General features: G+C 33.1%; 5 protein-coding genes across 5 annotated transcripts; 1 reads left to right on the top strand and 4 right to left on the bottom strand.

Annotated features, from left to right (window-relative positions):
* Window positions 1-7,795: 7,795 nt before the first annotated feature.
* Window positions 7,796-8,743, bottom strand: LOC141546632 (olfactory receptor 8J1-like). The gene has a single exon (XM_074274595.1). It carries the CDS (start codon window positions 8,741-8,743, stop codon window positions 7,796-7,798), a length of 948 nt encoding a protein of 315 aa, XP_074130696.1.
* Window positions 8,744-18,890: 10,147 nt separating this feature from the next.
* On the bottom strand, window positions 18,891-19,853 carry LOC141547512 (olfactory receptor 8J2-like). The gene has a single exon (XM_074275908.1). It carries the CDS (start codon window positions 19,851-19,853, stop codon window positions 18,891-18,893), a length of 963 nt encoding a protein of 320 aa, XP_074132009.1.
* Window positions 19,854-33,784: 13,931 nt separating this feature from the next.
* On the bottom strand, window positions 33,785-34,492 carry LOC141546579 (olfactory receptor 8J2-like). Its single transcript, XM_074274515.1, has one exon. It carries the CDS (start codon window positions 34,490-34,492, stop codon window positions 33,785-33,787), a length of 708 nt encoding a protein of 235 aa, XP_074130616.1.
* A 16,685-nt stretch (window positions 34,493-51,177) lies between these two features.
* LOC141547511 (olfactory receptor 5T9-like) lies at window positions 51,178-52,147 on the top strand. Its single transcript, XM_074275907.1, is given in 2 exon segments — window positions 51,178-51,621; window positions 51,623-52,147. Coding segments are annotated over 2 exon segments (969 nt in total).
* Window positions 52,148-59,698: 7,551 nt separating this feature from the next.
* Window positions 59,699-60,610, bottom strand: LOC141547510 (olfactory receptor 8I2-like). Its single transcript, XM_074275906.1, has one exon. It carries the CDS (start codon window positions 60,608-60,610, stop codon window positions 59,699-59,701), a length of 912 nt encoding a protein of 303 aa, XP_074132007.1.
* Window positions 60,611-72,089: the final 11,479 nt, after the last annotated feature.

Raw genomic sequence — 72,089 nt, 5'->3', positions numbered from 1 at the left:
TTGGACTATTGAGTGCTCTTGGCTATCATGACATAAGGTTGCTACAGTGCAATCAGTAATCTAGTGCTCTGTACAGCTCATCATCACTCCATGAGTAGATAAATCATTTATCACTGGTTTATATGTAGGATGTGTTTTCCAATTTAAACACTTTTACTTCATTCTTTTGTGCATCTGATGTAATCTAATATAAGTTCTGTGATATCCTTCCATTCCTGTCCATGTCCTGATCTAATACTCACATCACAAAAGGAGGAGTAAAAAGTACTTTCCTTTAGTGTTACTGGAGAGCTATCACTTTTCATGGGATCAAATAAATATGATTTCTTTTGGTGGAGTTAATATACTACAAATTATCAGTAAAAGTTAAGTGGTGTAATCACAAATATATGTGTATAAGAAAAGGAAGGATTTTAATGAAATACAATGGTATATTCACTGTATATATTTCTCTCGATTTTAATATCATAATATTTATAATATTCTTTGAATCAAAGAAGAATTAATCATGAGAGAGTCTATGTATAGCATATTTGGGAATACTCACTGATAAATATGATATCAAGGAGTTAGACAAATATCCCCTTGCTTTACAAAACCTCACCTTAGGGTTTATATCACTGACAAATTGATTTATTGTCTCTACAATAAAATTGGGCCTGTATGAAATATTGATTTATTTAATATATTTCATTTTCTGTTTGTTTTTAATTTTTAATTCAATAGTATTTTATTTTTCTAATTACATGTAAAGGTATTTTTTTCAATTTCATTTTTGTAAGATTTTGAGTTTTAAATTGTTTTTTCTCCCTTCTTCTTTTGACTCTCTCCAGTGATATAACAGGACTTACTTCATATAATTTATTTTCCTAATGGAACCCTGAAAAATTAGCCTATATCACAAAAATTATTATGCTGCCAGCCACAAGCAGAATACAATCTTCCATATTTTTTTTTATTTTCATCAAATTATCTGTGAGATTGGTCAGCTAAGATTTCTGATCCAAGATGTTTTCTGTCAAACATGAACTAAATATCGAAAAGCAACAACGAAGGTACAGATAAACCTACAAAAATTCACTTTTTTCTAGATTTTGTTAAGTCTTGATATCCACATAAATTGCATAAAAAGTAGAGCAGGCCATAAAGAAAATTATTAGTTTGAATATATTACATGAGGAAGAGACATATTTTCTTTTCAGATTATTTACCTAATAATAGGTTTTCTAGGGAAACCAGTAGTCTCTGTATACATCAAGTGAAAGGGAATGTCTCTAAATTCTAGATGTTATGGAATATTGTATGAATCCTGTAAGAAGACATTAGAGTAAAGGTAACTTGAAGGATTTTTTTAATCCTTTCAAAAATCAGTCCTAGAATGACAAAATTAAAAAAATGAATTGATAATAAGAGAGATGTTTATCCTTCCTTTCTTCAGCAAATGAGGCTATGATATTCTTTCCATTTCATCCTCTAATTAATGGAAGATAATTATTTATAGATGATGCATTTTACCAGTATCCTTCAAATATCCTGGAAACAATTGTTGAGTCATGTCAAGAAATTGACAAAATTGGATCACTTTCAGAAAGTTTGATATGACTTGGTATAATTTAAGGGAGAGAAGTTACAGCCATAATACCTGAGGCCCCCCCCCCATCTATGAAAAATGGAAAGCTTCAGAAATGTGTTTGTTATTTAGGTATGAGTTTCAAGTAATAAATTGACTTGTCATATCTGCATCTATTCAATAAGATCTCATTATTAGCTTTGTACTATTCTACAATCTTGGTATTACCAAAGATCTCCAGTTATAATGTTGAATATCCAGTCAATCCCAGGATCTCCAACTTAAAGTGCTCTAAAACAGTGGCCCCCAAACTCAAAGTTAAACTTACAATTTGATTCTAATTGTGATATTCATGGTGTAGAAAGACTCTTCCTTTTTCAGTTCTCTATTCCTGCACTTAAATTGGATTGATATATTTTTATAACTATAAAATGTTTAAGGTATATAAAGTGCTTTAAATACTTTGCCATTTGATTCTCAAAACAACTCTATGCTGCAGGTGCTGTTTATCATTGCATTGTATAAGCCAGGATTCAGAAAAGTTGCCCTGACAACATCATGCCCTTGGCAAGTACCTGATTTGGGAAATGCCATGGCCTCATTAACTTCAAAGGCAGTAAGTACTCTGGCAAACTCACTCCTATGAGGCACATATTGTGTTAAATAAATTCTTTGTCCTGCATCCGGAAATCCTGTGTTCTTATTTTGCCTCTAAGTCTTACCACACATGTGACTATAAACAAATTACTTGGCTTTTCAAAAATTCATTTTCCTCATCTGTAAAAAGAGGACAATTATATCACAGTCCTGTGGTATTACTGTGAGGATCCAAGCAGATGATGTAGAGACAGAGTCTTCTAGATATTAAATCATTATGCCTATTCATGCAAGTTATCATGGATTTTGTTATTGTAGTACAAATGTAAAATCAAATGCTACTAGAATATGTTCAGACATAAAAAGTAAGATGGGACTTTGAAGAGCTCATTCTATTTCCCATTCCATCAGTGGGGTCTTATTCACTAAATCACGATGATTCTAGCTTTCAATGACAATTTGGTGACTCCAATTTGTCTAGTTTTCTTTTTCTTTTCTTTTCTTTCTTTCTTTTTTCTTTTTTCTTTTTTCTTTTTTTTTTTTGTTGTTCACTGTATTACTTAGACAAGTGAGATAAAGATTGAAGATAAAGCTTACAAAAGAATGTTACCACTTGGATTCTCAACATGAAATAAAAAAATGGTATTGTCTTACTGAATTTTTCCCACAGAGATTTTACACACAATTTCCCCCAAAATATTATTCTCTTAAAGAGTGGGAACAGTGATAAACTCTTCTAGATGAGGTATCTAGTGCATTTATGGTGTTTCAAAATCTACTATAAACATCTCTAAAAACATCTTGGTCGCCTATCACTCTAACATAAATGATTAGATTTATTTAAGCACAAAATGCTGTAAAGCTAGAATGCAAAGCTAAGGATCTGCAGTATTGCCCATAGTTAAAGGGCATACTGAAGAATAAACAAAGAATAGTGTTATCTGCTCACCTAGAATGGGAAAGATGCTATGCCTTGCTCATGTCTCCCTAGTCACCTACTAGAAGGAGAGTTTATGAGCTTCTCAATCTCCTGAGGTCTTATCCCTGAAGCACTCAGGAGGCTTAATGAATTACCTATTGTGATCAGAGAAGTTGACAGTAGTATCAATGCAATTACTTATCTTTTTAGGTCATTTCATGTGCTGATTATTGATTCTCATTGGACACAAAGATGCACTGATATCCACATGAGATCATTTCTAGATTTCAAGGTTCCAACAGGTAGAATTTTGTGTCTTCCATTGCTTTACCTCTTAGAGATTCTGGAACAGTTGGCATTTGTTTTTTGTGGGCCTGAGTGTCTTGATTCTTAGAGACTTGGTAAGGGCTGTTATTATTCCTCTCATATAGCTATTTGGCACACAAACACACACACACACACACACACACACACACACACACACACACATATATATATATATATATATATATATATATATTATATATGTTCACATATATGTACATTTATATATGTAGTAATAGTATATATATATATATATATATATATATACATACATACATACATATATATATATATATATATATATATATATATATATATATATATATATATATATATATACACCTACACATTATATATGTGTGTATATGTGTTATATCACTATGTTCCTGGAATATAGTAACAAATAAATACTTATTTCATAAATAAATAATGCCTAATAAATGCTTAAATGTTTGTTGATTCTTCAAAATACATTTCAATGAATTTTTATTTCCTTGATGGATCCTACCTTTTCAGTGCAGTTAGAGAGATATCTTTTTTAGTAATAGTTATTCTTCAGTAACTGTGGTTAAAAATTTTATCACACAGTATTAGAAGAAATTGAGCAAATGGGATACTTTGGAAAACAAAATGTATATAATACTATCCAAATTTCATATAAAATCTGCATATGGACTTTGTGTTACACAATTTATTTTTTAATCCTCATAAAATTCATTCCAAAAATAATATATGCAATACAGTATATTTATAAATAAACATTTCATTCATATCTGTGCACATATTTTACATATATGGGTATGGTATATTCATGTGTTTATGCATGTTATATAGTATATGCATATACATGCATACACAATATACTTTTTTTTTTCCCCTGAGGCTGGGGTTAAGTGACTTGCCCAGGGTCACACAGCTAGGAAGTGTTAAGTGTCTGAGATCACATTTGAACTTGGGTCCTCCTGAATTCAAGGCTGGTGCTCTATCCACTGCGCCACCTAGCTGCCCTCTATAATATAATTCTAAATATATACACACAGAACCAGCCCTTTTCCGTAGTTCAGTCTAAGAAAGATAAACTGAGTCATCTGGTCAGGTTATCAAAACAAAACCCACAGATTTGGGTGGGTAGCAGTAATTTCATTAGTGGTCTTCTTAGGTCATTCTTGTTCTCAGTTGTTTTTCAGAAAGTGTATAGTGGCCAAATCAGTTTTGGTCACTGAGGGCAACATGAAGTAGTCTGAGTTGGTTATATAGCATAGATGATTGGGAGGGGAGTTCCATGTTTAGATGCAAATATGCAAAGCATTTCTGATGTACCCATTTTAAGGAAGGCCCAATTTGTCTCCTGATTCTGATTCCCATTTCAGTCTGGCTTCTGCATAATAGGAGAATTTGAGCAAAACATAGTGTTTAGTTAAAATCATTAATTGCTTCAGTTTCACATATGGAACATGATGCCTTTGACCTATGTCAGATCATATTGGGGCCCCCAGAAATATAATTATAAGAAACAAAAAATATTCAGGACATAGTAGAAGAAATCAGACAACTAAAGCAAAATAATATCCCCCTGAGGGGAATCATGAGCTATGGCAAGTGGCTCTGTCATGAAAGGGACTCAGAAGTTATGGGGAGGAGGCCAGCATGGGGATTGACAAGAATGGAGAGGGAGAAAATTTCAACACCACTTTATAGTGGTTGGGCACATAACAAAAGGAGGGAGGGGAGAGAAAGAAACAACAACAACAACTTGGTAAGCCTACTCAGACCTGGTCCAAAATTTTGGATGTCTCATTTGGATATCATTTATTTTTCGTTTCATACTAGATGAACCCTGAGGACCTTAGAGGTTCTGACATTTGCTCAGGAGCAGTGGCTTTCTTTTCTTTTTTCTTAATAGTATTTTACTTTTTTCCATATTCATGCAAAGACAGTTTTCAACATTCTCCCTTGCAAAAATTTTGTGCTCCAAATTTTTCTTTCCCTCTTCCTCACCAAGAGATTTAGCAATTCAATATAGGTTATAAATGTTTACTTCTTCTAAATATAATTTCATATTGGTCATGCTACACAAGAAAAATCAGATCAAAAAGGGAAAAAAAAAACATGAGAAAGAAAACAAATGAACAACAACACAGGTGAAAATTGTATGCTTTGATCCACATTCAGTCTCCATAGTTGTCTCTGTGGATGCAGTTGGGATTTTCCATCACATGTCTATTGGAAGTGTCTTGGTTCTTCACCTCACTGCTGAAAATTGTCAGGACCCTCACAGTTGATCATCATATAATCTTGTTGCTATATATGATGGTGTCTTGTTTATGCTCACTTTACTCAGCATCAGTTCATTTAAATCTTTCCAGGCTTTTTTCTTAAATCAGCTTGGTCATTATTTCTTATGAAACAATATTTTGTTACATTAATATATGATAATTTATTCAACCATTCCCCAACTAATGGACATCTACTCAGTTCCCAATTCTTTGCCACTACTAAAAGGCTACTACAAACAATTTTGCATCTGTTGGTCTTTTTCCTGCTTTTATGATCTTTTTGGGATACAGACCCAATAGTGACACTCTTATATCAAAATGTATGCACAGTTTATGACCCTTTGAGTTGAGGAGTAGTAGGATTAGTAGTAGTAGAACTGTAGAATTTGTCAGAAGGATTTGTTAAATTTCTTTTTTAATCATTCAACCAATTCATTATTTATTTAATTTTAAAGATTTATTTATTTATTTCATGTCATGTATAATTTATTATTTACATTTATTATATTGTATATAATTTATTTAATATTTTCCCCTGTTACATTCAAATTTTTTCTACAATTGTTTTTAAGATTTTTGAGTTCTAGGTTCTCCCTCTTATCCCCATCCTCAATTAACATGTCAAATTATGCAAAACATTTCCATAAAAGTCAACTTGTGAAAGAAAACATACATCTCCCACTCTAATAAAAATAAAATTCTCAAGAACAGTTAATTTAAAAAGAGAGAGAAACAGAGAGAGAGAGACAGAGAGACAGAAACAGAGGCAAAGAGAATGCTTCAATAAATATTCAGACATAGTCCATTCCTTCTTTGGTATGATACGATTTCTCATTATAATCCTTTAGAGAAGTTGTGAATGTGTAGTCCTGAAAACTGCAGTCATTTACAATTGGTCATCCCAGAACATTGCTATTATTTTGTATACAGTATATTTCACTTTGTTCATGGAGAACTTTGCTAATTTTTTCCTGAGAGCATCCTGCTCACCATGTCTCAGAAAACAATATTTCATCACAAACACATACCATATTTTATTGAGCCATTCCCCAATTGATGAGCATCTTCTCAATTTGTAAGTTTTTATTCTGAGAAGAGAACTACCATGAATATGTTCATATAGGTTATTTTCTTTTCTCCTCCTTCCCCACCTCCAAATATCTTTTGGTATTTATGCCTACTAATGTTATTAGGCCAGATTATATGCACAAATCTACATCCCTTTGGGTACAGATCATATCTTTTGATCATTTATCAATTGGGGCATGGCTCTTATTTTTTTTTTTATAATTTTTTCTCAGTTCCCTCTATGTTTAAGAAATGAGGCATTATTATAGAAAGTTACTTCTACTTTTTTTTTTTTTTTTTAACAATTGCTATTACAGGGTTTCATAACATTTTACACACTGCGGCTACATTTAGTTTATCTTTTTTTTGTATCCAATTTAATTGGATATACATTCTGTGATATCCCTCCATTCCTGTACATTTCCTGTTCTGATAAACACAACACAAAAGAAGGAGCCAAAAGTTCTTCAAGTTAGTTCTTCTGGAGAGCTATTACCTTCCCTGGTGAAATATATATATTATTAGTTTTGTTGGTGTTAATATATTAAAACATATCAATAAAATTAAGTGGTATAATCTCAAATATGTGTATAAATAGAGGAAGGAGTGATTTTTTTGAACTTCAGTATTGTATTCACTGTATATTTTCTTACCCAAATTTTGAAATATTTTAATTTTTTAATAATGCTCAATTATACAAAAAAATCAGGGAAATTAAAATTGTAGCCATGTTGAAAAAAGCCACTTTATCCCTCTATAATGAGCAAACCCATAGTAGTAGCAGAGTTATATGCCTCAATGGTGGTGGAATAAGAAAAAAAAAATAAAGGCTTTGTTGCAGATGACCTGGAAATCTTTAACAAGAATTTAAAACAAATCACATGTTTTGATCCAGTAATTGGGTTATTATAAATAAAGACCAAGAACATTATCATGAACAAAAGGCTATATGCTGAATTATATTTAGATGGATAACAATCATAATTTGAGAGGTGATACTTCAGATTGTGAATCTCTTTGATTACACAAATATTTGTCAAATTACATGTTTTTAAAAGTTTGGCAAGAGTTAGCAAGAACTCTCTTCAGAGCCTCCTTCACATCCTTGTTCCTCAGACTATATATCAAAGGATTTAACATAGGGATCACGAGTGTATAAAACACTGAAGCCATTTTATCAGTATCTAAGGAATGGTTTGACTGGGGCTGCACATACATAAAGAGGAGTGTCCCATAGAAAATAGTGACAGCTGTCATGTGGGAAGCACAGGTGGAAAAAGCTTTTTTTCTTCCTTCTGCTGAACGTATCCTCAGGATGGCCAAGATGATCTGGAAGTAGGACACCAGGATAATTGTCAAGGAAACGAAGAGATTTATAGCTGCAGTGATATAGACTATAGTCATTGGTATATGAGTAGAAGAGCAAGATAAAGCTAACAAAGGGATATTGTCACAGTAAAAATGATTAATGACATTGGAAGAACAGTAAGACATTGAGAAAACAGAAGAGGTAACTGTGATTGATGTTGAGAAGCCATAAATATATATGAGGATGACAAGTAGGATGCAAACCTTCCGTGATACCACAACCATGTATAATAGGGGATTACAAATAGCCACATAGCGGTCATAGGCCATAGCAGCCAACATGAAAACCTCAGCAACTATGAACACTATGAAGCCTCCATGTTGGATTATACATCCATAGTAGGAAATGGTTTTCTTCTCCAGCAAGAAATTAACCAGCATCTGGGGAGCAATGACAGTGGAATTGCCAAGATTGATGATTGCCAAGTGTCTAAGGAAAAAGTACATGGGGGTTTGAAGTTGAGAATCTATACTAGTGAGTGTGATGATTCCCACATTTCCAGTCACGGTCACTCCATAGATAGCAAAGAAGATGAAGAAGAGGGGAAGCTGAAGCTCTGGATGTTCTGAGACCCCAATGAGAATGAATGTGGTCACATGGGAGAGATTTCCTTGAAACATTTTTGATTGATTTCATCTGCTATGGGATTAAAATAGGAAAAGAGTTTAGAAGGCCAAAGTTGATTTGCTAGAAATTGCAACCACTTTAGTTAACCACTATATCCTAGGATAAAGTGTTTTTTTCTTTTTTTTTTTAACTCTTTTGAAAAATATAAGATTTAGACCGACAATTTTTTCTGATTTCTAAATTATTGAGATATGTTCAAATTTGACTGTTAAATTTTGAGTGTGAGAATGTACATTTTGGTATTTAGAAAGTATAATATTTATGATTTTGTAAATTATATAGACTTATGAAAGTGAAGATGAAGAAGAGAGGAAGTTGAAGCTCTGGATGCTTGGACACTCCAATGAAAATGAATGTACTCACAAGGGAGAGATTTCCTGAAACATGTTTGATCAATTTTATCAGCTATGGGATTAAATGAGAAGGCAGTTTAAATTGCTAAGAATGATTTCCTAGAACTTGCAAATTAAGGTAAATATTGTTATTTTTAATTGTTTGGATAAAGCTATCTTAAAGTTGGAGAGATATTTTATCTGATTCCTGAGGTTTTGAGATGGGTTCAAAAGAACTGATTGATAATATTTTTAGTGAAAATTCACACCTTGGAATTAGCAAAAAAGATAAATCTAGAAATTTAAAAAAATATTGTATTGTTGAATGTTTAGATTTTTAAATTGAGGAAAATATTAACAATAAATATTTAATTCATAGTACAAATTGAATACAAATGTTCTACTCACAGCTTGCTAGACAAATGAGAGTAATGACAGAAGTCTTCCACATCTACATATCTGGTCTTTAAGTTAAGAAAATGAATAATTTTGTGCAATGAAAATTTCATTTACCTTTGTATTTCTTAGATATATTAGAAATATTCTAGGTTTACAGAAAGTGATCAGAAAATATTTATTAGTCACTTTACTTAAATTCTACAGTTATTTTTTAGGAAGCCTTTCCAAATTCCCCTTGATGTTAGCACCCCATCTCCCTTTTTTATCTGTAATTCATTGTCTATACTTTGCTTATAAACAGTGGTTTTCATGTCTCCTCATTACCTGAGCATTGTTCTTGTTTTTTAATTTTATTGTTAATATCCCCAGCAATTAGCAAAGATCTTGACTCATAGAAATTTCTTAACTATTATTTCTGGAACAATTGATTGACAAATATCTCTCTTTTGAGAAAATCAATCAAAATGCTAAATATTAATCTTGCAATTTGTTAAGACAATTGCCATGGGGAAAATCATCTGGGGATTTTAATAAATTTATACTTGATATGAATTTCATTGTAGTTGTATGAATACTTCTAAAATAAATAAAATATTAGACTAGATTAGTTGAACATAATTTAAAGGTTTTATTATAAGAGCCGCTGTCCTCTGTCCTGATCAAACTTCAAGTTTGTTTAATTCCTGGGTGCAATTAAAAACTAATAATTATTTTTAAAATATATGTAAATATAATTTTCAACATTTGCAATGGCAAAATATTTTATTCCAGTTTTTCTCATTCCTTTCTCCTAATTCTCCTTCCCTAGAGAGTAGGTTATCCAATAGAGGTTAAATCTGAGCAAGTCTTCTAAACATATTTATACCTTTAAAATGCAACAGAAGAAAAATGAGCTCCAAAAGGTTAGAGGTTAGAGAGAGAGAGAGAGCAAGCAAACCACCACAAAAATGATAAAAGTACTAGACTGTGATCTACATTCAGTTCCCATAATCCTCTTTCTGGATGCAGATGGCTCTTTTCATCAAAATTCTATTGGAATTGACAGGAATCACCTTATGGTTTAAAAAAAGCTAAGGGCATCACAGTTGATCATGACATAATCTTGTTTTTTTCTGTGTACAGTGTTTTCTTGGTTCTATTCACTTCACTAACCATCATTTCATGTAAATCTTGCCAGGCCTTCCTGAAATCAACCTGTTTATAATTTCTTTTAGAATGGTCACGTATCATAAAGTTTTCAAGATTCATTCCCCAACTGATAGGCAACCACTCAGGTTCCAGTTCCTTGCCACTACAAAAAGGGCTGCTACAAATATTTTTGCACATGTATGTCTTTTTCACTTTTTTTGGATTTATTTGGGATACAGACCCAGTAAAGACACTGCTGGATCAAAGGATATGCATACTTTGATAGTCCTTTGAGCATAATTCCAAATTGCTCTCCAAAATGGTTGGATCACTTCACAACTCCATCAATAACATATTTGTGTCCCAATTTTCCTATTTTCCCTCCAACATTTATCATTATATTTTACTGCCATGTTAGCTAATCTAAGAAGTGTGTAGTGGTTCTCTCAGAGCTATCTTAATTTAAGCTATCTTAATTTAATTTATCTTAAGATATTGAGACCCAAGAAATGGTCTTGATCAAGTCATATCAAAACTGCAAATTCCACTTTAATTCCTCCTTTCCAGAGATATAGTAAATAACTAACCTTTCTCAGGACTTCTGATATTATTCCCCAGCTTCACTACAATGAACTTCCTAGTTGTAAAATTCTATTTTTTTACGAAGACTTGTAGTCTTACCACATATTCGTTGTGAGTATTCTCAGAAAAGTGGAAATGCTCATCCTCCTCCTTGAACCCAAATCTCTAAATAGAAGGTATACATCTACTTCTTATCATCTTTTTAAATGATTTATTTTTTCTTGTCTTAACAGGCCACTTTCCTGTAGCCTGAGATAAGAAGTAATTATATTATAGAATGCAATAAATTATTGTAACAACAAAGAGTTAAATAGGTATTGAGAGAATTATCATAAATTCCTTTATAACATTATCTGTCATCATCTGTGGAATGATCTGTCTTTATCCAAAGCTACCTGGCTTACCCATGCATCCCAGATAATTCAAATCTTTAATCATAAGAACATCAGGATATAAGCTCATAAAATTCCACCTTCAAGTACCTCTAATCTCTATATAATATCTACAAAACCATTCATTAATAGCATATTCTCTTGAAGAGAAGGAAAACTTTAATTCAACTCTTTCTCCATCTCAGATAATTTATATTCAATTACTTGGCACAAACTTCATTTGTTTTCACCTATGAATTGTTAAATGAGTTGTCTGTTATTTGTTTCCAAATACTCAATCCTCTAGTGTCTAGCTTCTTATACTGTGGCCCCATATGGCAACTCATAACTCAACCTGAGGCTTTGTTATTTATTGTTATTTATTATTCAGAATTGTTTGATTTGGATACGTAGTTCACATATTTACTTAGGGTCATTAAAAAATTTCTCAAATGAAAAGTATTCACAAGTAGTAGTTTAAGAAGTCCTACTGTAATGCCAAGTGTTTTACATTTAACAATATTCAGTTTTCATCTTCCTGTTTAAGATTGTCACACATTATTTGGAGAAACCCTGTTTCTAGATGAAAGGACCAACAAGCAGGCTGGACCCTCAGCTTGGCACAACAACAATCATTTGGGCTCTGAATGAGTCCCCTTCTGGCAAGCTGTAGTCCTTTGACAAGCATGAAGTTTTGCTAAGGGATGAACCAGCCTAAAGTGATTCATGATTTTTTTTGTCATGCTCACAATTCCTGTATCTTGTAACTGACTATACTCCTGTTACTGCCATGGTAACTCTGGTTTTGTACCCACTGAATTATCACAAGATTCAATGACCCTTAAGACTTGAGACAGTTAACTTGGAAACCATTCTCACAGAACAGGGCACTTTCCATGCATGAGTCTGCTGTGGGAACTGCTACTCAAGACCTAAATATGTTTATGTTATGGTCCCTGCCTTGGATTAGTTATGTGATTCATTCTGAACTGATTAACATCCCAGTTTCCCAGACATCACTCTTAAGAGTGTGAATAAGAGTTGCAGATCCATTGAAAGAAATCTGGTACAGAACTGGAAAAAATGCTCCAGATAAAAATAGTAAAGGCTCAACAGCTATTTTTTTCTATTGTTTTAAGATCATAACTTATTTTATGAAGAATAATTTCAACTGTGCTCCATTCTAGGATTTATCCAAACAAAATGTACACAGAACTAGACTTTAAAGTGAGAGATGGCTGTCTGTGCAACATAATAATAGCTTGAATAGCACATTGAAAATTATTTTGATTTTGATTACATTTTCAACTCTAGTAATAATGAAAATGCTAAATGATAAATGCTACTACTACTACTAATAATAACAAATTAGAAACAAATACTGTGGGATAGTACACATACCTGCTGAGGAGAAAATCTCTTCTCAGAACTCATGTGGCCTAGCCCTATGGATCTTGCTGTGATATTTGATCATTTCCTGAAGCATCTGAAGCCCTTTAATAATAAATTACATCTTTCCCACCTTATGTAATTCAGAAAAAAAAATCTCAAATGTATGACATCTTCCCAAGGGGAACAAAGGAATACCAGGGACTCAACTCTAAGGCCTCTTTTCACATCATCCTGCTCCCCAAAGGAATAACTTTAAAAGAGTTTGGGAATTGGTGTTGTTATATGTACAATTTCACTTTTTCCTTGTGGATTACTGCCAGGAATTATTTTTAACACATAGAAAAATCTGATACAATGACTTAGCTTTCCAACATCGCATTTTAATTGGTCTCATGCTAAATATTTCTTATTTACTCTTACTTTTGCTCTCTCTTCCCCTTCCTTCCTCGATCGCTCCCTTCTTCTTCTCTATCTGAACTTTACCATCATTTAGTGAATTAATATTTGTGTATTAATAATCTATTCCATATTTACATATTCAGTTGTATGTCCACAAGAAAGAGGTTGTAGGCATGTGTTTATTCTTAAGCAGGCAGACATACATGGAAACAACAGTTAGAATTGAGTTAGGCAGCACTATCCTAGTTGGGGGTGGGGTTTAGTTTCACAAGTTAATCACATAGTGGTCTATTCAGTTGTGGCCATTGCTACCTTCCCCCTAGGTTGAGCTATATCTTAGAAGTCTTATAATATCCTCATTAGGTTTGACCACTAGGTTGGAGGCTAACTTGAACTTATTTCTAGGGCACAATAGAAAGAGTTCTAGGTTCAATAAGCAAATACTGCTAAGGATTTATGATATTTCAAGTTGAAATCATATTCAATTTACCTTCTGCATGGTTGATTCTCATTTCTAGGCAAATATGGCTTCCTCTGAATAGTAAGAGTGCTCAAGCAAATCAAGGTAGTAAATGAAGTCATTAACCATTTTTTTTTATAATGGTTACATGACTCAAGTGGTGTAACTTATGTATCACTCAGTTGTCAACAGGTATTTATAAAGTGCAAATCATATGCCAAATTTTATTTTAGGTGAAAGAGATGTAAGAACAAAGGTGACAAACCTTATTACATACTAATGAACTAATATTCTAATGGGGAAATGTAATATATCCATTTATTCCTTTGTTGAGAAAGTATCTATTAAATATCTGTTGTCTATTGATTCTACTAGCCATCAGTGACATCTGTTCAAGGAAATTATGAAGAGTATTTCTTTTTAAAATTTTATATCAGTATCAAAGTTGTTGAAATTAATATTACTAACTATGCTAAAACTTTAATATGTTTGTGAACAGAAAAAGATAGTTTAGATCTAGAGAAGTGGTCTTATCATGGTCTATATAAACAATTAAAAATCCTCTTTCCTATGCTATTGTAATAATTTTAGCCATTAATTTTATGCATATCATTATTGGCTTCACTAACCTGACAGAAGTAATTATGGTACTTGAAAATATTAAGAATCCTTGAAGATATTCACATAACAAATATATGTATTTAAAAATATAATATAAATAACTAAATAGTCATCAGATGTTGGTTTAGTAGCAAGTGGCAAGGTAGAAGAAGTTATCAATTAAATAGGCATTTTCATTCAAATATCGTATTGGCCCACTCACTCCATAAGTTTGAATTACCTAACAGAGCTATAATCTCTCCTCTTCAGGAACCAGCTATGGTGAAGGAATATCTCCTTTTAATGTATGATCTTTTCAAGTGAGTTCTTTGTTCTTGTCATTGCCAGTCTTTCTACTTATCATTCCAGTTATCAGTAACTCAATAAATAGGCATTAAGTGCCTGCCCTGAGTCAGAGAATATGCTAAGCATTGGATATACAAAAAAAAAAAAAATATATATATATATATATATATATATAGTGTATCTTATAAGAGACCACAATATAATTGAGAAAATATATAAACAAATATAAAAGTACACACATACACATACACACATATATTGGATGAAAATTGTAGGAAATATGATAGAATGGATAAAATGTAGATGACACTATCATCCATTCTTCATAGGTCAATTGAATCAGCATGATGGCAACTGGCTGTGAATACACAGGCTCTCCTTGAAAATATCCAAGGCAGCTGAACCCACCATCTTTCCAGTACCTATTAAAAAAATATCAACAACCATATTTCAAATGACCTTCTGAGTTTCTACTAAGGTAGAATTACATTTTTCACAAAATTCTTTCCAAACCAATGACTGCGTCTTAAATTCAAAGGTTTGAATTCAGCCTCAGAACTATAACACCTGTATGACCTGAGCCAGTTACTTCTCTGCTTACTTAATTTTTTTTAAAATGGTGTTGATAATAACTACTTCTCGTTTGGAAAAACTAAATCAAATCAACTAAGCATTGAAAAAAAAACTTTGCAAACCTCAAATATCACAAAAGTAATTTTCAACTTTTTCTGAAAGTTTGTGGGAGGCAGTGAAAAGTTTTGAGCAAGATAGTGACATGATAAAAGCTATTTATCATGGAAGCTATTTTGGCAGCTTGGAAAGACCAATGAAGTTACTCAGGAAGGAAATGTATTGGGAAAAGAGATATAAGTATAGAGAATAATATATCATGGTGAGTGAGTGGCCACTTGGAATTACTGTTCTTTCTTTATTGTTCAGGTGGTCATATACTACAAACTATCTTTTTAAACACTGTTTGAAAGATTGGAATGGGCAGAGAATAAATAATGGGGAAAATAATGAAAAGAATAATTGAGTTGGTGAAGTAACTGAGAAAGGAAAAATATCTACATTATAACTGTTATCAACAAAGAAATAAACCTTATAATATTATGAATTCTACAGCTAAATGGGAAATAGGAAACCTGAAGAACTGATAGATTTAGAATAAGAGTACTGCAAAGTACCTTAAAATAGAATTTAGAATGCCAGAGATGAAACATCTTTAAAACTTAGAACATTAGTATGATAGGGCTGGAAAACACCTCAACATTTACAGATTTTTGAGGATCTTATACGTTTAATATCGATTGTACCCAAGAGGAAATGCCATCTTGGGAAAAATCCTAGTATCCAATTGCAAGTTCTTCTTTAATCATTACATTAACTCTGATGTTTTACCTCTTGTTCTTTCATTAAGTTGGTTATAGAAAAGGACTTCCAAAGAATACAATTTGCTCACATTATAAAATCATACATATTAGAGATTCCTAGACTCAGAGTCATATGAATTTCACATAATACTCAATTTATTAATGTTTTGGCAATGTGGAAAGAAATGAAGACATAGGGGAAAATTGTATCTTCAAGGAACTTGTATCTTATTGTGAGGGATATGCCACACATATAAAATAGGGGGGTTAAATAATTACTTTAGGTTGAAAAAGAATTAAAATGGAGAATCAGGGGAAAATATAGGATGTGAGATATTGGATAGGCAATGACAAAGGCATGTTTTTGTCTTTATGAAATTTCTGCTAACTAAATATCTAAAATTAACTTCTCTGGCTTTTTTAGATTTCTCAATCTTATTATGCTACTAAATTTCCATGTAATTCTCACCATTATTTCTAACTAATCTTATTATTAAATTTTTTAAGCTATTCACTATATTTTCTTCATGGATTTTTTTTCCATCAATATAGGTTATAGTTAGGGATCAGTTCCTCTGATTATAGTTCCTCTTTCCCCTTCCCCAACTTCATTGTACCCAGAAGAAGACTTTGAAGATGATATTGAGTATGGGAGCTTTTAGGAAGAAGTTTAAAGTTACTTACTTTTTTGAATTGAATGTTTAATATAAATATGACACAAGAAGAATTTTCTTTTATCACTTTTACAATTGGATATTTTGAGAATATTTGGTAAATGTTTGAGATTTATGGATCTCAATGTCTTTCTATATAATATTAGGTACTTGAACAAGGCGTTTCTGGAATTTCCCTTTCAATCCAATTAGATTGAATCATAGATTAAGTCTAGTTTTAAGACTAGAAAGATGACTTTAAGGTGACTTTTAAATATCATCCCTAAAGAAACGAGGAAAAACAAAACAAAACAAAACAAAACAAAGAAACAAACAAAAAAATATTTCCTCTGTTGTCCATACCAAAGTTCTCCAACATTGAGATATGTCATCATTAATAAGGCACCCAAGTGAACTTGTAAACAAATGAAATATATTTTACTGATTCCCTATGCGTGCACTGTATTTGTAATCTTTTTCTTTGATTGCAATGGGTATTCTAAAATACAGAAATGCTGCTTAAAATGTGAAATGAAAACATCAACTGTCAATTTAAACAAATTATTTCTTTCCCACTAAATATATTAATCTGCTTCTTAGGAGAGGACGAAGTGCATGCTTCTTTCCCTCACCATTGGTTGAACTGATTAATATATCATAATATGTAGCACCAAGAACCATGTAAATAGTGATGTGATCAAAGTTATGGGATCTAAACATGATGAACACTGACTTTGATACAGGCATTCTATGATATCTAATACTGTACATAGTAGGTACTCAAAAACTTATATTAAATTTTAATATATAATATCTATAACTCTACTATGTTCTTAGGGTTGGATAAATATTTAAAAAAATACCATATCAATTCATATATCCTAATCACCATGTTTGTTCTGAAAGGTTTATAAATCAGCTAGAACAATGTTTCTCAAACTTTTGTTTTCAGTGTCTTTATACTATTAAAAAATTATTGAGGATGTGACCAAAGAGATTTGGTTTATATGGGTCACATATATCGATAGTTACCAAATTAGAAATAAAAACTAATTTTGAATTTGTAGAACTCTTGAAAGTATTTTAGGGAACCCAATGATTCTCTGGACAAGATGTTGTCGACCATTGATCTACATATACAAATTATCTTTTTCTTTGTGTTCTTAGCAGAAGATCTCTTTATGTTGGTGAGGTATCTGGGATTGGTTGTGTTAGTTGGGGTGGATTGTCCCCAATACACCCCCATGTACTATTTCTTAAGTCCCTTTTTTGGATGCCTGCTATTCTTCAGTAATCACATCTAAGATATTAGTCAATTAATAATAGAGAATAAGGCCATTTCCTTTTGTGGTTGTATGACTTATATGCATATCAAAATTTTCGGACTACTGAGTGTATGTAGTGTATGTAGTATGTAGTGTATGTATGTAGTACCAATTTAAACACTGTGGCTACATTTACTTTATTCTTTTGTGCATCTGATGTAATCTGATATAAGTTCTGTGATATCCTTTCATTCCTGTCCATGTCTTGATCTAATACTCACATCATAAAAGGAACAGTAAAAAGAACTCTCCTTTAGTGTTACTGGAGACCTATCACCTTTCATGGGATAAAATAAATATGATTTCTTCCAGTGGAGTTAATATATTACAAATTATCAGTAAAAGTAAGTGGCATAATCACAAATATATGTGTATAGAAGAAGGAAGGATTTTTATGAAATATAATATTATATTCACTGTATATATTTCTCTCAATTTTAATATCATAATATTTAATAACTAGAACATTCTAATAATGTTCAATTAAAGCAAAGATCATGAAAATTAAAATTGTAAACATATTGGGAGAAAAAAAAAACACTGCACAATTATCAAACTAATAATAGTAACATAGTTATATACATCAATGGTAGTGGAATGGGAAAAAATAAAGAATTTGTTGCAGATGATCTGCAAATGTATAACTAGGATTAAAAATAAAACATATTTTTGAACCAATTATCTGATTATAATAAGTAGACACCAATAACATTATCATTAAAAAGGGGTTTATACTAAATTATATTTATATGGTTAACAATCATAATTTGAGAGGTGCTACCTCAGATGACTCTCTTTGTTTACTTGAATATTTGTCAAATTACATGTTTTTAAAAGTTTGGCAAGAGTTGGTGAAGACTCTCTTCAGAGCCTCCTTTACATCCTTGTTCCTCATACTATAGATCATAGGATTCAACATAGGGATTATTAGTGTATAAAACACTGAAGCCATTTTATCAGTATCTAAGGAATGGTTTGACTGGGGCTGCAAATACATGAAAAGGAGAGTCCCATAAAAAACAGTGACAGCTGTCATATGGGAAGCACAAGTGGAGAAGGCTTTCCGTCTTCCTTCTGCTGAACGTATCCTCAGGATGGCCAAGATGATCTGGAAGTAGGACACCAGGACAATTGTCATGGAAAAGAAGAGATTGCTAGCTGTAGAGATATAAACTACATTTTCTGGCATATGAGTAGGAGAGCATGATAAAACTAACAGGGGGACATTATCACAGTAAAAATGATTAATGACATTGGAAGAACAGTAGAACATTGAAAAAACACAGGAAGTGACAGTCACTGCTGTAGCTAAACTGTAGGAATATGTAAGGATGACTAGTAGAAAGCAAACTTTCCGTGATACCACAACCATGTATAATAGGGGATTACAAATAGCTACAAAGTGATCATAGGCCATAGCAGCCAACATGAAAACCTCAGCAACAATGAACACTAAGAAGCCTCCATGTTGGATTATACATCCATAGTAGGAAATGGTTTTCTTCTCCAGCAAGAAATTAACCAGCATCTGGGGAGCAATGACAATAGAATTGCCAAGATTGATGATTGCCAAGTGTCTGAGAAAAAAGTACATGGGAGTTTGAAGTCGAGAATCTATACTAGTGAGTGTGATGATTCCCACATTTCCAGTCACTGTTACTCCATAGATTGCTAAGAAGATGAAGAAGAGAGGAAGTTGAAGCTCTGGATGTTCTGAGACTCCAATGAGAATGAATGTGGTCACATAGGAGAGATTTCCTGGAACATGTTTGATCAGTTTCATCTGCTATGGGACAAGTGAGAAAACAGTTTATAAGGCCAAGAATGATTTCCTAAAACTTGCAATTTAAGGGAGTCAGTGTATCCTAGGATTTAGGTATTTTTATTTTTAAGTGTTTGAAGCAAACAATCTTATATTTGGAGAATTAATTTTATCTGATTCCTGAACTTTTCAGATGGGTTTAAAATAGCTGTTTGTTTAATTTTTCAGGGAGACTTCACACCTTGGAATTGGCAAAAAAAGCATTTATGGAGGTTTGATATATTGGGTTGTTGAATTTTCAGATTAAAAAATGGAGGGAAGTTAATAAATATTAAACTCAGAAGTACAAATTGAATACAATATTTCCTCCATTTCTAGTTATATATATGAGAGAGCACAGTGAGGAGTCTTCCAAGCTGTGATCCTTGAGTTATGAAAATGAACATTTGCATACAATGAAACTTTATTTTCCTTGGTATTTCTCACAAATAGTAGAAATGTCCTGAGTACATACAAAATGGTCAGTAAACACTTCTAAGGAACTTCATTTATATCAGACAGTAATTTCATAGGAAACCTTTCCCAGCCCCCCTTCATGACAATACATACAACTCTCTGATGATGATATGTAATTTAAGCTGTCTATACTTTGCTTGTAAATAGTGATTTTCATGTCTCCTCATTTGCCAAACATAGTTCTTGAGAACCTGAATTGTTTTTTGCCTATTATTTTTTTTCAATATCCTCAGCAATTAGCAAGGATCTTCACTCATAGAAGGCTCTTAAATATTACTTGAGCAATTTATTGACAAATGTTTTTTTTTTTTTTTTTTTTTTTTTTTTTTTTTTCCTGAGGAAATCCATCAACATTTAAATATCAATATGGCAATTTGTTAAGAAAATTGCCAAGGTGAAAATCATGTAAGGATTTTAATAAATTCATGCCTGATATCAATTCCATAAACTTGATTGTGTGAGTACTTCTAAAAGTAAATAAAATATTAAAGTGAATTAATTGAATATAATTTTCAGATTAATTTATAAGAAGAGCCCCATTTTCTTCTGCCCTGATGAAACCTGAAGTTTGTTTCACTTCTTGGTGCAATTAAAAAAAAATAATAACAACTCTATTTTCAAAATACATTTTTCAACATTTACAACAGCAAAATCTTGTGTTCCGTTTTTTCCTCCCTCCCTGCCTCCCACCTTCTCCCCTAGGCAGCAAGTGATTCAATATATGTTAAACATGTGCAATTCTTTTATTTTCACATTTATCACACTACCCAAGAAAAATCAGAAGAAAATGATTTAAAAATTAAGGGAAAAAAGCAAGCAAATAGCAATAAAAAAAAATGAAAATACCAGGTTGTGATCTGCATTAAGTCCCCACAATCCTCCATTTTGGTGCAGATGGCTCTCTCCATGATGATTCTCATTGAATAGATTTGAATAGAATAGAAAAATTTTAACCTTTAAAAATCAAAGTTTTTTCTTCCTTTTTTTACCTTCTTATCCTTTTTTTTTTCAGTCCTGAATTTGAAAATCAAGTTTTCTGTTCAGATCTAATCTTTTCATCAAGGTGCTAAGTCCTGGAAATTCCTGATTGTTGTTTTTTGTTATTTGAATTGATTCTTTCTGGCCACTTGTACTATTTTCTCCTTGATCTGATAATTCTGTAATTTAGCTACCAATATTCATTGAAATTTTTATTTTGAGGTCTTTTTTAGGAGGGGATCAGGGGATTTTTCCAATGGTTAATTTACTCTCTGGTTCTAGGATATCAGGAAAGTTTTCCTTGATGATTTTAAGTATTGCCCATGTACTTTTTTTATCATAATTTTTCAGATGATGCAAGAATCCTTAGATTGCCTTCCCTGGATCTATTTTCCTTGTCAGTTGCTTTTCCAATGAGATATTTTATATTTTCTTCTATTTTTTTTTTGTTTACTTTATTTTGCTTACCTGATTCATGATGTGTCATTGAATCATTGTTTTCCATTCGTTCAATTCTAATTTTTAGTGAATAATTTTTTTATTTATCTTTTTATCATTTATTTTTTCATTTGGCCAATTGAAGGCCATTTTGTTGGCAAGGAAGATCAACACATGCATTCAAAAGATGATAACAAAGTCAAAGCTTCTACATCCAAAGTCTCCAAAAAAAAAATTAAGAATTTAGCTCAGGGTAAAAACACAATTAGGATTTTGAAAATCAATAGAGACAAATCAAGAGATAGGAAAACATTTGAGAGTGCTGCAAAAAATACGAAATGGTAATGAGAAGATTTAATAAAAAGCAAAATTGGGCAAATGGCAAATGAGGTAAAAAAGTTCACAGAGAAAAATAATTCCTTAAAAATTAGAATTGAATATAAACTGATGACTTCATGACTTTTACTATAAAGCAAAGGAAAAAGGGGGAGATAACATTAAAATGATTGATCTATTAGAAAGTCATGATCAAAGAAAGAATCTGCACATGATCTTTCTAGAAATTATCAAGCAAAACTGTCCTGTTATTCTAGATCTAAAGGATAAATTAGAAATTGAATAAGTCTATGGATCATTTTCTGATGGAGATTCCAAAATGAAAACTTTCAGGAATATTATAGCCATAGTCCAGATCTCCAAGATTAAGGAGAACATATTGCAGGCATCCAGAAAGAAACAATTCAAATATAATGGAGCTACAGTTGAGATAACATAAGATTTAGAAGCTTCTACCTTAAAACAATTGAGTTAGGATTACAACCAAGCATCACACACCCAGAAAAATTGTGTATAATATTCAGAGGAAAAGGTGGACCTTCAAAGAAGTAGCAAATATTTAAACATTCATGAAGAAAAGAACAGAGCTAAATGGAAAATTTTATTTCAAATAAGGAGAAGCATAAGAAGTTAAGCACGAAATAGATACCATAAGGGATTTAATTACATTTATCTATTTACATTCTTACATGGAATTGTAACTCATTAGAATTGTTTTCATTTTTATGGCAGTTAGAAGGAGAATGTATAGACAAAGGGCACAGGTGTGAGTTAAATTACGAATAGATAATTTCTTTAAAAAATAAAATTAAAGTTTGAAAGAGGAATGTGGTTTGAGAATTGGAAAAGAACAGTAGAATGAATGGTTTAAATAATTTTACATAAAAAGAAGAAAAAAATTACTATGGTGGTTGAAGTAGGGAATGAGAGGGTGAGTGGGTGACATTCTCATAATTAGTTTAAAGAGGATTAACATGCATACTCAATATGAGTAGAGAAATCTGTCTTATCTTTAAGGAAAATAGGAGGAGAATGGGACATTTAAAAGGGGGTAGGTGATAAAAAAGTGGCTATATTGGGAGAAGATTGGCCTATAGGTTAAAAAAAAAAAAGGAGGGAGAAGGTGAAAGAAGAGAGAATAGAATCAATGTGGGGGACGTGTGAGGAGGGAATATAGTTACCCATAGTAATTATTTTTTTTTAATTGAAGAAAGTTACTCTGATACGCAACTTTTCTCAAACATAGAGGGAACTGAATCACATTTACCAAAAAACCAAAACCAATAACTATGTCATACTACAATTGCTAAAATATGATCTCTGCCAACAGGGCTATAAAATCTTGCATATCCTTTGATATAACAATACTACTATTAGGTATAAATCCAAAGGAAATTTAACAAAAGGAAAAGGTACAAAAACATTCATAGCAGCTCTCTTCTTAGGGCAAATATTTGGAAACTGAGAGGATGCACATCAATTGGGAAAAGGCTGATTAAATTGTGGTATGTGATTATGATGGAAAGGAAAGCCCAGGAAATCCTCCATGAATTCTAGAAAAGTAAAATGTACTATGTACACAGCAATAGTTACATTGTGGGATGATCAGCTGTGAATGACTTTGGTATACTTAGCAGTACAATGAATGAATATTCTAGAGGAGTTATGATGAACAATCTTATTCATACCAGTAACAGTACTGATTGTGTCTGACTACTGATTGAAACTCTGTCTTTATCGTTTCTCTCTCAGTCACTCACTCATTTGCTCTCTGTCTCTCATCTTTATTTTTCTTTGTTTCTTTGTTGGGGAATCTATATTTTCTTTTACAACATAACTTAAGAAAAAGTTAAGCATAATTTTATCTATGCTTTCTTAATGGGGGCTGGGAGTAGATATATGGAAGATAATCTAAAACTCAAAGTTTTAAAGACAAATGTATTTTTTTTAAATATACCTGTGGAAAATTAAAAAAAAATAATATTACAAATAAATATACATAAAGATATTAAAAAAAACCTCTTGAAATTTTGCATATAACTATTAGATAAAAACATTTGAAATGGTTGATCTAGTGAAGGGAAGACTTGCAACTGGAGACAAAGCAATTATCTTAAAAATTTTTAAGACTAGTCAAGTTTTTGCTTTTTTGTTGTTGTTTGTTTGTTTTGTTTTGCTGGTCACATTAAGGTACAAATGGAAATATATAGATATGACAGAAATGTAAATCTTGACAAAATTAAAGTAAAATTATGCTAAAAATCAAAGTTCTAAACTAAAATGATTTATGTATGGAGTCTAAGAGCTGCCTTCACTGAATTCTTCAAGTAGAACCTTAGGTGAGATGATTTTACAACTTAGAATCTACACAATTGATTGTAAGAAGAGAGTACTTTCTGAGGTTCTGAAAATTATTGACTGATAGAAAAGAAGCTAAATATCTCAATTAGAACTATGGCAAGCTGTAGTATTTTGAGTCCACAATTTAAACCTGGGTTCCAGAAGATCAATTGTAAAAGCATGATTGTGACTTAAATTTTATTCAAAGTTTAGGCAATATTGAAACTAAAGTGATCATGAATGTGATTAAATCAATTATATTATAGGATATGTATTTGTTTCTTTAAGTATCCATCTTGCATCCACAAATCCAAAGAGACTGATATTCAAAGGACATTTGGGGAAAAAAATAACTTTTCAAGTTCCTCTGTGGCCCAATACATTCACTGAAAAAAAAAAATAAAAATAAAAAAAAATAAAGAGCCCTGTATTTAGGGGTTAAATACATTCTGCCAATCCCCAGTGAGTACACCTCTAATCAAAGTATAAGAGTATAAACAGGTAGATTTCACCTAGGGATCTGCTGAAAACAGCCCTATGTGTTCTAAAAAATATAAATCTAAATTCATTGTGAAATATTATACTTTGGAAATAATTAAATAAAAGATTGATTTTTCATTTTGTTGCCTGTATAGACTTATGAAAAGTGATGTAGAAAATGACAATAATGCAGATTAAATTTAAAATTCTATTTATATAATTTCTTCTTTTGAAAGACAATTCATATCCTTGTACAAGACTGATTCCAATTCTGTGCAAAGTATAAGGGGAAGCACTAGCTCTAACAAAATGTACCTTAGAAGTATGATCATTTGTATCAGAAATATATCACCTTTACTTTGGAAATATTATTCTTAAGAAACTCTCAAAGCAGATGGTCAACATATTTTTTTCCTCAAAGGAAAAAAAAATAAATTTATTTTAGGTCATGGCTAAAACCACCATTTTAGTAAATTGCTAACTAAAAAATGATACATGGAATGAGCCTAAATGGTGAAAAGTGTTTGTTCTATAAATTTCAAAGTTCATTGATTTAAGCTACCCAAATATAAGGCCAAGATTATGATAGCAATTAAAGTAGTAATAGAAGACTCCTATGAAGTTAACTTTTGGAGGAAAATAGTATATTTTTGGGGAAACATTAATAATTATACTATTTAAATCAACATGAGATCTTCACTCAGAAAATGAATTGACTTCAGTAAGTTTTTAGGAAAACTGGAAATGGCTACAGAAATTTGGGGTTCCTCCAAATCTTAGATCTATCAAAAACATTGCTCTTTTGTGTCTTCATTCAATATTTTTGCTTTGGACCTACCCAAGCTTGTGTTTTATATTCTCTTGTATTTTGGCTTCATCCAAATTTTATGCAATATTGACATATATTCATATTCATCTCCTTCTACTTTACTTTCAAGTTGACCACTTAGTTAAATTACCTACCTGCATGTATGTGATCCATCTGTGGGAACATAGTCTAAATTTGTGCTACAAACGCCTTCCAGAATCTGGTGGAGAGGGAGCCATACCTCCCTTCTAGATTGTACACATCAACTAAATGATCTAAAAATTTCTTTATGAAACCATTTTAGATTTTGACATTTTTCATTCATTAAAAAAAAAAAAAAAAGAAATAGAAGACTAAAAAGATGATGGTCCCTAAGAAAATCTCTATGGTAATAACTGATAACACTGTTTGTGATATATGCTTACCCTCATTGAACCAGCAAGATATATCATGGATAAATCAGCAGAAATTCAAGAAGATATAGAGACCCAAGCAAAAGGTCCTGATCAAGTCATATCAAAGCTGAGACTTCCTCTTTAATTCCTCCTTACCAATGACATAGTAGATGACTGATCCTTAGTACTTCTGATATTATTCCTCAGCTTCACTACAATGGCTTTCCTAGTTGTAAAATTCTATCTCCTTGCAAAGATTAGTACTTTTACCACATATTAATGGTGCTCATGATTAGAAGAGTGAAAATGGTCTTCCTCCCTCTTGAACCCAAATAACTAAATAGAAGGTACATGATCTGTTTCTTCTTCTCTTAACAGGCCACTTTTCTGTAGCCTGAGATAAGCAATAAGCATATTACAGAATGAGATCAATTATTGTAACAAGCAGGACTTAGGCAGGTATTGGAAGAACAATTATCCTGAATTCCTTTATAACATTATGTGTTATTATCTGGGAGATGATCTAAGTCTTTGTCCAAATCTCCCTGGTTTACCCAAGCATTTCAATAAATTCAACTCTTTAGTCATCAGAACAATAGAAATAAGCTCATAAAATGCCACCTTTCATAACCTCTAATCTCCATATAATCTCTATAAAAGCATTCATTAATAGTGAAGAGGGGACCCGGGAACTCTTACGATCCTTGGAAAATCTTCAATTCTGTCTCAATAAGTCTTTTTTTTTTTTTTTTTTCTTAAATGAATTTAAGTTTTAACTGCTTGAGGGGGGAATGATGCGGTTGTGGTCCCTTTAAGACTAGTCCTTTCAGACTGATTTATTTCTTTCTGATTCCCAGCCCCTCCTAGCTGATCAGTTGAAGAATCTAGGATTTTTGATTCACAAATCCTGGTCAAAAGCACCCTTTTAAATTCCAATAGGAGATATCCAGGGTCTCACACCCCCATTGGATCTGAGCCAACTTGGGCTGTCCCAGACCCCATTCTAAAAATCTGCTCAGGTTTCTCAACCCCCATCTAGCAAATTCTAGCCCTCGATGAAGCTCACTGAGTAACCAGCTTGGGACTCCACCCATAGGCCCCTTTAGCTAAATCTCTATAAAAGAGCAAAGCTGGAGTCCTCTCTTTGCTGAGGGTCAAACCATGACAACTCTCTGCCCACTGGAACACTGGTGCCCTCCTCTCTTTATCTAACACGTTTTACTAACGAGACTCTACTTCCAAACCCCAAAATAAACCTCTTTTATCAATCTAGGTTTTTGGCTCTGTAAATCCCTTTACAGGGGACTCTGCCACCACTAGACCTCATTTAACTCTGTATCTTTGTTTGCTCCGAATCCAAAGGGGTTGCAGGGGAGCTCCATTTGACTTTCTGTGCCCCAAACTTGCTACTAGACCTCAATTAACCCTAATTTCATTTAGTTACCCAAATTCTAGATATCATCATTAGCATATTCTTTTGAAGAGCTATTCAGAAGGAAGACTTTAATTCAACTATTTCTCCAACTCATATAATTTATATTCAACTGCTTGGTCCAAACTTCATGACTGTTTTCACCTATGAATAGTTAAATGAGTTGTCTGTGATTTGTTTCCAAATACTCAATCCTCCAGTTCCCAGCTTCTTAAACTGTGACCCCATATGGCATCTCATAACTCAACTTGGAGCTTGTTAAAGTAATATTTCATATATATATATATATATATATATATACACATATATATATAGAGAGAGATAGATATATACGTATATATATATGTGTGTGTATATATATATATACATACATATATATGTATATGTATACATATATATGTATATATATATAAAATAATAACAGATAACTTTTGATTCGGATACCTGTTTCTCATTTACTTGGAGTCATTTAAAAATTTCTCAGATAAAAAGTGTTTACACTTAAGATGTTTAAACACCGGTTTTGCATTTAACAATGTTCAGTTTTCATTGTCTACTTAAGGAGGTCACAATATATGGAAACACCCAATTTCCAGAGGATGTGGCCTGACTTTGGCCTGACAACAATAATTTGGGCTCTGGATGAGCTCCCCTTCTGGAAAGATATAGTCTTTTGACCAGCACGAGGTTTTGCTGAGCAATGAATCAGCTTAAAGTGATTCTTTAACTTTTTTGCATGCTCACAATTCCTGTTTCTTGAAACTGACTGTACTCTTGTTACTGCCATGGTAACTCTGGTTCTGTACCGACTGAACTATCACAATTCTCAATGTCCCTTAAGACTTGAGACAGTTAACTTGGAAACCATTCTCACAGAACAAAGTAAGACCTGCATTTTCCATGCATGAGTCTGCTGTGGGAACTGCTACTCAAGACCTAAAGATGTTTACTTTGTGGTCCCTGCCTTGGATTAGCTATATGGTTCATTCTGAATTGGACTAACCATTAACATTCCAACATTCAGACATCTCTTTCAGTGTGAACAAGAGTTGCAGATGTATTGCTCCAAAATAATAAAAGCCCAATAGCATTTTTTTTTAAATTTTAAGATCATAACTTATTTTATAAAGAATTTCAACAGTGTTTCATTAGAATTTATCTAAACAAAATGGAGACAGAACTAATATTCCAGATTTTAGAGTGAAAGATAGCAGTCGATGCAACATAATGGTACCTTGATTAGCACATTGAAAATTATTTTGATTTTGATTACATTTTTCATCTCTGATAATAATAAAATCCTAAGTAATAAATACTACTACTACTAACAACAAACCAGAAAGAAGTACAGAGGGATAGTTCATCTACCTGCTGAGGAGAAAATCTTTGCTCAGAGCTCATATGGCCCAGCCCCATGGATCTTGCTAGGATATTTGCTCATTTCCTGTAGCATCTAGAGCTCTCTGTTTAATAGTAAATTATGTCTCCCATCTCATGCAATGCAGGAAAACAAATCTCCAATGTATGACATTTTCCCCAGGGGAACAAAGGAATACCAGGGACTCATTAGTAAGGCCTCTTTTCATACCATCCTGTTCCCCAAAGGAATATGTTAAAAGAAATTGGGAAGTGGAGTTGTTACATGTACAATTTTATTTTTTACTTGTGGACTATTGACAGGAATTATTTTTACACATAGAAAAATCTGATGCAATGGCCCACTGTTAGCTTTCCATATCCCATTCTAACTGATCTCATGCTATGTATTTCTTATTTATTCGCACTGTTGCTCTCACTTCCTCTTCCTTTATTGATTTCCCCTTCAGTTTCTCTATCTGACCTTTACCATCATTTAGTAAATTAATATTTTGATTAATAATCTATTCAATATTTTCATATGCAAGTGTATGTCCATAAGAGCGAGTTAGGTTGCAGACATGTGGTTATTCCCCGTAAGCAGAAATTCATGACAACAGTTAGAATTCAGTTAGGCAGCAGGTCAGGGTTGTGGTAGGGGATAGGTGCAGCATAGTAATCACATAGTGGTCAATTCAGATGTGACTATTGGTGGGTCTCCTGGGTTAGGCTATATCTCAAAAGTCTTATCATGTCCTCATTAGGTTTGGCCACTGGTTGGAGATTAACTTAAACCAGGATGAGTCGCTTCTAGCACAGCAGAATAGGCTCTAGGTTCAAAAAATAAACGCTGCAAAGGATTTATGATATGTCCAACAGAAATCATATTCAGTTTTCTTCCTCCATGATTGATTCTGATTCCCACATTAATCTGGCTTCCTCTGGACAGTAAGGGTGCTCAAGAAAATCAAAGTTGTTAAGAAAGTCATTAACCATTCTATTTTCACATTGGTTTCATGACTCAAGTGGTATAACTTATTTATCAATCAATCAACAGGCATTTATAAAGTACAAATCACATGTCAATTGTTTTTTTTTTTGTTGTTGTTGTTGTTTTGTTTTTGTTTTTGTTTTGTTTTTTGTTTTTTCCTGAGACAATTGGAGTTAAGTGCCCAGGGTCACACAGCTGGGACTGGTTAAGTGTCTGAGGTCAGATTTTAACTCAAGTCCTCCTGACTTCAGGGCTGGTGCTCTATCCAGTGTACCAGGTAGTTGCCCCTAGAATTACACTTTTTAAAAAATCCTTTCCAATCCAATGACTGTCTCTATAATTCCTATAGATTTCAGGGGTTCGAGTTCAGCCTCAGAAATATAACATCTCTGTTACCCTAAGCCAGTTACTTCTGTTTACTTATTTTTTAAAATGGTGTTGGTGATAACAACTACTTCTCAGTTGTTGTGAAAATTAAATCAAATCAGAGTACTAATATTAAAAAAAACTTTGTCAATATCAAATGACACTAAGTGATTTTCAATTTTTCCTTTATGCATATGGGAGTCATTGAAGGGTTCTGAGCAGTGTAGTGACATGATCAAAGCTGTTTATCATGAAAACTATTTTGGCGGCTTAGAAAGAACAATAAAGTGACTCAAGGAGAAAATATATTGGAGAAAGAGATAAAAGTATAGGCAGTAATACATCATGATGAGTGAGTGAGTGACCACTTGGAATTACTGTTCTTTCTTTACTGCCCAGGTAGTCATATGCTAGAAACTATCCTTCAAATACTGATTAAGAGATTGGAATGTGCAGAGAAGAGAACAATTAAGTGAGGGGAAGTAAAGTAACTGAGGAAGGAAAAATATCTATATGATGACTGATATTGACAGAGAATATATAAATATTATAGTATTGTGTATTGACAGGTGCATAGGGAATAGGAAACTTGAAGAAATCATGGGTTTAGAATCATGGGCAAGGTACCTTAGAACAGAATCTAGAATGTGAGAGATGAAGAGTCTTTAAAACTTAGAAAATAGCATTATAAAGCTGGAAAAGATGTCAAAAATTTACAGATTCCAAGAATCTTATAAGCTTAACATAAAGAAAATCTAAGAGGAAATGCCATTTTAGAAAAAAATCTTAGAAATTTCTAATATCCAATTGGAAGTCCTTCTCTAATCATTAACTCAATGTTTCACCTTTTGTTCTTTTATTAAGTTGGTTATACAAAGGCCTTCCAAAGTTTGCTCACATTATGAAAGCATGCATGTTAGAGATTCCTAGGCTCAAAAGCAAAATAATTTTATACAATACAGTAAGCCAAGATTCAATCTCATCAAATTCAATTTATTAATGTTTTTGGCACTGTGGAAAGACACAAGGAACATGCATCTTATCGTAAGGGATACACCACAGAAATAAAATAGAGGGAAAATAATGACTTCATGGTGAGAGAGAATTAAAAAGGTGAATAAGAGGGAAAATACAAGATGTGGGACATTGGATGCTATTATAAAAGGGATGTTTTTATTTTTATGAAACTTTTACTAACTAAATATCTAAAAACAAATTCTAGGTTTTATTTAAACTTTTCAAACATATACTATTAAACTATCATGTAATTCTCAGCATCATTTCTAATCAATCTTATTTCTGAGATATTCATTACTTTCCCCCTGTAGATTTTTTCTTGCATCTACATGGCTTATAAATAGGAACTAGATTGAAGTTCCTCTTTCCTCTTCTCTTCATTCTAGCGAGAATAGACTTCAAATATAACATTTATTGAATTGGTATCTGAATCCACCCATTGTGTAGTGATATTATTCTTGATTATTTAAATTTTTGAGTCAATAAATATAAACTGAAGACTCATATAGTAGGGGTAAGGAATATAAGTTTAATTTTGAAAAAAAATAATTTATTTTAGAAATACATGTCAATGTTCTGTGTTATGTCTAAGAAAAACAGAGTTTGCTTGTTAATGGACTATTCAGATAGGACATTGTCACACCATGGGAGTGACAATAAAAAACTGATCTCAGGGTAGGCTTATGTGGCAGAAGTTATAAAAACAAAAATCACAAGTCAGGGAAGGGAAAGGGAAGTAATCATGGTGGTCTGGTCAAAGTATCAAGACAAAAATCACAGGTAGTGGGGATAATCACGGAGTATTTTTCAGGTCATCCCTGGGCTGGATAGTTTTTGAAAACTGGGGCTTGACATGAATCAGGTCTAGTTGGTTTTGTGGCATAGTAGGGGAAGTCCTGGGGTTCAATATACAAATATTGCAAAGAACTTCTGATTTGTCAAAAGTGTAAAGACTTTCTGATGTGCCAACTTAAGGAGTTCTGAGTTTGTTCCCTACTCTGCTGTTCTGATTCCCAGATAAGTACCACCTTTTGTGTATAGTAAAGAAGCTTGAGAAAATCAAAGTGATTAGTAAAGTCATTAACAATTCCATTTTTGCATATTTTATATCAAAGCCATTCTTAGGATAGGGCAAAAAAAGAGAATTGGGAGGTAGAATTACAGTTTCAGGTTACAGTAAATAGAATTTTTCCCTAGAAAAGAAAGCTAATAATATGGAATAATATACAATAAGTTTGGAGTATTAGGTTAAAAATTTTTTTGGAAAGAAGTTAAAAAGTTACAGAATTTTGTGAATTAAGGTTTTAATATAAGTATGCCACAAGAATAATTTTCTCTTATCACTTTTTACAATTAAATACTTTGAAAACATTTGGCAAATATTGAGATTTCTAGTTTCAATGGCTTAGTGTCAGTATGTATTGATGGGTTTTGCAGAACATTTCTAAGTACAAATCATCCTTTTCTTTATCTTTTTTGCCATCTATCTCTTTACACTGGTGGGGAATCTGGAATTATTTGGTTAGTTGTGATAGATTTCCACCTCTGAATCACATGTACCCTTTCTTGAGTGTCTTCTCTTTCTTTGTTGCCTGCTATTCCTCAAAGATCACACCTAAAGTGTTAACCAAATTCTTAGCAGAGGATAAGACCATTTTTTGCCCTGCTCAGGTGCTCATCTCTGTAAATTTTGGAACCACAGAGTGTTTTCTCTTGACGTGGCATAGAATCTATATCACCATCACTAACCCATTGCCCTACACTATTGTGACTCCACTATTGTGACCCCAGGTATTGTGACTCTACTAGTCTGTGAAACTCTTATCATTGGTTCATATATAGGGGGTATTTTCCATTTCATTTTGCAAACCATGGTTACATTAATTTATCCCTTTGCACATTCAATGTAATAAGACACATCTTCTTATATTCCTCTGCTCCTGCCATCTCCTGCTTTGATCACATCAAAAAGGAGTGAAGAGTACATTTTATTGTTAGTATAGAGCTATCATCTTTCCTGGTGGCAAAATAAATATGATTATTTCTGGTATTTTAAACATATGACAGTTATCAGTAAAATTAAGTGGTTTAATCCCAAATGTATGGGGATGGGCTAGAGGGCAAAATTTTTATGAACTCCATTATTATATTCAGTGCATATTTCCCTATTATTTTAAAATCTTCTAGTATACTAATCATGTTCATTTTCACTAAAGATCAAGGAAATTAAAATTGTCTATTCATATAGTCATCAAATTGATAATAACAACATGCTGGAGGAAGAGAAAAAAAAACTTTGTTGCAGATGATCTGGAAATATATAACAAGACTTTAAAAATAAATCATACTCTTTGAACATATGTGGTTACAATTAAACACTATGAACATTATTACAAAAAAAACAAAGGCTCTATTCTGAATATTTAGATGGATAACAATCATAATTTCAGAGGTGCCACCTCAGATTGTGATTCTTGGTTTATTCAAATATTTGTCAAATTACACATTTTTAAAAGCTTGGCAAGGGTTGTCGAAGACTCTCTTCAGAGCCTCTTTTACATCCTTGTTTCTCAGACTATAAATCATAGGATTCAGCATGGGGATCACTAGTGTATAAAACACTGAAGCCATTTTATCAGTATCTAAGGAATGGTTTGATTGGGGCTGCAAATACATGAAAAGGAGTGTCCCATAGAAAACAGTGACAGCTATCATATGGGAAGCACAGGTGGAGAAGGCTTTCCGTCTTCCTTCTGCTGAACGTATCCTCAGGATGGCCAAGATGATCTGGAAGTAGGACACCAGGACAATTGTCATGGAAAAGAAGAGATTAGTAGCTGAAGAGATATAGACTACTGTCTCTGGCATATGGGTATCAGAACAAGATAAAACTAACAGAGGGACATTATCACAGTAAAAATGATTAATGACATTGAAAGAACAGTAGGACATTGAGAAAACACAGGAAGTGACAGTCACTGCTGTAGCTAAACTGTAGAAATATGTAAGGATGACAAGTAGAAAGCAAACCTTCCGTGATACCACAACCATGTATAATAGGGGATTACAAATAGCCACATAGCGGTCATAGGCCATGACAGCCAACATGAAAATCTCAGCCACAATGAACACTAAGAAGCCTCCATGTTGGGTTGCACATCCATAGTAGGAAATGGTTTTCTTCTCCACCAAGAAATTAACCAGCATCTGGGGAGCAATGACAGTGGAATTGCCAAGATTGATGATTGCTAAGTGTCTGAGAAAAAAGTACATGGGAGTTTGAAGTCGAGAATCTATACTTGTGAGTGTGATGATTCCCACATTTCCAGTCACAGTCACTCCATAGATTGCTAAGAAGATAAAGAAGAGGGGAATTTGAAGTTCTGGATGCTCTGAGACTCCAATGAGAATGAATGTGGTCACATGGGAGAGATTTCCTGGAACATGTTTAATCAGTGTCATCTGCTATGGGGATAAGTGAGAAAACAGTTTATAAGGGCAAGAATGATTTCCTAGAACTTGCAACTAAACACTGTTTGATTGGGTTGTTGAATGTCTGGATTTGAAAGAGGAGGGAAAAGTTAATATTAAATACAAAACCCCAAAGTAGAAATTGAGTACAAACTCTCCATCCACAGCTAGTTAGCTACATGAGATGGTATTGTGAGGACTCTTCTGCAATTAAGTCTGTTCTTCTGGAGTTAAGAAAATGAATAAGGGAAAGGGACCTGTATGTGCCAAAATATTTGTGGCATCCCTTTTCATAGTGGCTAGAAATTGGAAAATGAATATATGTCCATCAATTGGAGAATTGTTGGGTAAATTATGGTATATGAATGTTATGGAATATTATTGTTCTGTAAGAAATGACCAACAGGAGGAATACAGAGAGGCTTGGAGAGACTTACATCAATTGTTACTGAGTGAAACGAGCAGAACTAGGGTATCCTTATACACTTCAACAATGATACTGTATGAGGATGTATTCTGATGGAAGTGGATATCTTCAACATAGAGAAGAGCTAATCCAATTCCACCTGATCAATGATGGACAGAATCAGCTACACTCAGGAAAGGAACACTGGGAAATGAGTGTAAACTGTGAGCATTGTTTTTTGTTTGTTTGTTTGTTTTGTTTTTCTTCCCAGGTTATTTTTACCTTCCGAATACAATCCTTCCTTTGCAACAACAACAACAATAAAACTCAGTTCTGCACATATCTATATTGTACCTAGGATATACTATAAGATATTTAATATGTGTGGGAATGCCTGCCATCTAGGGGAGAGGGTGGAGGGAAGGAGGGGAAAAACTCGGAACAGAAGGTAGTACAAGCGATAATGTTGTAAAAAAAAATTACCTATGCATATGTACTGTCAAAGAAAATGTTATAATTATAAAAATTAATAAAAAAATTACAAAAAAAAGAAAATGAATAGCTTCATACATTGAAAAATGTATTTTTCCTTGGCATTTCTCACATATAGAAGTATGATAAGCACATAAAAATGGTCACTAAACACTTTTGAGTCAATTCACTTAAAGTTATACAATAATTTTACAGGAAGCCTTTCCCAATCCTTTTTAATTTTAGTACCCTCTTTCTGCAGATCAATTATAATTTATCTTGTCTATACCTGCATTGCATGCAATGATTTTCGTCTTGTCTTCTCCTTTGATCATGTGGTTCTTGAGAGTAGGCATTGTCTTTTCCATATTATTTTTTTTATTATCCCCAACCATTAGCAAATATTTTGACTCATAGCAAGCTCATGAAACATTTTTTTGAACCGACATTTTTTTTTTCAGAGAAAATCAATGTTAAAATTTATCATGAGATTTACCATGGAGGAAACTATGTGAGAACTTTAATAAATTCATATCTATTATCAGTTCATTGTAGTTAGGTGAATACTTCCAAAAGTATATAAAATATTACACTAAATAGAACATAATATTATAAATGAATTATAAGAAGAGTCCCACTCTCCTCTGCCTTGATCAAACCTTGTTTGTTTCATTTCCAGATTCAATGTTTTAAGAACCATACTGACAAACCAGAAAAATATTTATAAAAATTGAATTTTTAGCACAATTGTGTTGGTGAGGAAATGGAAAATAATTAACTTAAAGGAAGAGAGGAAGTAATAGAAATTAAACTCCTTTCTTCAGAATTTAAAAATATATATATATCAAATATGAAAGATTTATTTTTCAGTGCTGCTAGGCTGATCAAGGTAGAAATAAGCACACTGCATAGAAGTGTGGAAAAGAAAATTTTGGTAAAATTAAAACAAATTTATATTAAAAATCGAATTACTAAATCGAATGGCCTAATTACAGAGACTAAGAGCTGCTATCACTGAGTTCTTGAAATAGAGGCTTAATTGAGACCCAATTAAAAATTCAGATTCTGCATGATTGTGAGAAGATAATACTTTTCTGAACTTCTCTAAGTTATTGACTGATAGAAAAGAAGCTAAATTATCTCAGCTGGGTTTGGGGTAAACTGTAGTACTTTGAATTAATGTTTCAAATTTGGATTCAAGAAAATATTATAAAGGCATAATTGTGACTTCTGTCTTGCTCAAATGTTTTGGTAGTATTGAAGCTAAAGTGATTGTGAATGTGATCAAATCAAAATATTCCAGGGAATTTTCTTATTCCTAAATATCTTTTTTGGCTTCATCCAAATATTATGGAATGTGGACATTTATTCATATCCATCTCCCTCTACTTTACTTTCAAGTTGACCTCTCAGGAAAACTGCCTACCTGGATATATGTGGTCTATCTGTGGGTATCCTTGTCTAAATCTCTATGATATAAACGATTGAAAATATGGATGACAGGGAGTCATAACTCTTTTCCAGATTGTGTACTTCTATCAAATGACCTAACAAATTTCTTTATAAAACTATTTGGAAAAAGAAGGAAAAAGAAAAAGAAAAAAAAACAGGTTTTGGCATTATTTTCCCTCATGAACAACAATTTAGAAAACTAATGATTATCAAAAAAAAAAATCTGCATGTCAACAAATAAGATAGATTACAATGGGTTCTTATCTGCACAGAAGCAGGAGGGTATATTACTGACACATCAGCAGAACTTCAAGATGATATTGAGACCCAGGCAAAAAGTGTTTATCAAGTCAAAACAAAGTTGATAATTCTTCTCTAATTCTTTCTTACCTCTGATATAATAGACCTTTACTTTTCAGTAATTCTTATATTATTCCTCAGCTTTACTCCAATCTTTTTCCTAGATGTGAAATTCTATTTCCTTACAAGACTAGTACTCTTATCACATATTCATTGTGATCATGCTTGGAAGAATGGAAATGGTGATCATTTCTCTTGAACTCAAATCTCTAAACAGAAGGTAGATATATCCTCTTTATCAACTTTTTAAATGTTCTTTTTATTTTTCTCTTAGCAAGTCTCATTGCCCCTAGTGTGAAATAAGCAGTCATCATTTTATAAAATACAGTTAATTACCCCATCAAGCAGAAGTTAGAGATTGGGAAAACAATTATCACAAATTCCCTTAAACCATTACATTTGGGGTGCTCTAAGTCTTGTCCAAATCTGCCTGGCTCACAGAAATCTCTCAGAAAATTCAGGCCTTTGGTCATCAGAACATTAGAAATAGACTTCTAGGATTCTTCTTTCCAGAACTTATAATATTCACAAAATCCCTACAAAACATTTTAATAGTATATACTTCTGGAGGGATATTCACCTGTTGAGGAAGAAAGACTTCAGTTTACTTATTTCTCCAACTTGAATAATTTATATTCAACTACTTTGCACAAACTTCATGATTGTTTTCATTTATGAGTAGTTCAATGCATTGTCTGCTCACTGATTTCTACTTCAATTCTCTAGCATCCTGCTTCTTATACTGTGGCTTTTGACCTCATAGGGAGTCTCATAACTTAATGTGGAGGTTGTGAAATTATTATTTATTATCAGTAACTGATCTGTAGACCTGTTTTTATTATTATAGCTTTTTATTGACAAAACAAATGCATGGGTAATTTTTCAGCATTGACCCTTGCAAAAATTTCTATTCCAACTTTTCCCCTCCTTCTCTCCACCTCCTCCCCTAGATGATAAGCAGTCCCATAGATGTTAAATAATGTTAAAGCATGTGTTAAATACAATATATATTGTATACCTATTTTATATACCTATATACTTGGGATCAAATAAAAATCTCAGGTGAAAATGGTTCAAACATAAAAGTTTAAAAATCCCTGATCTAGTGCCAAGTGTTTTGCACTTAAAAATATTCAGCTTCCTTCTCCCTGCTTAAGATCATCAAAATACTTGGAGGCAACCAGTTTTGAGAATAAATGCCCAATAAGCAAGCCATACCCGAGCTTGACATAATTATTGAATAATAATAACTTGGGATCTGCATGATCTCATTTTTTCCCAAAGTATAATGCTTTGACCAGCACCAGGTGTTTGCTGCAGGATTCCATCAGCCTAAAGTGATTCATCATATCTCTTGTATGCTTACTATTCCTGTTTCTTATAACTGGTTGTACTTCTATTACTACCATGCTTACTCTGGTTCTGTACCCAAGGGATGATCACGAGGCTTGATGACTCTTAAAGTGTGAGACAAGCAACTTGGAGTCCATTCCCACAGTTCCTAGGAATGTCTGCATTGACCATGCAAGAGATTGTTGTGGGAACGGCTACTCAAGACCTAAAAATACTGTGATGTGATCCACCCTACTTGTATATTTAAATGTATACAAGCCCTGCCTTTGTTCCACCATGTTAAGTCCAGTTTCTCAGGAGAGGAGGATTCCACTTGCAAGCTTTAGCCTCACTCTAAAATTAAACTATTGTTTGATCCTTGACTATCCTGAGTCTGGCCTAGTCTGTTCAGATCCAGACATTCACAGGTTACAAGTCAGTTTCAGTCTAGTTTAAAAATATAATCCTGTCCCATTCAGATCATGTTTTACCTGTCCCCCTTCCTCAGGACTGTCTGAACACCTATCATACCAGTTGTACTCAAAGAAAGCAATGTCATCATAACCTTTCAAGCAAGCAAAATGTCATATAGAGTCAAAATTATTCTTAACAATCAAATATATTTTTCTTTAATCCAATACAAATTATTAGATTAGGATATAGTAGTTATGGTTGTTGCTGGAACCCTTTTCAGTTGTATCTGACTCATCATGACCCCAATTTGGGACTTTCTTTGCAAAGATACTGGAATGGCAAAGATACATTTTCCCCTATTTCAAATAAGGAAAATGAAGCAAATAGGTTTAAGTAACTTGTCCAGGGTCAAATGATTAGCAAGTTTTAGGGGAAATTTGAACTCAGGGAAATATCTGAGCCCTATCCACTGTGCCATCAAGCTGCCCCTTAGATTAGGTAGTCAGAGCCCCTAATCCCTTATTTGCATTCCTTCTGATGACATTTAAGAGATTCAATGATAGGGATGAATTCAGAATCAAGAAATCCTGCTGTGATTGATTATCAAACTAGGACAACGCTGAAGATTCCTCTTTAAACCTCCTTCCCTGCCTTGGATTCACTATGTGATCCATTCTGAGCTGTTTAACCTCTCAATATCTCAGACATAACAGAGTGTGAGCAAGAGTTCTCCTTATATTGAAAGAAATCTGTTACATAGTTAAAAAAAATAAAAATAGTAAAAGTTCAGTTTTGTTTTTTTCATTTTAAGCTCATAACTTATTTTCTTTAAAAAAAATGAATTTCAACAGTACCCCCTCCTTGGACTTATCTAAGCTCCATGGAGGCAGAAATAACTTTCCTGACTTTAGAGTGAGAAATGACTGTCTATGCAACACAATTATAGCATGATTAGAACATTAAAAATTACTTTGATTTTGATCACATTTTTCTTTTCTTATAATAATAATAATAATAATAATAATAAATAAAAAATCAGTATAATAAGATAGTCAATTTACCTGCTGAGGAGAAAAGCTGTGTTCAGAGCTCATATGACCCAGCCCCATAAATCTTACTAAGACTTTTGCTTGCTTTCTGAAGCATCTTGAGTCCTCGGATAAGTAATAAATTACGTATCTCTCACCTCATATAATTCAGGAAAAAATCTCTAATGTACAATATCTTCCCCAGGGGAAAAAAGTGATACTAGGGACTCATTAGTAAGTCCTCTTTTACCATCATCCTGCTCCCCAAGTGAATATGTGAAAAAGGGAATTGGCGATATTATTTGTAAAATGTTATCCTTTTCTCGTGGAATATTGCAGGGAATTAGGTTCAATACATAAAAAATTGATGTGATGGTCTGTTAGCTTTCCTATATCTTATTCTAGCTGGTCTCATCCCAAATATTTCTTATTTATTCCCACTGCTGCTCTCACTTCCCCTTCCTTTCTAGATTTCTCCCTTCTATTTCTGTATTTGAATTTTATCATCATTAGTAAATTAAAATTTGTGATTTAAGAATCTATTCAATATTTTCATATATTCGAGGATGTGTCTCTAAAAAGAGTTACATTATAGACATGTTTTTACCCCCTACGCAGTCTGACATGCATCTAAGTAACAAGTGTAAAAGTCTTTGTGGTGGACTTAGGCACCAGAGGTTATAAAGACAAAAAACATAGGTAAGGGATGGGGCGGGAAGTGATTTCTGTTCAAACTTGGCTCTTGGTCCATTGGGCTGGGCTGTTTGTCCTCATTAGGTTTGGCTACTGGGTTGAGCATCAGCATGAGCTAGAAGGAGTTGTTTCTGTGGCATAGCAGAAGATATTCCAGGTTCAACAAACAAACACGGCAAGGAATTATGGCACATGAAAGTGTTCAGAATCCCTAAAAATATTCACATAACAAATATATTTATTTTAAATTAAATTATAAATACCCAAGTGGTAATCAGATTCTGGTCTAGTAGGAAGTTGTTGGAGACAGATAGTACTTAAATAAGAATTCTCTACCTCATAAGTAGATATTTCATTCAGGCTTCTTATTGGTCCATTCACTTCATACTTTTGAATAACATCCCCTAAGAGTCACTTTCTTTACTTCAGGAATCAGATGGTCCAGGAATATCTCCTCTAATCTAGTATCTTTTCAAGGACATCTTTGTTCCTTTCATTGCTTATCTTGCTTGGTACTGATTTGGGTCTCATTGTGCCAGGTGTCAGTAAGTCAATAAATATTAAATGTTTGACCTGTTTCAGGAAAAATACTAAGCATTAGATACATAAAGAAAACAACTACAATCCCTCCTAGAAGGGTATACAGTCCAATAGGGAGAAAACATGTAAACAAATATGTACTAAGTATATATAGGATAAATGAGAAATAATCAATATGAAAAGGTAGTAAAAATAAAGCAAAACTAGGGAAAAGTGGTAGGTGCTATTTCCCAAATCTATTATTTTTTATCAAGCTTACTCAAATCAAGAGTTGTTCTGTCTTTAAATCAATGCTATCACTCTTTACATTTTCCCTCAATACCTGTGCCAGACTGCATTTTGGAATATATAATCTTTACTTTTGAAGGAGGAAAATGTAAACCACTACAGTGTCTGCCAAGAAAACCACAAATGGTATTATGAAGAATCGGACATGACAAAAATAATTGAACAACCATAATATTTGCTTTAGTCTCTGTATTGATGTATTGTTGACACTGGGAGAAATTCTATCTGGGGTGCAGAGATTCAATAAATGAGCATATAACACTATTTTACTTTTTTTCTAAAAGAAAAAAAATAGGAAAAACATTTAGGAGGAGAATGGAGCAAATTGAGCTATGTAAGCTGAATAACTAGACCATCAAATATAAGAAACAAAATATCTTACCAAAAACTTTACTGACTCAATGATGAATGCAGATTATTTATGGTGTATATATCTCAGTTTTCTCATTTGTAAAATGTAGATAACAATAGCATCTATCTCCCACAAAGTGGGATCATATTTGTAAAGTGCTTAAGGATCTTCATAATTAATTTTAATTATGAAGTTAGCTAGCTAGAGCAGAAAGTAATGCAAGAAGTTGTTTCCTTCAACCTGCCAAAACAACTTAAAATTATAGAGTGAAAAACAAAATATCTTACCAAGAACGTCATTGACTCACTAATGACTACAGAAAGATTTATTTTATATTCTTGTAAAACAAAAACAAAAAACAAAGAAACAACAAAACAAAACAAAAACAAAAACAAACAAACAAACAAACAAACAAACAAAAACATGGGTACCTAGATTAGTAAACACACTTTTGGGAATGGCAAAGACAGTGATTTATTTTCTATCTTGAAGGGCAAACCTATGCCCCATTCTCCATTAAATGGTTGTTACAAAACAGAGAGAGTATGAATCTCTACTGCTCATTACATAGCCATTTCCTACACCCAAGGAGCTTACATTCTTATGAAAGCAAAGTTGAGAGGGTTCCTATTCAAATCCAAAACCTTCACCCTTCATTATTCTTTTATGTCCTTGTGGGTTTCAATTTTCTAATTTAGGTTTTATTTTTCCAATTTAATTTTCTTTTTGTTTATTTATTTAAAATTTTTATAACAGCTTTTTTATTTTTCCAAATATATGCAAATTTAGATTTCAACATTTTCCTTTGCAAAATCTTTTCAAACCTATTTTTTCTCCCTCTGTCCACTCCCCTTCCCTTTTCCCTAGAAAGCAAGCAATACACTGCAGGTTAAACATATGCATTTCTTCCAAACACATTATGTTGTTCAAGATTAATCAAATCAAAAAGAGAAAAAACACAGGAAAGAAAAATAAAACACTATTACCAAAAAAAAGAAAGTGAGAATACTGTACTTTGATCCATATTCAGTCTTCACAGTTCTCTCGTGATACAGATGGCTCTTTACACAACTTTAATGTTCGTAGCTCTGTGGAAACAAAATTCCCATCTAATACTACTCATTTTGCAGTTGTGAAAATTGAAATCTAGGGGGGGGGGGTTAAGCAACTTGCTCAAGTTCAAAAAGCCAAAGACTTTCATCAAGTAATTTCCACAGTAGGTATTCTTTCCATTACAAAAAAACACCTACTTGATTTATTTTTCATGGTATCCAAATAATTCAATATTAATATGAAGATTAGGTCATAATCTTGATGTTCATTGTTAGTTAGAGTGAAATCCACAACTTTATTTTATAAAACCATAGAATGTAACTAGAAGGATCCAAAAAAACTATGTAGTCCATCCCTTCTCAATTTTATAAATGAGGAAAATGAGGCCAGCAATGTCAAGGTGAAAGTCACCCAGGTACAGATTACAGGGCAGAGGATATAGACATCTCTATGGCCCTCTCTGTAAGGATTCAAGATAAAGTGGTTTTATTCTGTTATCTTGATGGGGCTAGCTGCATCCCTTATTAAGTTGGAAATTAGTCCAGGGCCACTCCTACTTAACTTGAATTTAAGTGGTCTCATTCTACTGGAAATCTAGGCCTGGGGGCAATAATATCATTTAATTGATCTCTTACCAAAAAAAAAAAAAAAAAAAAAAAAAGAGAAGCACTTTTAAACTCATAATTTGCAGAGGTCTGAAATGGCATAGCTGCCTATCAAGACCCCCGTCTGCTGTGAAGAGACATCCTTTTATCAGTGTTATATATCTCTTCCAGGATTTATTTGCTAGGACCTTTATCTCTCTGCCAGGATCTTGTCACTTGGAAGTCAGTCTTCCTAGCAAAAGCTGACTTCTGCAGTGCCAAAAATAAACTCCTTTTGTCAGTCAAATATTTTGGGTTCATGAATTATTTCACACTGAATCTGTGCCAACCAGAATGGGATTCTCACACCTCACCTCTCTGCACTGTCACTAACAGCATCATTATCAAGTTACTATGTGCCAGTTAATTACTGAAACTACAAAAAAAAAAAAAAAAGTCCTGATACTCAAGAAATTCACAGTCTAAAGGGGAGACATACAAATAAACATACAAAAATCAGGCATAATTAGGATAAATACAAAATAGTGAATAGAGGGAAGACTCTAGGATTCAAAGAGGTTAAGAAAAAGCTTACTGTAAAAGCCAGGATTTTTTAGTTGGGATTCAAAGGAATCCAGGATAGAAAATGAATAGAGTTGAAGATATAGTGCACTCCAGGCATGAGACAACAAGAGAACTGTCTGTAGAGAAGAAATTGAGTGTCTTATTGATAGATGAGATAGGAAATCAGTGCATTAAATTTGAAAAGTATGCAATGGAGACTTAAATATAAAAAGAATGAAAAGTTGGGAGGCCCATAAAATAATTTAAATAACAAAAGAAAGGATTTTTGCATTTGATTATGAAGTGCATAGGAAGACACTGGGTTTTATTATATAACTGAATGTTTACCTGCCCTTGTAGGAAAGCCACTTTGGTGGCTAAATGGAATAGATTGGAATATGGGAAAACTTGAAGCAGGTAGGCTTACCAGAAGGCATTGCAGTAAACTAGCCATGAAGGGGCAAGGGTCTACACTAAGGTGATGATAGTGTCAATGCAATTAAAGGGGAATATTAGAGAGGTTACAGATGTGAAATTTACAGGTCTTAGCAACACATTAGATGCAGAATATATGAAATGGTGAAGAACTGAAATGACTTTGATATACTAATAGTTAACATTTATATAGTATATACTGTCTGAAAGACATTGTGCTAAGTGATTGACAAATGATGTATTATTTGTTCAACACAGTCCCAGGAGGGAGGTAATGTATCTCTAATTTTATAGGTGAGGATATTGAGAAAAATAGGATTATATGATTTTTCTAGAGTCACACAGCTAGCTACTACATATATGAACTCATATGAGAACTGGAAGTCTTCCTGACTTTAAGCCTAGTGCTCTATTCCCTATATCACGTAGCAGCCCTAATAGCTTCAATTTAATGCTACTTTTAGAGTTACTTCACCTCTGTTTCTCTCATGGATCCTCTTAATCAGTCTAGAAACTATCTCTCTTTCTAGATCAAGTTGTATAAATTATTCTAATAAAATCCCTTTTACATTTGGTTCTTACCTTTCCATTTTTACTGAGATTACATTAGTCCAGGTTAAACTAGCTCTTATAAATCTCTATTGATTTGTCTTTTATTATAATTCCTAATTGATCTCACTTTTTCCATGTCAATCGGTCAAAATAATCCTAGAGAAATAACATAAAAATAACCTCTACCCCCTTTTTTAAATTGACCTTTTTAAAAAATCTTAGTATTAATTTTATTATTAATAAATAACATTATAAATAATTTTATACTAAATAATAATGAAAAGCTTATGCAATTTCATCAGTATAGTCAATGCTTTCACCAAAACAGATTTTTGCCTGTCTGTAAGTTGAGACACATAGAGACTTGAGACATATAGAGGTTAAATGATTTTTTGTGGCTCACACAGACAATGCCAAAGGCAGAATTTGATTCCAGACTTTCCTGACTCCAAGACCCACATTCAATCCATTGCATCAAAAAGCCTCTATGTCAGGGGTTCTCAAACTACTGCCAGTGGGCCAGATGCAGCCAGCTGAGGACCTTTATGTGGCCAGCTGGGTTATGGCAAATGGGCTGAGGGACTGGGACAGAGTGTGAGTTTTTATTTTTACTATAGTCCGGCCCTCCAACAATCTGAGGGACAGTGAACTGGCCCCCTATTTTAAAAGTTTGAGGACCACTGATTTTATGTGAACTGAAATGGCCTTTCTAATAGGGAAAATGACTATTTTTTTTTAAACCCAGAATTTTGATTTCATAGTATGGTATCACTGACACTTGATCAGATACTATACTATGTGTATACTTGTGCATGTGTGTGAGCATCAGTGTGCAAGCATATATATTGTACAATTATTTCTTCCATGTTATGACTTTCCTCAACACAGTTTCAATACATAGTGGGTCAGCTTAAGAAATTAAATGGAGATTCTTTGGGAGTTTTGTGGAAGTCACAGATAATGTGAAAATTTTAGGTGGATTTCCCAGATTGTGGGGATGCTGTAGCCTTAGCCCCCATGTTTGTGTGTGTATGTGTATATATATATGTGAGTGTGTGTATGTATATATATATGTGTGTGTGTATGTATATATATATATATATATATACACATATACACACACATATATATATATATATATATATATATATATATATATATATATTCCACATAGGCATATATATATGTATATATACATTATGCATGCTTGGTGTGTATTTGTATATACACACCTTATACATACTTAAATGTCTGTATCATATATTTGTAGATATACACATTCATATCAAAACAACAGAGTATTAAATATAAAATTAAATTTCTTCATTTATCATCCAACTATCAATTTAGAGATTTCTCCTAAAAGAGTTTTATTCTAAGTAAGTATAGAAGAAAGGAGTCTAATTAGGTAAAAACAGTCCTGTGTGTCATAAGAATCTATCATGAGAGAACCATCCTATTTTCACCTGTTTATCCTTGTGAATTCTACACCAGATTTTGTACCCAAGGATGATTGGGTTGTATCTCCTGAGATGATTCCCAGAAGAAATCCTCAGAAGCTAGAGAAGCAGATATAAGTCACCTGAATTAGATTACATCTTTTTATCCCACACTTTCTGTTGCTCAAGTTTACAGACAAGGTGAGAAATTCTGCAGTTAGAAAAAAGTCTTATGCTTTGTAGAAACTACTTATTTTTAGTCATTCATTCAATGAAGTGATTTTTAAAAAAAAAACATAAATCTTGTAGATTCCAATGCAGAGATTTTAATATCATATTAGCATTTCTTTCACTTTACTATATTTTCATGTTAAAGAATCCTATGATTTGGCAAATGTAAAAAAATACTTGGAAAAATATTATTTTGGTGAATGCAGAGATGGACCCAGGCATAGTTAGGTTTCTCTGAATTATTTTAGGGAAGATGAGAATAGCATCCAATCAGGACATGAGGTTAAAGACTTAAGGATGGACAAAAAGTAAAAGAAGGCAATTCCTTTGTGTGAAATGGAAGACAAGTATCTTTCAGCTGTGATATGTATTTTCCACATCATGCAATCTGCAGCATTTGAAGTTTGGTTATGAGAGCTATTTTGGTCTTTGTATTAATTCTGCTAAGTAAATTTCTCCAATCAATTCTACAGTATATTTTCCCTAAGTTGTCATGTAATTAACTGTATTATTTTTGAAAGATTTCTTTCTCATCACCTTTTAGTTATGAAATATTGACCAATTTTCCCATGGAGTTTGGAATCTTTCTGATATCCACCTTGGTAATGATTGTGGCCAAAATTAGTTCTCTGTCTCCCCCCCCCCCATTTTCTTCCTATTTATAATACTTCCAAGAAGACATTCTTTTCTATTAATATTCATCTTCATCCAACCTGTGCTGTTATTATTCTAGATCAGTCTACAATTGTTAAATCAGATTTCCTAGCAAACATCTCCTATGGTAGGTATAAGACTCCTCATTTTCCATCTGAAGCTTCAGAGAGTCAGTGTTTTCTATATTCCCAGGTGGAATCTCTTTCAAGAAATGTCGATAAAGTGAACTTCTTTTAATGTACCAGATGTCAATCTGAATTTGATAGAAAACAGCTGACACAACTTAATTGAGGTCTTTAATCAGGACAAGTGAGTTGGAATCTAGGGTACCACAAAGCAAGTTCAAGGATACCCAAGGAAAGGGCTTGAAACAGGGTTCATATAGAGTACTAAGGTACAGAAAGTGAGTGGGCTGTGGGCAAAAGGGGTCATCCAAAGATCAAAGGATGGAAATGGGGCAAACAGCAGGTGGGAGGAATTTTTATTTCTTTTTCATACTTTCACAAGGTAAGTTGTTTTGAATGATAAACAAATGTCCTTAGAGAAAGCCTGGGAACCTCTGGAGGGGAGAGATTGGGACATTGAAAAAATTAGAGGCTGAGAGTGATAATATCTAGTCATTCTTGGGCAATTCATGGATCTGGGGAAAAGAATAAGATCAGATTCAGTCAGTTGAGTTTGATATCCTTTTCTGTCTGTAAAACTTAAAAGCAGTACAAGAAGTCAATTGTGGTCATTTGATTACAGGGAATTTGTTGCTTATTCTTGGTCCACTGGTTAATAGCTCTACCATGTTCATCTTAGTGAATTGTCACTTAGCATTACTATTCTTTCTTTCCTGCCCAAATTGCACTGTCCCAGAAACAATTCTTCAAACACTGATTGACAGTTTGGTATGAGTAGAGAAAAGACAATGGGAGAAATAATGTACACTAAAAAATTAAGTGAGGAGAACTGAAGTAATTGAGGGAGAAAAAATATTTATATCAGAATTGATATTGACAGAGAAAAAATAGTACTGTATATTCTACAGGCAAATAGAGGATAAGAAATCTGAAGACTTCATGGGTCTAGAATATAAAAATTGGAATGGATCTTAGAATATAATCTAGAATGTCAGAGATGAAATGGTTTTAAAAATTAGAACATAGAATGATAATGATAGGGCTGGAATGGACCTAAAAAACTTGTAGGTTCCAAGGGTTTCCTAAGTTTATTCTAGAGAAAATCCAGGAAGAAATGCCATCTTGAAAAATATCTTAGAAAATTCTAGTACACAACTGGAAGAAACTTCTCTAATCATTAACTCAATGTGTGATCTCTCATTCTCTTATTAAGGTGTCTATATTGAGAACATCCAAAATATGTGATATTCTCAACTTAAGAAAGCATGAATAAATGTTTCCAAAGGCCTCCTGAACACAAAAGCATATGAACTTCATATGACAGGCAATCCTGATCCAATCTGATGCAATCCAATTCACTGAAACCTTTGTTGTGTTGTGGTAAGTAATGGAATCAAAGGGGGATGGGGAAGTTGAGTCTTCAACAAACTTGAATTTTATTATGAGGGATATGTTATACAAATAAAATTAAAAACAAAAACAAAACAGTAACTTTAAGAAGGAAAGAGAATTAAAAATGGAAGAGGATCAGAAAAATATAGGATGTGTGATATAAAATGGAATTAACAAAGGGGTATTTTTGTCTTTATTAACACTCTGCTAAGTAAATATCTATAATTAACTTCTGGGGTTTAATTAGACTTCAAAAACTCATTAGGCTTCTGAAAATCCATGCAATTTCCAACATTTTTTAAACCAATTTTTATTTTGGAAATTTCAAGAATATGGGATTCTGCTAAGAGGGAGTACTAAGGCCACCTTGACCCTTGATGCACAATAAGTTTTCTGCCATGTTGCAGAAACACCCTTGTTGAAGAAGGAGCATTGATTTGTGATTGTGGGAAGGAGTGTAAGCTGAGGGTTACAGCAAGTGGCTATATGAACAGGGATGCCTGAACAGGGCCTCTCACCTATGAGCAAGCTGCAGAATTGCTGGATTGGCTCTCCTCCCATTGGCAGATACCGGCCATACTCAATGGCCACAAGCTGCTTTTCTGAATGTTGACTAAGGATTGCCTACTGTCCACACGCTGATCACGCTTGCAAAAATGTATATCAACAAGGCTTTACAGCATAATAACTGAGCTCTTTTCATACCCAAGGAGTCTCCTGCCCCATTCATCTTGGCTCCGAGATCAAAAGGCTCATACGCCATGCCATGAGGTCTTAAAATCTGGCCACAACAGGAAATATTTACCAATTTTTTCCCAAAATAGGAGTTTTTTTCTGTCATCAACCTCCATTATAGTGGGGGTCTTTCCTCCACCCCTCTTCCTCTCCTAGCCCCTCGTTCCTTCAATCTAGCTAGAATAAGACTTCAAAGAAGACCTTTTTTTCTTCCAGTTGGTTTCCCTCCACCTAAGGCATGTTGATATTGTATGTGATTATTTGAAATCTTGAGTCATTAAATATATACTGAAAATCTTCTATAGTAGGGAAAAGATATATAAGTTAAGTCTTGAAGAAAATAAAATATTTTAGAAATTCATTTTACATGAGAAACTATTCACAATATGGAACAAAAGAAAAAGAGTGGGTACATTCATTTAATGATAAATTGACTTTTTTCTGGAATATAATGATAGCAATATGATATAATGTATAATATGTCTAGAAACGTAGGTTAGGAACATTTTGGAAAGAAGTTAAATATTAGGGTGTTTTGGAAATTGATCATTTAACATAAATGTGCTGCACGAATAATTTTCTCTTATTACTTTTATAATTGAATACTCTATAGAGATTTGACAGATATTTCTTGGTCTGAGTTTCCTTCTCTGTAAAATGAGATAATAGAATGAGATAGTTCTAAAGTTTCTCTTTCAAACTAGCTTAAATCATGGGTGGGGATATTTAAGACAAGGGAGATGACCATGATATTTTTCTATTGACTTTAAATATTGTCCCCACAGAAAAACAAAACAAAATGATACCTTGTCTGTCTCATCAATACCAAGCTTCTCCATCATCTAGATATGTCATCATTATCAAAGCATTCAGTTGGACTTGTTAACAAAACAAATGCATTTAACATTCCCTAAATCTGTGCTGTATTTATAATATTTCCCTTTAATAGTGAAGTGTTCTGAAATACATAAATACTGACCAAATAGGGAAAAATACAACAACCCTCAATCACTTTTCAGTTTAAACAAATGATTCCTTGCCCCTTCAATAGACTCGTCTGCTTCTAAGAAGGCTACCAATAGCATATTTCTTTCCCTCATCATTTCTTGCATGGATTAATGCCTAGGATAGTATGGAATACCAAAGACAAGTAAATAATAATGCAACTAATGCTATAAGATGCCAAATATTGACATTATAATATGTATGTACAATTTAGCATTCTACATATTAGGTGCTCAAAAGTCTATATTGAACTGTATTAAATAATATCTACAACTCTTTTGTCCTCAGGGTGTGATAAATGTGAAAAAAAGGAATCATGTCTAATCACACAGAAGTGACCATATTTATTTTGATGGGGTTTACAGAAGATCTGGAGGTACAAATCATTCTTTTTTTGGTGTTCTTTGTAGTCTATCTCTTTACACTTGTGGGAAATCTGGGATTGGTGGTATTAGTTGTGGTGGATTCCCGCCTCCATACCCCTATGTATCATTTCTTGAGTGTCTTATCTTTCTTGGATGCTTGCTATTCCTCAGTGATCACACCGAAGATGTTAGTAAATTTCTTAGTAAAGGATAAAACCATTTCCTTCTCAGGTTGTGTAGCTCAGATGCTTATCTCTGTAAGTTTAGGCACTACTGAGTGTTTCCTGTTGGCTGTCATGGCATATGACCGCTACATTGCAATCTGTAACCCTTTGCTCTATACAGCCATCATGACTCCTCGAGTCTATGTGCCTCTTATCATTGGCTCATATGTAGGGGGGTGTGTCACATGCCATTTTACACACTGTGGCCACATTTAGTTTATCCTTTTGTGCATCCAATGTAATTAAACATATCTTTTGTGACATCCCTCCCCTCTTGGCTATTTCATGTTCTGACACCCACGTCAATGAACTGCTGCTTTTCATCTTTGTGAGCTCAATTGAAATCTTCACCATCCTGATTGTCCTGGTTTCCTATGGCTTCATCTTGGCTGCCATTATGAAGATCCACTCAGCTGAAGGGAGAAGGAAAGTCTTTTCTACTTGTGGCTCTCACCTCACAGGTGTTTCTATCTACCTTGGGACAATCCTCTTCATGTACTTGAGACCTTCTTCCAGCTACTCTTTGGACTATGACATGGTGCTATCTGTTTTTTATACTATTCTGATACCTATGTTGAATCCTATAATCTATAGTTTGAGAAATAAGGATGTGAAAGAGGCAGTTAAAAAAGTTTTAGAGAAAAACAAGTTTACTAGTCATCTTTTAAATAGTGAAGTAAATATTAGATGGAAATGATAAAACATGATAAGAGTGGATAAAATAATAAAAAATAGTCAAGAAAATAGAATAAACTCATGATTTATCTCATTTTTATTTAATCTGATCTTTGTCTATTTAATTTGCAATAATTTATCTATGCAGAATAATTCTGGTCATTATTTGTATTTTGCCATTGACCCACAAAATATGTTTGCATAAGTCTAAAAATATTCCAAGGCCTTTCTTGATAGCAGTTCTCCTCTTTGATGATATTTTTCCCCTATGTCCCTGGTCATATTCTTGTTTTAGGAACTTTACAGATTTTTTTTTTTTTCTATAAGTGGGTTAAATCTAACCAACTTATTAAAAAGACAGGTAAAAAATTAAAGTTCAGATATTATCTAACCTAAGGATAGAGGTCTTTATGAATACAACTGGGGAGGAAAGAGTGAATTTCTTTAGTGCTACTGAAGAGACAGAACCTTTCCTAGGCTAAAATTAAATGTGATCACTTCTGGCATTGATGATGTGTTATTACAAATCATCAATAAATTAAATAATAGGATCCCAATGGGGTGTGTGTGTGTGTGTGTGTGTGTGTGTGTGTGTGTGTAGGCATTTTTATAAACTCTATTATATTCAGCACATATCAGTATTTTGAAATCTAATGTACTTATGTTTAATTATACTAAAGATTAAGGGAATTTAAAATTGTAGCTATGTTGAAATAACTACTCTACTCCCATAAACTGGAAATAGTAATGGAATTACATAGCTTAATGCTGGTGGAGACATTTTTAAAAAGTCTTTTTTGAAGGTGATATGGAAATATATGACAAGAATTTACAAACAATCATTCTTTGAATAAAGAATCTGGTAACCATAAGTAAACACTATGAAATTTATCACAAAGAAAATAAGGGTCATGAGCTGAATGATAATTATATGAACATTAATTATAACCGAAAATTGGAAATGTTTCAAATGTATAGTATTTATTGAATGCATCCACAGATGATAACATGTAAATTTGATAGCATATTGCAAGGTAATTAAAACTAGTAAATATAGGAATGTATTTAATGTGGGAAAATTTTGAAAGGCTTTTATGAAATATTGTAAATCAATAGAAAGAGAAATTGAAAATGAGTATGCACACTAAATCTGATTTAGTACTAATCTAGAAATAAATTGGGAAAAGAGAAAATAGAAATAATCAGAAAAATACATTGCTATTTTTATGAAAACTGAGATTAAAATTATGAACACTTATAAATGCATATTTACTATTTTTGGATATGTATGAGATGGAGTATGAAATCTCTCTTACCCAATTTGACTATTGGGAAGTTTCTGTAGGTACAATAGAAAGATTTAATTCAGCTCTTGTAAGAAAAGGGCCAACATACTATCTAAACAGTTCAGAATAGAATGGGTATATGTTAAGGGCAGAAGGGTACTTATAGGACCAAGATGGAAGTACACTCTCCCCTTCCTGTTGGTATTTAAATTAATTAAATGTACTGGAAAGGAAGCAACTATTGACCAATGGTCAGAAACATTTACTTTCTGTTGGTCACAAGACTCTCTGAGACTCAGGATTTGACCTTTCTGCCCTAGAGTCCTATAGGAGTATGACTTCCTGAGACTCAGGCCTAAGGTATATCCTATTTTTGAAAAATATTCATGTATTTCATTCAATATTTCAAGCAAAATGCATGACACAATTTTAAAAGGCTATTAAATGACTGTTTTGCTGAGAGTAGAGACAAAAATATTTATAAACTTTGCTATCTCCTTTCTCAATAATAGCTCACCCTAGAAATCATTTATACTTCTAAAATTAAATTATTTTTTGACTTCATATTTTTTCAACCGAGGTTGCTTGTGTGTAAATATTTTCTCTCTCAGTGTTAAATCTTTGAAGCAGCATTTCACACACATTCTTTAGATTTTCCTAAACAAATTTATACATAGTTGAAATCCAATAAATTCTTATTGATTTGAACAGAATTAATTACTCTGGCATGCCATATTATGATTAAGTCATTTTTTTTTTTTTTCAGACTGGAAAATAATCTAGGTTAGGGAAAATGGAATCACAAAGCTTGGTTTCTTCCATATGACATCACAGTCTCAGATCACAGATTTAGAAGTTTTTACATTTTTTATTTCCAGTTTCAAATTTTCTTACTCCCTATATTTCTTCCATACTCCTTGAGATGGTAAGAAATATGATACCTTATTTATATATATATATATATATATATATATATATATGCATATAAAGTTACATTTTATATAAAGTTATGCAAACTATATTTTTATATTAGTAACATTATTTCCCAAAGCAAAAAAGTTAGGAAAAATTTTGAAATGCTTTATTTTCTATTCCAACTTTTCTGTCTGGATTAAAATACATTTTATTTCATCATGAGTCTTCTGGAATCATCTTGGATCATTGTATTGATGGAATATAGCTTCTAGGGGAAACAACAATTATTTTAAGGTTCCCTGACTTTAGGGTGCTTCTATTCCAATAATATGCCAGTGATTCTGAATCTTCTGACTTTGGATTCTGTGATCCTGAAATCACCTCCCTAATCCCCCCAACCTTGGCATACTATTGTGCTGGAAACCTCTCTGTCAATGATTGTAAAAGTCTTCTGGCCTGGGATTATAACATTTCTTCCCTTAGACTTTAGGGAAAATTAGTGATCCTGATACTCTTTAACCTTAGGATGTTATTGTTCTAACACTCTGTCAATGATTCTAACTTCTCTGGCTTTAAAATAGTCCTAGATCTACTAGTCAGTGATAACTAAATTCCTCAGTTCTACCTCTAGGCCATAAAATTAGCATATCAATAATATAAAGAATTAGATAAATTTGTCTCCTTGCTTCAGGTACTTTACTAAATTCTTGGATTTAGCCCACAAAAAAGTTAACTAATTAAAATCAAAATAACATCTTAGCAGATTCTCATAGTTTTGAGAGTGATGAGGTAACATGATGAGGTAAATACCTAATAATACCTCAATAGGATTAAGTGAGGTCTAGTTGCAGGATTCAGGATACAGGGAGTCACATGGAGCTCCCCTGCTACCCCCTTAGGATTAGGCGCAAGGATACAAAGTTAAATCAGGTCTAGTGGAGGCCAGAGTCCCCTGTAAATGAATTTACAGGCCGAAAACCTAGATGGGTAAAAAGATGCTTATTGCCAGGTTTGGAAGCAAGGTTGCGGTCTGGTTAGTAAAAGGCATTAGATAGAGGAAGATATACACAGAAAGCGGTGGGGACAGAGAATCTCTGATGCAAGCATCTTGGCTGGCATCTTTCAAATCTCTGACCCAAAGATGATTCTAGCATTGCTCTTTTTATCTTCTTGAAGAAGCCATCTGGGCGGAGCTCAGGTTAATTCCTTGAAGGCCAGATTTTTTTGGCGGGCTTTATCCAAGCCAGCTCAGATACAGTGGGGGGGGGGGGGAGGCTGGGTACTAGTTTGATCAGATCTTGTATCAAAGGGGGCTGAAAACCCAAACCAACTGGGGGCTGGGCACAACCCAAACTGGCTCAGATACAGATCTTTTCCCCTAGGAATATCTTGTCCCAAAGGTAGATCAGACAAGTAATCTTAAAGGGGCTACGCCAGCAATAAATATGAAGTTTGGCAATTATTCATTTTAAGATGGCAAGACAAATTCCTGAAACAGAGAGGACAATTCCAGGAATTTACTCCATTCTGAAGGAAAACAAAACAAAACAAAACAAAACAAAACAAAATCTAGGTAAATAGTAACTATTTGCTAACCCATCTTTGAGCTTTAGCATTTTATCATGTTGGGAATCCCCTTCTGCTTCTTTGGAAAAGCACCCCCGAAGGTACTGAAGGATCCTATCTACTTCACTCCCTGTAGTAATCCTGAATGTATCTCAGTTGGGATTGCTAACAAGATCAATATAGCCCAAGTCCCTTTATTTGCTAACTCTTCTCATTTCAGAACGGTAGGGAAATTCAAATTCTGCCTCACTTGTAGAATTAGAGGAAGCAGTCATGGGGTTCCCACACAACCCTACCCAAACACCTCCCTTCCCAATCCAGTTTGGAGGAATGGAGATGGAGTGAGTTTCAGGTACCATGGTTAGCATTCCCTGAGCCCTGGCACCTAAAACTACCATCAAAAGGAGATTCAAGCACCAGTCACATCAGCTTTCAGCAGGTTCTGTTCAGGAATTGCCTGAGAAGAATTTAGGTACCCCTAACACTACCCAGCATTCAGGGTAGGTGAGAAGCCAGTCAGCCTCTATATTTCACATTCGTGAATATTTCTGTGAACCCATAGAGAACCTGAAACTACTCTTTTGCAGGACTCCTGGAAACACTGGAAACATACTGCATAGAGAAGAGTGACATTGTCTCTGTCTTCTCTTTTTCACTTTAGTTTTCTTTCTTTCTTATAATTTTCCACTTTTACCAGATGTATCTTTAACAATACCCCAAAGATGAGACCTTTGCTCCCAGAATTTTCTCTCCAGCTATTTTTTGGTGTTACTCTGTGTCCTATTCCAGTGGGGAAATAACTCCTTAGTCAGGTTAGGGAACTCTGTGGGCAGTAGGGACATTCAGGATTGTTGGGTGTGCCATCAGCATTATCAGGGTAGTCCATATATGTGACTTGATGCATTATTTCCAAAGGCCCCATACCCAAATGTCACTATCTCTACTCTAGAAGCCATCCCATTTATACTTGCTACCCCTAGGGGAATAACTTTAAAGTGATTATCTCCTGTTTTTTCTGGAAAAGATCTCTTACCTACTATCTCAATACCTATATAACAGGTACAGTAACTGTCACTGTAACCCATAATAGCTTCACCTCAGCAATATATACTACCTGTGAAGGCAGGTCAAGAGCTCTATGTACTTGTATTTGTGACTATGGGCCATCCTTACAAATAATTGTAGGATATCCATTCCAAAATTATTCTGGCAAACTCCCTCATAATGCTTCTACTCCACATTCCATGAAGCTTCTTCCTAACTCTCTGACAACTAACATTCTTACTGGTAGATTTGTTTCTTCCAAACTCCAAGCTATGGGTTTTCAACTATGTATTCACCTTGAATACAACTGGCTAAACAATTCTGACACTCAGCACTTCTCTGGATGCTGTTGCTATTATTTTCAAGTCATATGCTTCCTTTCCTCAGTCTGGACCCTACTAGGAAGGGACAGCTCTATACCCCTTATCAGCATGAAGCAGTTCCAAAAGATGAGATTTCTGTCCTTTTGTTCCAAATGAATTTGGGGTGCAAACTGCTTGAAAGGAGAAATAATTGAATATAGTTTTTAGGGGAGATAGTAAGAATTTTAATGTCCCTTTGACCTTAGGGTGCTTCTTTTCTAACTTTCTGTCAGTGATTCTAAATCTTCTGGCTTTGGAATCTATGATCCCAAGGTCCTCTGATCTAAGAATGCTATTATTCTGTCAATGATTATAAAATTATTCTGGCCTAGAAATATAATAATATTTCTTAAACTTTAGGGAAGATATATTAGTGATCCCGAGACTCCCTAATCCTTGGATACTATTGTTTGGACAATCTTGTCGGTCAATGATTCTAAATTCTTCTGGCTTTAGGATAGTACTAGGTCTACTGGTCAATGATAGCAAAATTCCTAAAATTACTCCTCAGTTCTACCTGGAGGCCACAAATTAGCATATCAATGACAAGAAGCACTAGATAATGTGTCTTCTTGCTTCAGGTAGTTTGCTAAATTTTTAGATTTTAGAGTACTTCAATTGACCTTACAATTACAACAAAATTTGCCCTTTGACTGGGATATGTATTCAAGCCTGAAAAATCTTTTGAGACACCTCATAACAAGGTCTGCAACTGTCAAAATTTTGGGGTCCCTTCCCAATTTCAACAGTAGTATTCAAAGTTATTGTCTTTCATAGCTGATTATTGTATTCATATTGCTCTCACCCTATACATTATTCTTCTGGTTTGGCTCACTTTAGTTTGCATTAGTTCTTATAAGTCTTTCCAAGTATTTCTAAAACCATTCCCTTTTTTATTTCTTAGAATACAATAATATTATTTCACATGTATACATCATGATTTATCAGCCATTCCACAATTAATGGGAACCTCTTCAATTTCTGATTTTTTGACATTGTTGTGAAGAGTTGTCTGTAGACCTAGAAGCATTATTGTTGGGTCACAGGATATATACACTTTTATAGTCATATGAACATAGTTCCAAACTGAACTACACAATAGTTTTCTGTTTTGTTATATTTTTCGATTTCAACTTTTTCTGTGTCATCTTGCTTTTTCATGCCATCTTCTGCTTCTGCAGAACTCCCACAAACTTCTTGGATTTCTTATGCAAACTATTTATGTTAGGATTCTTACAAGGTGCTAAGTCACTGGAATGATAGACAATAATTATCTAATTTAGCATGGTTCAGTATGATTGATCTGATCCTTCAAGGAGATATTATGGGCCAGAACTTGAGACAAGGTAATGTACTTAGTTCACATCTTTAAAGGAGTGCATACCTTTAAAGGAGTTCACTCATTGGTTCACACATTAGACTTCACACCTTTAGAGAGCATATATAAAGAGTAAAGGAAAAGCCTGCTCATGGATTTTGGGAGATTCTCTACTAGGGTGGACTTCCAGGAGATTCACAACTAGGACTGACTTCCAGGAGATTCACATGCCCACCCACAAGCCCACTCTCTGGGAGGAGGAGTTGAGTCATTCCAGCTTCCACCTTTGTGCTGGCTGGAGACATTCGGACAAGAGCTCTCGGGAACCAAGAAGAGAGATAGGCATCTAAAAAAACTAACAAGGCCCAGGAAAAGATTTAGCATTTTGAAGGACACAATAAAGGATCTGGACTTTAGCTCCTGGCTTCATTTGGGCTTATTGAAACTAAACTAAAACTAAGGCTGCTTCCAAAAGCTCTCCAAGAGATCTGCTCCCAGAGAACAATTACAATTTAGAGGACAGAACATTACACATTTATATAGCAAAATAATGATGGGGAAACTAGATATGTGAAGGAGTAGCTGGAGTTGGTAAGGAAAAACAAGAGAGAGCAATATTGAGTAAGTTGTACATATTGAAAATATCCATAAGGAGGTGATTCACAAATGTTCAAGGAACACGTGTTTATTAAATTACTATTATATGCCATATCCTGCATTAACTATTTGTGGTAAAAATATGAAATTATGATTGATTTAGATCTCAAGGAGCTTACATTCTACTACAATGATAAAACATGGTCATAGCTGAGCAAATAGTAAAGAGATACATAATAAGATATAGTGATATTTTGTAGAAAACATAAATTTTGGGAGAGCTAAGAGTATCAATTGCTATACAAAGGAAAAGGATGATAAAGACTGAGGCACTATCTTTGGCAATAAAGAAATCATTGATATCCTGAATGAAAGTTCTCAGTTATAATAGAAAAGTTAATTTAAAAGTCAAATTTCATGGGCTTTATATTTAAATTCCTTTTGATTGTAATGCACTGCTACTTGCAGACCAAATTTTTTTCCAGTTAGTGGGGAAACATTTTCTTATGTATGACTCTCATCAAGGCATTCTTCACATCCTTGTTCCTCAGACTATAAATGAGAGGATTGAGCATGGGGATGACAGTTGTATAGAACACGGATGCTATTTGGGCTTCAGTCAAGAATGATGTATTATCTGGCTGCAAATATGTAAAAATGAGAGATCCATAAAATATAGTCACTCCTAATAGGTGAGAGGCACAGGTGGAAAAAGCTTTGCGCTGACCTTCTGTGGAACGGATCTTCAGAATGGCAGAGATGATGGCAACATAAGAGACTGTGATAATACCAAGGGAGCTGAGCAGAGTAAATCCTGCTAGCAGAAATATCACCATTTCTGTATTGAAACTGTCATGGCAGGATAGGGCCAACAGGGCTGTCGTGTCGCAGAAGAAATGGTCAATAATAGAGTTGCAAAATGACAAGTTGCTTATAACACAAACAGTTATCAAAGAATTATTGAAACCGACTACATATGGCATTACACTCAGCCAGATACAGACTTTCTGGGACATGGCAACCGAATAAAGCAGAGGGTTACAGATTGCAACATAACGGTCATATGCCATTGATCCCAGGAGAAAGCATTCACTACATACCAAACCAACAAAGAAATACATTTGAACAAAACATCCCACAAAAGATATATTTTTCTGCTTTGATTGGAAATCATCCAGGGCTTTAGGTGTGATTGTTGAAGAATATGAAATATCAATGAAGGCTAAGTTGCTAAGGAAAAGATACATAGGGGTATGAAGTTGAGAGTCAATTTTAATTAAAATAATTAGTCCAAGATTACCCATAACAGTGAAAAAATAAATAAAGAGAAATATTAAGAAGAGAACAACTTGTAGTTCAGGATGATTTGCAAACCCTGATAGAGTGAAAGAGGCCATTGTGGTGAGATTTTCCCCTGCCATGTGCTTCTCTTGACTCCAGGGACTAACCTATGCAGTAAAGATAATGTAGATATTAAAAAAGGGACATGTTTTATGGAGGGAATTTTGAGTATTGATATCAGGAAAGCGTGTATATTGAGCCTTAACTATTTGTATTATATAGAATAAATATATTCATTTGGCTTGTGAAGACACTATGTAATAATTTCAGGTACTGTACTTCAAAAAGAATTAATTCATATATGTTTTAAAATGTTCAATATGTGTGCGGTAAACTGAAACTGAAAGGCTAGACAGCATTAATATTATATCAATATAAGATTCTGGAGGCAGCTACAGGGCACAGTGAATATAACACCAGCCCTGAAGTCAGAAGGACCTGAGTTCAAATCTGCTGGTATCAGACATTTAACACTTCCTAGCTGTGTGACCCTGGGCAAGTCACTTAACCCCAATTGTTTCAGGGAGGAAAAAAAAAAAGATTCTGTAAAGATATTGGAAGAAAAGAAAATTACAAGCTCTCCAAATGTCCCCCACACTCAGCACAAAATTGTGCCTTAGGGTAAACATAGATGGGTAACAAAGAAATAATAGCTGCCACAGAAGAGGGGTCCTACTGGAACAGCCTGAGAGATGCTGAAGATCCAAAGCTGAGGATTAACAGGTATCCAGGCTAGCTCTGCATAGTCAAGAAGAAAGGAACCTGGCTGGGCTTTGTTGGAACCTCAGTCAGAGCCACAAGAACTTTTTCTTCCTGGACAACTTTTTCTTCCTGGACAACATGAGTAGTTGGGAAACTGAGGGAATCTCTGCTGATAAGGAAAGCTAGGCCAAGCTGTGCTGTAGATACTGTCCTGAGATAGTAGGTACCAGCACACTAAGAGTGTAGAAGCACTGTGGCAGGGAAGTTGCTGGTTGTGGATACTTGCAGAAGGGGGGAGCTGAAGGAAAGCCAGAGATGCCATCTCTGACCTCAGGATTAGAGATACTCATAATAATTATAATAATATTAATGAACCAGCAAAGAAGAAAGACTCCAACTGTTTAAATTTATTATAGGAATAGGGAAAACTGGAGTTCATCTTCAGTGGAGGATACGAAAGTAAAAAAAAAAAAAACAACAACAACAACAACAACAACAACAACAACAACAACACAAACAAAACAAAACAAAACAAAACAAAAACAAAAACAAAACAAAAAAAAAAAAAAGCAACTTCTACCCCAAAGAGTAATGTCAAATGGATTCCTGCCCAGGAAAAAAAAAAAAAAAAAGATGTATAGAACTCTAAAATGACTCTAAAAATCAAATGAGAAATATTGCAGAAACACTAAAAAAGCAAATTAAAAAAAGGATTCATGTAAGAAAAAGTAAGATTAGGAAAAAAAGTTAACTTACTCATAAAAAAAAGTAGTAGGTAACATTTAAAGGACAGTTACTATGTGTCTGACAATGTGTTAAATGTGTTACAATTTTATTTCCTTGATCTTCATAACAACCCTGATAAATAGATGCTATTATTATCTGCATTTTATGTATAAAGGAACTCAGTCAGATAGAAATTGCATAATTTATCTAGAGTCACACGTCTAGTCAACAGATCAGATTGAATTCAAATTTGTGTTTTCCTGTTTCCAAACTCATTTACTTTATCTATTGCACTCCATCATTGGCAATAGCTTGCTCAAATAGGCAGTCATCAATTTTTAATAATATTTATTAAGTGGCTATGATGTGCTAGGCACTATGTTGACTATTGGGGATACTAAAAGAGGCAAAGATAGTTCCTGCCCTGAAAGAAGTAGGGCAATGCCAAGACTAGAAAGTCACTTAATCTTTTTATATCAGTTTCCTCATCTCTAATATGAGCTAGAAAAGGAAATGGCAACCTATTCCAGGATCTTTGCTGAGAAACCCCTAAATGAAATCATAAAGAGTCAGAACGTCTAAAATGACTGAACACCAACAAAAGCACTGACACAATTATATACTGCACTAAAACCTGAAACTCTTTGGTGACAATAACAAATCAAATTCCTCTTCCATAGGAGAGGTATCTATTTATCATCCCTCTAAGTCTTTTGTTCTTTAGGCTAAATATTCCTGATTCCTATTCAGACTTAGACAACATTATTAATTAATTAATCATCATCTAATTTATTCATTATCATACTTTCAATCATCATCATACATACATTCCTTATCATACATTTTATGATAAATACATATCAAATATTTATTGAACAACATTTGAGAGTATTTATCTTTGTGAGATGCTGAAACAGATTATTGGGTCATTTATGAGACAAAAGTTCCCGGCTAGCTTTAGCTTGCAGTCTATATTGATTTTGAAAGACATGATAAATCCAAATGAAATAATTCATCTGATATGTAGTGTAATGTGCTGTAGCCCACATTGCAAAATAAACACACATATGCCCATACTTATTTAAGTCTTATATTCTCTAATGGAAGAACTCTCATATGGTTTCCATCTGAGTGTCAGTTAAGTAAGTTCTTGTGAGGATTGATATAAAAATAATTTATACTATCAAATATTTTACAGCATAGTAGTTGTTGATTTCTTAATTTTTAGGGAGCTTAATTGCTTCCTCTTGGAATCACAAAATCTTGCCTCTTAAATAAATTATAGCATATTCATTGGCACCATCTAATTTCTCAATTTCCCAAATTCTTTTCTGTGTTCTCAGATGATGAAATTGAAATTATATCCACTCATATGAAAGTGTTCCAAATCACTACTGATCAGAGAAATGTAAATTAAGACAACTCTGAGATACCACTACACACCTGTCAGATTGGATAAGATGACAGGAACAAATAACGATGAATGTTGGAGGGGATGTGGGAAAACTAGGACACTAATACATTGTTGGTGGAGTTGTGAAAGAATCCAGCCATTCTGGAGAGCAATTTGGAACTATGCCCAAAAAGTTATCAAACTGTGCACACCCTTTGATCCAGCATTGCTGCTATTGGGCTTATATCCCAAAGAAATACTTTGCTTTAGTTTTGCAGATTGGAAGGGTGAAGAATTGATAATGGACTAATCTCAGGAAAGGGACCTGTATGTGCCAAAATGTTTGTGGCAGCTCTTTTCATAGTGGCTAGAAACTGGAAGATGAATGGATGTCCATCAGTTGGAGAATGGTTGGGTAAATTATGGTATATGAAGGTTATGGAATATTATTGCTCTGTAAGAAATGAGCAGCAGGAGGAATACAGAGAGGCTTGGAGAGACTTGCATCAACTGAGGCTGAGTGAAATGAATAGAACCAGAAGATCACTGTACACTTCAATATTGCATGAAGATGTATTCTGATGGAAGTGGATGTCTTCAACATAAAGAAGATCCAACTCACTTCCAGTTGATCAATGATGGACAGAAACAACAACACCCAGAGAAGGAACACTGGGAAGTGAATGCAAATTGTTAGCACTACTGTCTATCTACCCAGGTTACTTATACCTTCGGAATCTAATACTTAATGTGCAACAAGAAAATGGTATCTACACACATATATTGTATCTAGGTTATATTGTAACACATGTAAAATGTATGGGATTGCCTGTCATCAAGGGGAGGGAGTAGAGGGAGGGAGGGGATAATTTGGAAAAATGAATACAAGGGATAATATTATAAAAAATTACTCACGCATATATACTGTCAAAAATTATAAATAAATAAAATTTAAAAAAATAAGAAATTTGATGGTGCTATCTCAGGACATGGGAATGGATGATTGAAAAAAAAAGTTTTACAATTATTCATGGATATTGCAATATTCTATGATAATTTTTTTATGTACTCCATTTTCTTCAACTCTAAAATCTGACTATTAAACTTATTAACCTTTTAGTTATCTTCTAGATTGAAATCTATAAGTTCACAAATTTTTAATGAACTACCTCCAAATCAAAAACCAGAGGTTTACCATTATGCAGAGATATAATTAACTAGCTCTTACCTTGGCTTTGCTTTAGTTTTGCAGATTGGAAGGGTGAAGAATTGATAATGGACTAATCTCAGACTTAGGAAGATATCGGTTTTATTCCTTAATGTTACAGATATTTTTGATACCTCTAGATAATTCATCAAGTTTACAAATCCCTGGGCAGGTAGTAGTGTGCACTGTTGAATCATTTCCTTATCTGAGTTCCATGAAATGTCTCATATAAACCAATTCCACTTCTGCTACTCTAAGTACCAATCATCAGTTCCTGTAATCAGTTGATCTATTTGTCATTTCTTAAGATTTTACTATGTTCCAGGCTGTACTAAGTACTAGGATTACAAAGAAAGATAATAAAGCTCTTAAATTCTGTTGAGAAAAGCAAAAGGTCAATGTCTAGACACATATAAGATATGCACATGTTATAGGGCAAGTGATCTTAGAGGAGAAGGTACTAAGAGCTGGGATGGAGCATAGGGGTTGGAGCAGCTAAGGCTACCTGTCACTATAAGCATGTTTATCATATTAACATGGATGTAAATAGAGTATTGCTAGTTTACTTTATCAATTAACAAACATTTAATGAGCATAATCTATATAGAATTAAATTACCTGTGTTAGGTATGGGCAGCCATGTAATGAAGCCAGCTAAAATGAGCTGTTTGACACATATTCTGTGTGAGCATTTACCCACTGAAAATTGATGCCATAAAGAAGAGCTAAATTAATTGTTTTAATGATGATAAAAACTTAATGAAGTGATGAAGAGATTGTTAACAGTGCAAATTAAACTATAAAGTATGTTATTCATACTTTTTTTGTGTGTGGGGAGGGATGTGGAGATCTGATTGTTAAACATTTATCAGCACAACCTTAGGAGGAATTCAAAAGTAAAACATAGTTTATGCTTGCAAGGATATTATATTATTAATTTTGAAAAAAAACTTAAAATTATAAATTATACATTATATTTGCTTTGGTTTTGCTCTTTATTTTAGAAATAAAATATAAGAATCCATATAAGGACAGTTCAGATTATGTCATGTGAAAAAAGGTTAAAAGAATTGGGAATTTTGAAATAACCAAGTTGTACCATTTAGGAAGAGGGGTAATAAGATCATGCTTATATAAATTTAAGGAAAATTATGAGAAAGAAAGATGAAACTACTATTTGATGCCAAAAATGCATACTGGGCAAAATTTGCAAAGAAAAACATTTAGGTTTTATGTGAGAAGAAACATTTTACAGATTTTTTTATTATACCATATTGTGGAATTGCCGGTATTTTTCCTTAAATTAAAAGGAGGACTATTTAAAAAAAAAAAAAAAAAAAAAAAGAACTGATTGACTTTGGAGAAAGTAGGCTCCTTCATTTTAAAGGCCTTCAACAAAGATTGAAAAGTCACTTGCCTGGTTTGATGAAATAGGGAGTCTTATTCTGGTACGAATTGGATTTGGTGGCCATGGAAATTTCTTCCAAACTCTGAGATTATTTGGATCACTCTAGGATCACAATTATTCTATTTAACAAATACTTAACCAAGTCTTGCTCAACTTGTCAGTAATTAATGTTCACCTTCCCCACAACAAATTTTTTTTCTTTACTTTCCTATTAATGGTTTTATCCCTATGGCTAGAAAGAAAACAACTCTCATAATTTTTTAGATATCATTACTTTTCCTTTATGTTCTTATTTGTCTTACCTACTATTCTGAATACTGAATCTTACAGCAAAGGCTTGGTTTCTTCAGATTAGAACTTTGAAGGTTAGTGCCTTGAGAAATATAAAGATGTTGATGACAATGAAGACAAGGAGGATGGTTTTGGGAGCTATTCACATTGAATTTCATTTGAAATTTTATCATTGTTTTGATAAGATAATTGCTGTTTTAAGGAAATATAATCATGCTTGATAAAGCTGACTAAAAATTAATAAAAACAGCAAATAACTTCTTTGCTTTTGAAGGCCGAATTACTAAAGAACACATACTCTAAGCTCATTTTTCCTTCCTTTTTATGATTTATAACAGCCAGTACATCAAGATAATTCACATACATTGTCTTTATAGTATCTAGATTCTTGCTATTAAAAAAAAAAAAAAAAACCCTCAAAATCTCTCAATATCTTCCCACAAAGGAATTGATTATATGATTTTTTCCCATGAAAGAAAAAACATTTTAATTATACCCAAAGGTCTTTTCTTGAAGTAACATTCATGGATATTTATTTCTTGCATAAAAAAGTAGTAAAGATTCACCTAAGGATGACCTAAGCCAAAAGGGATATATCGATTGTTCATCCTGTAATGAGGAAGAACTTGCCTCAATGCCTCAACTCTGGCTTTTACCACAAGGTAATTATGTGTACATCAGGAAGCCATTTAATTTCTCCATACTCAGGCATCTGTCTAAAAATTATATATTTATATCTATATCTACATTTCCATATTTATTTGCAGACAAGGTTTTCAGAAGTGGTGTTCCCCTGTCAATCCTATCCAGGTGTTCCCAGAACCCAAGCATAATCAAATCATTTCCCCCCCACAAATATATATATATATATATATATATATATATATATATATATATATATATATATATATATATATATATATATATATATATATATATATATATATGTATGTATGTATATGTATATGTATATATGTATATGTATATATATATATATATATACATATACATATATACATATACATATACATATATATAAGTAATTACTGAAACTTTGTTTTTTTTTTTCCTAATTAAAAAATAATTAAAAAGTAAATAGCACAATATTCTCCTAAGGGAGGGTTAGTAAATCAGCTTAGAGTTATTCTATCACATCACAATGTCAACTGATTAACTACACAGTATACAATGAATAATAACAATCAAAGGTCTCTTTTCAGGCTATCTAGGACAATAAAGGATTTAGAATCATATTAGTGTTCAGGATTCGGGCTAGCTAACTAGCCAACAGTCTGATCTATGTGCTCTTAATTGCCTCTGGGATCAAACAAACTTTAATGTATTATGCAATCTAGTCACCCCCTGTCTTTTAAAGAATACATAATATTTTATAATATTTCTCAAATTATTTAATAATATATTTAATAAATTTATATTTAATATATCACTAGTATTTATGTAAGAAGTAGTATGTATCAGTCAGAATAATAAACTTTTTTTACAGCTATCACTTAAAAAGTGGGTGCTATTTGGATCCTCATTTTATACTGAGAAAACTGAGGCAAATTAAGTCTCTAATGATGTAATCATACTGAGATATTTAAGAGATGAAAGGACTGGAAACAGACACATTCCATCTCTGTCCATCCTAGTGGTTCTCCTGCCTTCTTCACTCCCCCACTAAGACCAAAGCTGGTCCTGAGATCTTCCAAAGAGCTAGTCCAGACAGTACAGCTCTATTGATCTGATGATGTCTTAATTAGATACCCGGTACTCTGACATCAATGTAGTAATGTCATTTCATCCCTATTTGAGAGCGAAGGCCAATAATCTACCAAAGATCAAATACAAATTTAATATGTTAGGAAACCTAGTGGCCCTCTACCTTCTAGAATTATAAATCACTCCCTTTAATATATGGCTGTCATTTATATTGAAGTACTATTTGCCAAACATTATGTCAAATGCTACAGTTATTTCATTTGATTCTCACAATATGCCTAAGAGTTAGGTATTATTATTAGCTCCCTCAGGAAACCCAGGAAGATAGAGTTTAAGAAACTTCCCAGGGTCATACAACTATTGTCAGAAGTTAAATGGGAACTTAAGTTTTCCTGTCTGACCAAGGCAAATACTATATAACAGTGCAACACAGTATCCTCCAATACACCTTTGTATGTAGTCAAAACTTCTCATCATCACTAATTAAAAAAAAATCCCATTATCAATCTCTGTGTTTTTGCCCAGTATGTCTACTTTTATTGGGCAATGCCTTACTTAAGGCAACTTCTTTTCTTCAAAGATAATTTCATGTTTTCCTCACAGATGGGGCTTTTGTTGAATTCTACTTTTCCCTTACTTCTACTACTACTGAACCACAAATTACATCGTAACTAGTAGTTTTATCTATATCTATATCTATATCTATATCTATATCTATATCTATATCTATATCTATATCTATATCTATATCTATATCTATATCTATATCTATGTCTATATCTATCTATATCTATATCTATATCTATATCTATATCTATATCTATATCTATATCTATATCTATGTCTATGTCTATATCTATCTATATGTGTGTATATGTGTACATACACATACACACATATGAAACATTGCAATTAATATTGTATAAATATATCTATATAAATTTATACACATATGTAAATATATTTACATATTTGCATATAATATTATATGAATGTATATATTATATATGTATGCATATATGCATGTCTGTATATACACACATAAATATATATGTATATATACACATATGTACACACATATAATATATAGTATCCTATATATACTTCAAGTAATACATTTTATCTTCTTTTATAAACTGTAAACTCTTAAAGAGAGGAGATAATTACATTTTTTTCTCTCTGTCCTTAATGTGTAGCATAGTACTTGATACACAGTATCTTTGAATTAGATATTATTTTTCTGCTTGTTGCCTTGTCTCTAAGTACATCATAGCTCTGTACTTTAACCATAAGTTTTCAGCTCTGTTAACTCTAGCATGGATAAACCCATAAACAATATTCTTATAAGATTGGTAAATAGGATTAAATTTAACCTAGCAAAGACTTGAGGGCATCTATATACAAAGTACTCTGTTAAATTCTAGGGTTACAAAGATAAAGTGAAAAACTATCTATATATGCAATGTTTGAAATTCTACTAGTGTTATAAAGCATATGATGACCTAAACTTCAAGAATAAGTTAGGGTATTAGATGATATAATCAGATTCATAAAACAATCTTGACAAATTGTAGACCACTTAGAACCCACTTTATTTTTTTGATAATAGCCTTTTTACTTTCAAAATTCATGGCAAAAATGGTTTTCAACATTGACCTTAGCAAAACTTTGTGTTCAAAATATTTTCTCCCTCCCTTCCCCTTCCCCTAGGCAGTAAATAATCCAATATAGGTTAAACATGGGCAATTCTTCTGATTATATTTCCACATTTATCAAGCTGCCCAAGAAAAATAGAATCAAAAAGGGAAAAAATGAAAAAAAGAAGAAAAAAACAACAAAAAGGTGAAAATAGCATGGTGTGTTCCATATTGAATCCCATAGTCCTATTTCTGGATGCAGATGCCTCTCTTCATCATGTCTACTAGAATATGCCTAAATCAACTTATTTTTGAAAAAAGCCATATTCATTAGAGTTGATCATCACATCTTGTTTCTGTATAGCAGTGTTCTCTTGCTTCTGCTCATTTTATTTAGCATCAGTTCATGTAAATCTCTATAGGCCTTTCATAAATCATCTTGCTGATCAGTTCTTATAGAAAAATAATATGCCATTATATTCTTATACCACAACATTCAGTCATTCCTTAATTGATGGACATCCTCTCACTGTCCAATTCCTTGTCATTAAAAAAGGGGGATACTACAAACATTTTTATACATGTGGGTCCTTTTTCCTTCAAATAGAACTCACTTTAATTCAATATGGATGAATGTAAACTTGAAATATAGATTCCCATAATCAATATCGCATTCAAGAAAAAGAAAGCGCTATTCAAAAGCAATTCATCTTTTGAAAATATATGTTTTATTGTACTGCCAACTAAACATTTAGTCATAGTATCTATGCTCAGGAAAACATACTCTGTCCCATCTAAAGATTGATGCAAAAAGTCTTGTCATAAGTATCCATTTCAAACATCTGAAATATGCCCCATATTGATAGTCAGTTATAGTTTACATGTTTATTTGATTATTTATAGACATATGGAAGGAAGGGGATACCTCTTTATCCAAATTCATAAAATTGTATTTGTGTTCACTTTTGTTGAATGAATTTAGAAAGTCCCTGGATCTTTGCTCCAGTTAGAAATCAGATTACCTAACATTGTTGGCTTTTTAAAATTAGCTTTATGTGGTTAATTGTTTTAGATGTATTAAAAATCGGTCTCTCCCTATTATCAGGGTGCAGATCTAGGCTGAGGAAGGGATTTGGGTCCCAGTTTGGCAATTAGCATTTGCTGCTTTATCTGTGTGCTTGGCAGGTACCTTTGTTCCTTCAGTTATTTCATTTTTCACTTGCCACAAAGTTCAAAAGATACATTTAATCTATATTAAGAAAAAAGAAAAACAAAATTGTCCACAGATAATATCTCTTATGTTTGACAATAGTGCGTTCCCCTGTAGTTGAAAGAGGTTTTTGAGAAAAATCTGGAGAACTCTTTTTGAAGATTTAGAGAAAGTTCCTGCTTATATATAACTTGGGCTAAAAGGCGTTTGAAGTCCTCTCCATTTCAGAGATTACTTAGTCATATAAAGTCAACTAAGTCCAATATAATTGCCACTCTTTTGTGTGAAGAAAAATAATTGACTTCAACAATAAGAAATTGGTATATTCTACCATACTCAAAATCCTGGTGTATATTTTGTTTGGTATTTACTGGAAGGAACATGACCAACATGATCTTTGCTAATAAACACTGTCACATGTATAAGCTAATAACTAATTATTTTATAGCACTTACTATGTGCCAGGCACTGTACTATTATTTCATTTGATCCTCAGAAGACTAGAACATAAATGCTCCTATTATCCTCATTTTACATGTTAGGAAATTAATTTATCCAGAAGTTAACAGACTTACCCAGGGTAATACAGACAGTATCTTAGGCTGGATTTGAACTTAGATCCTTCAGAATCCAGGACTGGCACTCCATCCTCACTACCCAGCTGACTCCTATACACACTTTATAAACTAAAGTGAATCATAGCAATACACAATTATGGATTTTAAGATCATGAGGCAGCTCAGTGGAAATGTAGTCCAATGCCATTTCAAAGGAATCCTTACAAAAACATTACTAACATGTGACCACCTAGTGACGTAAATAGCTCTAATGAGAAGGAACCCAATATATCCTGAGTCTGACCCCTTTCTCTTCAAGCATCAAGTTAGATTTTGTTTTTCCCAAAACATCAGCTGATCCTCATATAGTGTTGAGTCAAGATCTTCACCATCCTTATTGCCATATTCTGCATGCTTTTAGGTTTTCAATTTTAGAAATGAATACTTAGATTAAAACAAATGAACAATAATATTGCTATACTTTGTTCAGAGCATACTACAAGTGTGTTGTGCAAAATTGTTGTAAATTTACAACTGATCAGATTAAAGAACTATTGACAGAAAAATTGGATGATACTACTTTGTTATTGTTTAATCATTTTTTTCAATCATGTAAGACACCTTAGGACTCCCTTTGGGGGATTGTTGTCTCAAGTAATGAAGGGATTTGCTATTTCCTTTT

The sequence above is a fragment of the Sminthopsis crassicaudata genome, chromosome 6 (genome assembly GCF_048593235.1).
Source record: "Sminthopsis crassicaudata isolate SCR6 chromosome 6, ASM4859323v1, whole genome shotgun sequence".
In the NCBI taxonomy this organism is placed as follows: domain Eukaryota; kingdom Metazoa; phylum Chordata; class Mammalia; order Dasyuromorphia; family Dasyuridae; genus Sminthopsis; species Sminthopsis crassicaudata.
This window is presented reverse-complemented; position numbering and strand designations above follow the sequence as displayed.

Excerpts from the sequence above, each read along its gene's own strand:
- LOC141546632 (XM_074274595.1), bottom strand. The coding sequence starts at position 8,743 with ATGTTTCAAGGAAATCTCTCCCATGTGACCACATTCATTCTCATTGGG.
- LOC141547512 (XM_074275908.1), bottom strand. The coding sequence starts at position 19,853 with ATGAAACTGATCAAACATGTTCCAGGAAATCTCTCCTATGTGACCACA.
- LOC141546579 (XM_074274515.1), bottom strand. The coding sequence starts at position 34,492 with ATGCTGGTTAATTTCTTGGTGGAGAAGAAAACCATTTCCTACTATGGA.
- LOC141547510 (XM_074275906.1), bottom strand. The coding sequence starts at position 60,610 with ATGGCCTCTTTCACTCTATCAGGGTTTGCAAATCATCCTGAACTACAA.